Below are 72,089 nucleotides of genomic sequence, written 5' to 3'. Positions count from 1 at the left end.
AGTGGTGATAACGGAACAGGGAACCGGAAGGCAAGTAGGGATGACGTAAAAAGTTAGTTCTGAACTGCGGAAGTATTGAGAAAGAACTATAATAGATTTATACTTACTAGATGTTGTAATATGAGTTGAATCACGGCTGAGATATGATAAAATGGATGCAGAAATGTTCTCACTGCACTGGAGTGTGTATCGTAGAGATAGGGTAAGAATGGTAGGAGGGGGAGTATTCATTCTCGTGAAAGAAGAGTTTGTAAGCTACGACAAACTTGACAACTTGAAATTCTAGGCGTAATTCTCATCTCTGAAGATAATAGGCAACTTGTTGCCTTTGGAGTGTACAGCCCGGGAAAGGATAGCGCTGACGCTGATTTAGAATTATTTCATAAGATAATCAGCCATGTGGGAAACGGTAAGGGGAGGAACGTGATTGTAGCGGGAGATCTCAATTTACCAAATGTCAATTGGGAAGGTAATGCGAACGACAGGAAGCATGAGCAACAAATGGCAAATAAGTTAGTATGGGAAGGGCACCTGATTCAGAAATTGGTGGAACCAACTAGAGGGAAGAATATTCTGTTTGTGATGCCAGTAAAACCAGATGAGCTCTATAGAGAAACCGAAGTAAGATGGTATTAGTGATCACAAAGCTGTTTTTGTGATAATTAAAAATAAATGTGATAGAAATGAAAGTCTTAAAAGTAGGACTATTAGGCAGACCCATGTGGCTGATAAAACACACATGAGGGAGTTTAAAAAAGAAGTAACTATGATCGGTGGAAAACGGTAAATAAAAATGTAAACAGACTCTGAGATGGGTTTAAAGCAGTTGTTGAGGAATGTGAAAATATTATAACGGAGAATTAAAGAAACTGAGAAGGAGGTGCAGGTTGGAAAGCAATAGAGCCATAAATGGCTGTGGAAGTAAGCAGAAATTGAAGGACGTTACTAGGAAATTGAATCTAGGAAAGACATCAGGTAAGGATTACATGATGGCAAGCATAATTGGCACTCATGCAAATTTTAGTGAAAAATGGAAGAGTATGTATAGGTATTTTAAGGCGTATGTATGTATCAGTCGTGAGTTCCAAAGTGCTACCAACACAATGACTGTGCGTCGGGAGTTAAAAAGAATGGGATGCAATGGTCGAGCTGCTGCTTATAAGTCAAACATTACTACAGTCAATGCTAAGCGACGCTTGATGTGGTGTTAAGATCAACGCTACTGGGCAGTGCAAACGAGTTATTTGGAGAGATTAAAAACGCTGTACTTCATGGCGATCCGATGGAAGGGTTTGGTTTTGGCGAATGCCTGGAGAACGTTACCTGGAATCAAGTGTATTGTCAACAGTGAAGTACTCGGGAGGTGGTTATGGTATGGGAGTGTTTTTCGTGGTTATGGTCTGATCCCCTAATTGCGCTTAAGAAAACTCTTTCCGTGGTTTCCCAGGCAAATGCTGGGGCTGTATCTTAATTAACGCAACGGCACCTTCATTCCCACTCCTAAGCCTTTCCTATCCCAACGTCACAAAAGGAATTATCTTTGTCGCTGCGTCGTAAGACAAATTGTAAAAAGACTGTAAATGTACCAGGATATGAATAGATTTTAAGCCATTGTCTTCTTCTTCTATCTGCTAACCCTCCAGGGTAGGTTTTTCCCTTGGACTCAGCGAGGGATTCCACCTCTACCGCCTCAAGGGCAGTGTCCTGGAGCTTCAGACTCTTGGTCGGGGATACAACTGGAGAGGATGACCAGTACCTCGCCCAGGCGGCCTCACCTACTATGCTGAACAGGGGCCTTGCGGGGGGATGGGAACATTGGAAGGGATAGACAAGGAAGAGGGAAGGAAGGCCGTGGCCTTAAGTTGGGTACCATCCCGACATTTGCCTGGAGGAGGTGTGGGTAACCACGGAAAACAACTTCCAAGGTGGCTTAGGTGGGAATTGAACCCACCTCTACTCCGTTGACCTCCCGAGGCTGAGTGGACCCCGTTCCAGCCCTCGTACCAGTTTTAAAATTTCGTGGCAGAGCCGGGAATCAACTCGAGCCTCCGGGGGTGGCAGCTAATCACACTAACCACTACAACGCAGAGGCGGAGTCCATTGTATAGTAAAGGACCAGTTCTGAGGCGATGGTTGTTTTTATGAGCATGACAGTGGGGCAATGGTTCGTGGACAACTGGCCTGGCCTGAAGGCAATAGGACAGCTTTGGGATGAGTTCGAACGTCGACTTCACTCCAGACCCCAGATTCTCTATTTTCGGCTCTTGAGGAATAATGAACTGCCATTGCACTACATAGATTCGGAAACCTCACTAAAAGTGTCCTCAGTAGAGTTAAGGCGTGAAAAGGCGAAAGGTGGACCCGCCACATATCAACGTGACACGGGTTAATTCTAAGGCCCGGTTGCATAAAGACATCTCACCGGAGATCAATTTAGAACTTAGTTCCGAAAATGAACTGAGATTACGACTTCGTCGCGTTGTATAAAACTGAACTCGGTTCACACATGTGTAGTTCAAATGTAATGTGGACGTTGCAACACCGCAAAACTAATTTAATACGAAATAGCTTTGCCCGTTTGATAATACTAAATGGTGGGATTGACCTGGCCGTGACTATCGACAAATGCACGTCGTTTGCAGCATGAACTCCAATTTCTTGCAGCGAACACAGATGAATTTAATTAATTTCGTGTGGCTATTTCTAGCCGAGTGCAGCCCTTGTAAGGCAGAAGACCCTCCGATGAGGGTGGGCGACATCTGCCATGTGTAGATAACTGCGTGTTATTGTGATGGAGGATAGTGTTATGTGTGGTGTGTGAGTTGCAGGGATGTTGGGGACAGCACAAACACCCAACCCCCGGACCACTGGAATTAACCAATGAAGGTTAAAATCCCCGACCCAGCCGGGAATCGAACGCGTAACCCTCTGGACCGAAGGCCAGTACGCTGACCATTCAGCCAACGAGTCGGAGACACAGATGAATGGAAAACGGATATCAGACTTCCCTCAGTCAACCCTTGTTTTTCTTCTTTTTTATGATCCCACGGTATTAGGTTTGCGAAGCCTAGTGTGTCTTTCATTTTCTCGACCTTCGTGGCCATTCTTCCTGTTATTCATTCTTTTGAAGAATCTATTAGTGTTAACAAGGGGTAATATCCCAGTTACAGTAGGGCTCGTTCGGTCTTGTGTGGTTATATCACGTCAGGATTAAAATGTTGTCACCGGGGAAGTCGGCCGTGCGCATAGAGACGCGTGGCTGTGAGCTTCCATCCGGGAGATCGTGGGTTCGAATCCCACTGTCGGCAGCCCTGAAGATGAATTTTTGTGGTTTCCCATTTTTACACCAGGCAAGAGCTGGGGCTGTACCTTAATTAAGGCCACGGCCACTTCCTTCCAACTCGTAGGCCTTTCCTCTCCCATCGTCGCCATAAGACCCATCTGTGTCGGTGCGAAGCAACTAGCAAAAAAAAAAGTCACATAGAACTCATCGCATGTCCGTTTATCCTTTACGGTACCTGTTAGCTACGTCTATATTTACTTAAAGAGGTTTTAAATCATAAATTTGGTCATAGTGCTCTTATGAGCACAGCAGAGCGAATACGTAGCTGTCAGAAAAATATGAAGCAACTCTGTATGTCAATAGCTAGCTCATGTTTCATACGTAGCGCGAATCGATCAGAGCAGCCCCCAGCTGGCAAATGAAGCACGTTTGAATACATTACATTTTCTCAAGAATTACTTGGATTTATTTTCGGAATAATCACAGTGCTGAACTCGTAATGTTTGTAGATTTAAGGGTAGGTGTAGAAAACAGTGTAGTTCCGTTTTAAAAAACAAAGTTATAGTAATAGCATTATCGCCCGCCTCTGTGGTGTAGTGGTTAGTGTGATTAGTTGCCACCCTCGGAGGCCCGGGTTGATTCCTGGCACTGTCAAGAAATTTGAAAAGTGGTACGAGGGCTGGAACGGGGTCCAATCAGCCTCGGGAGGGTCAAATGAGTAAGGGTGGGTTCAAATCCCACCTAAGCCATCCTGGAAGTTGTTTTCCGTGGTTACGCCCTTCTCCTCCAGGCAAATGCCGGGATGGTACCTAACTTAAGCCCACGGCCGCTTCCTACCCTCTTCCTTGTCTATCCCTTCCAATGTTCCCATCCCCCCACAAGGCCCCTGTTCAGCCAATCAGTGCTGGGGGCTCAAAGGCTCACAACCTTGGCAGTACCTTGGTCGGTGTGAAAAATCACCAGCCCCCATCTACAGGTTTTCAGCTGTGAAAAACATGGAGGAAAATTCTACCCCAAGAGGTAACCAATCCACAGTTATCTCGCACAACGTATCTAGGCCTTCGGGTTCTGGGGAGCCTCCACCGGCATACTTAGAGGTATCGGAGACTCCTACAAATATCTTGGAACGTAACTCTTTGAAGAAGAAACTTGGAGAAGTACAGAGTTTTCAGCCATAACCCAAAATTAAAACCGGCAAGAAGTGGACCGCAGAACAGAGGGATGCTCACCGAAGAAGAATGCGGAAACACTGGGCAAATGTGAAAGACAGCAGGAGAAAGCAGTTGAAATAGCGTGGGGAGAAGAAGAAATCATCAAATGATAACTCCAATAATTGCAGGGGAAGGCTTAAACTAACCCGCAAAACATTCTGTATTTGCCGCGTTGCTGTGCGATTAACACTTTCATTAATATTAGGATGTCTCTGATTTTCATCCTTAGTTATAATGCATGCAGTCATATTTGATTGGTATACACTTCCTCTGATCACGTAAGAGTACTATTCCCTGCTAGATACTCTTTGGTTCTCTGACCTTCCCCAGCTTCCAAATATACTCAACGGATGGTAGAGCTTTCCTAATAAGTTACATACTGCTAAGAAAAGGACGTAGACGTACGTACAGATGGGAAGATAACAAGTCGACTAGCCTTATGTATGACCATTAATAACGTCCAGGGACAAACGCTTTTTTTTTTTTGCTAGTTGCTTGACGTCGCACCGACACAGATGGGTCTTATGGCGACGATGGGATAGGAAAGGCCTAGGAGTTGGAAGGAAGCGGCCGTGGCCTTAATTAAGGTACAGCCCCAGCATTTGCCTGGTGTGAAAATGGCAAACCACGGAAAACCATTTTCAGGGCTGCCGATTTCGAACCTACTATCTCCCGGATGCAAGCTCACAGCCGCGCGCCTCTACGCGCACGGCTAACTCGCCTGGTGGACAAACGCTTTGAAAAGGGGGGGGGGTGTCTACTTACCCGAACCAATATTCAACCACGGCCAATGGTATATTCCACTATCTCGGGCAAAATCGTTTCAAAATGTTAAGATCCAGATACGTCCAAGTGACTGGTGCACGGATTATACTGTACTGAACGAAGTGTTATAAACTGAATTACAAACGAATCAGTTATTATGTGACTATGTCCTGTATATTGGGGTTAAGTGTAAGAGAGGGCCGTTAGCCCTAACTTCATCGCATACAAAGGCAACAAATGAATAAATAAATAAAAATTAATAAATAAATTAAAATGAATAAATAAATAAAATTATGCTGGTACAAGCAATCGGCAAATACGTTAAAAATACAACAGGCATGGGTTCGAATCCTTAACTTGTCCGGAATCATTACTCTGTATACGTTAAAATACGACGAATCAATTTCTGAAGGATAATTATGAGGTGTCCGACTCGTTGACTGAACGGTCAGCGTACTGGCCTTCGGTTCAGAGTATCCCGGGTTTGAATCCCGATCGGGCCGGGAATTTTAACCTTAATAGGTTAATTCCTACGGCTCCGGGTCTGGGTGTATGTGTTGTCTTCATCATCATTTCATCCTCATCACGACGCGTAGGTTGCCTACGGGCGTCAAATAGAAAGACCTGCACTTGGCGAGCCGAACCCGTCCTGGGATATCCCTGCACTAAAAGCCTTACGACATTTCATTTCATTATGAGGTAATGAGCAATTGGATGGATATTTCTAGTACAATGAGTGGAATATTTAGAAAATATAATAATGAAGAGAAATGAGTGTTCCTTAGTGAAGATAGCGAGAAGAAAGAGCGTAACGATTCACAGAACTTGATTTCGAAGAAGAAAGGAAGTTACAAAGGCAGCAAGGAGCGGCTCATTACACACACACACAGACAGCTGCTTCTCTGATTGTATCGTGAACGTCTGGACTCACACAAAATGTGATCGAATGAAAAGTACTAAGGCTTCCTGTACAAGACCTCTCAAAGGAAGGAGGAAATTAAAGAGAGTTCCAGATTTATCTGAGCCAGAGTTGTATTTATTTTGACGAATAATGACAAAATTACAGATGTGCGGATGATAAAAATGCTCAAATGTAAAACGAGTCAGTGACATATACCATGTTTCCATAAAAGATTCAATCCGTAATCAGATCGATTTCAATACGATAGTCTTGACATTCGTACAGTGGGAGAATAACCCAACATGTAGCGCTTGACAGCAACGGCCAACGCTAACCAAAGTAGACTAAATGAAGTCCTCGTGCATTATTAACAGAGGAATTTAAAGTATGTGATACGAAATCCTATAGCCCGTACAATCACCCAAATCAATAGAAATTTCAAAAGCTGTGGTATTGTGCCTAATAGTGTATGAGATATTTGTCAATTTAATCCTTTCATTTCAGAGATGGTAGAAAACACTTTTTGAGCGACAGAGGAAAACAGTGTTCTTTTTGGAGCAGTTTCAAGCACAGAATGTTTTCTAAACTAAACAAAAGAAGCTTATGAAGAGAAGGTGGTACCCTATAGAAGAAAGGAGTAAGTACTGGTGGGAGCGTATAGTACAACATTACTCCACAAATGATGATTGGTTAGACAACTTCAGGATGAGTTCTTCGACATTTAAAAGTTCATATGTCTGCGTCTTGAACAGCACCACAAATCAAACAAGTTTTCTTAAGAAAAAGCAATGTCTGTTGAGAAAAAGTTGCAATCGCTTTTTACAAACGAGCTTCATATGCTGAATATAGAACTGTTGCAAATCAGTTTCCGTCGAAGACCTTCTGTATTTCCTTTTCTCGTATTATTTCAAATAACGTTATACCCTCCTCCGGCGAACACAGATTTCTGTTAATACTACACATGGTAAAATATATAAGGAGCAGTAAGCTGAAATCAAATGAACACGAATAAAATTACAGGAAGAACATTATAAACAAACTACAATCGAGCATCCATAACATTTTCAAATCGATTTTAATTCGTTCTGCGTTTCCATGATACTATATCAGTATTGAGTACAATTCGATCCCACGTTCCAGTAGGATCGACTCTGAGACTCAATACAAACTGAGTACCCGTTTTCATGAGGTATTCGATACGGAAAGCGTATTCAAATCGATTTGAATTCCCCATGGAAATGTGGTAATAGTTATTCACAACCTGTGCAGAGAAGAAACTTTGAACATGGAAAAATACAGTCGTCTTTGAGCCGCAGTGTCCCAGTATGTCGGCTTCATGGAAATTAGTGTCAAGTTCTGTTGATTGTGCGCTCTGTGCTCAGATATATCGTTTAAGATGTTTCAGTGCGCTAGAATCCATATACAAACTAGTGCTCCTAGGTGCGATAACACGGAAGTGATAACACGATAACGATAAAATTGTGGAGATAGCCAGCGGCTGATTGGTCCAAGTTTCTGATATTCTTATACTGGATTTTTCGTTGGGGCTGAATAGTTGTAGAAAATTTCTTGACTTCCTTTGCTACACTTTGCCGATAAACTGGTGCACATCTATTGGTTTAGAGCGAGTCTGAATTCGCTACAAGTTGCCAAACAAAATGTGTGTCATTTTGCTAAGTTGAGTAGAGTACGGAAAATTATTTGCGAATCGTGTGTTAGTCAAAGATACATTAAACTAAAATATTTTACAATGAAAGGTCATAGCACGGGACGAGTTGTACACTCAACCGCAAAACAAAAAATAACAAAAAATTAAGCCGGGAAAGAAATATTTAATTTTATACTTTATTGAAACGTAGGAATAGTCGTAAATTTTTGATAGCTAGTAGTCGGAGAGATGAAAATTCAAATCCTACCACCTGCATAATCATCCTCATGAAACAATGATAATTTTTGTGTGACGGAGTGTACAAAGTTTGCTGTCCATTCATTTGTAGAAGAATATGCTCAGTTTCCGTGCCAGGATGTGTACCTTAAGGAAGAATTTATGACCAGGGTTTAAAACTGCCATAGGCTATTTAAAATACTGGTGGACGCAGATCCATTTATGGTTACATGTAGTATTTACGAAGTGTCTTCTGGTACACTTGTTACTTTCATTGAAATACATCAGTATTATACTTGACAAGAAAAAGAAACATGCAACGTTGTTAACGACACCGGCGATCAGATGGCGCTCATGAGGCCTGACCGTGCGCACTCTGCAGGTGGTTAGAGGTGGACAGTGTTTGCAACATTCATGCTAGGGAACAAGTACGTGCTCCAGTTGAACAACTGCAACCATTTGAACAGGGTAGCATTGTAAGGCTGCGGGAAGCTGGATGGACGTATCGATGGACTGCTACACATGTTGATCACAATGTATCGGTGGTGTGTAGCTGCTTTCAGCAGTGCTCTGTGGAGCATTCCCACACCCATAGACCAGGCTCCAAACTTCCACGTAGTACACACGCACGTCAAGATCGACGCACTGTGCGAGCTAGGAAAACAACAGATAGGAATCTGCCATCTGGGCGACTGCCCTAAATGCAGATCAGTAGTGATTGATTGATTTTTTTTTGCTAGGGGCTTTACGTCGCACCGAGATTGATTGATTGATTGATTGATTGATTGATTGATTGATTGATTGATTGATTGATTGATTGATTGATTGATTGATTGATTGATTGATTGATTGATTGATTGATTGATTGATTGATTGATTGATTGATTGATTGATTGATTGATTGAAGCAGAACATCATCCAGGAACAAAATTCTGTCACATGTTGCACTTGCTGTGTCACCAGGGACCATTATGAACCGTCATCCTGCAGCAGGATTACGATCGCGTGTGCCTCTGGCCACGATGTCACGACACCGCCAAGCCCGGCTACTCTGGTGTCATGAACGTGTCGACTGTAGAGCGGAATGGCGCTCTGTTGTCATCACTGACGAGAGTAGTTTCAGTATGTACGCAAGTGATTGACTTACATGTGTACGGGTAGCCCTGCTGAGCAAATGCATTCGCCCACGATACTCAGGTTTCACCCTAGGCTTCATGGTGTGGGGGCCATCAGTTACAACTTGCGATCACAGTTAGTTTTTCTGCAGTGTAACGTAATCAGTGGCCGCTACATTGCACAGGTTGTTGTCCCCGTGCTACTACCATTTCTTCGACAGGAAGGTGATGTGCGCTCTGAGGAGCACAATGCGCTCCACATACAGCTGGTGCGACGCAACGTGCTCTACGTAGTGTACAACTGCCATGGCCAGCAAGATCACCAGATCTCTTGCCAATTGAACACGTATGGGATATGATGACGTGGAAACTTGCGCGTTCTCCAGAGACTGCAAGAACCGTTGCCGAATTGCATCCAAAGTGCAAGATTATTGGGATGAACTACCGCAGGATGCCATTCGACTCTTTCATGATGGTTTGCATGCGCGAATACTCGCCTAGAGGGGTTACACTGTGTATTGATGCGACTGTTTGGACACCCTTTATTGTGACTTGTGTGTTTCATTCAGTCTAAATTTGTAATCGCATACCTCCTGTCACATCCGTTCTGAATAAAATGACCTTGTCCTTGAGGATGTTGCATGTTATTTTTGGCAGTGAATGATAGTGACTGAGGAGTGGGTAATGCTGATAACGCCATTCTTTGGAATCAGTTTCTGTTATGCAAGGCGTGAGTGTGTTGTTCATTTGGCCAGTTCGTTTGTACATTTCACTGGGCTTGACAGAATTTTGGGTTAAATATCACTTTCTGGCTTAGTGAGGAAGGCAACGAGAGGAGGTACATCGCTCCTAGTTTTTGTAGTAAGGCTCTTCAGTGAATGCTATATAATTTGGTCTGAATTTGTAATCATATACCTCTTGCAATGATGAAATACCTCTCACATCCGTTGTGACTAGGCTATGCCATCAGCGCATTCTTGGGACGATCTACCGCAGGATGCCATTCGACTCCTTTGTGATGGTTTGCATGCGCTAATACACGCCTGCACTGCCGTCAGATGGTGGAGCTACTGCGGATACAACCAGCCTTCGAGCTAAACAACATATGTGTGCTAGAAATAATACCGAATATACTCAGTTATTGTCCAGTGTCGTATACCCATTGCAGTTCCTTCGACGACCCTTACAAATTCTAAAACTGATTTTAAAATTTCGTCAACATTTTTAACTTTTCATTGTAATATACAGTGGATTCTGCTCCCGTGAAGTAGAGATACCGTTCCTGCCCCTTAACCTTGCATCCCTGGGCTCGATTCCCTGCCAGGTCAGAGAATATTATGTGGATGTGATGGTTGTTTCGAGGTCCACTTAGCCAACGTGATTACAATTGAGGAGCTTTGAGATAGCGCCCCGGGCTGCAGAGCCATGAAAAACGGCGGACAGGATTCGTTGCACGAACCACGCCTCACCTAGTAATCTGCAGGCCTTTGAGCTAAGCAGCGGTCGCTTGGTTGTCCACAGACCTTTGTGGGCATTGCATTATGGCTTTAGTTTGTTTATTATTATTTACATTGGAATATACGATTATTAACATGTATTTAATTTAGGTGATCAACGCCAAACAGTGTCATAAGGCATAACATCTGTACAAATGAAACAAGTGTTTACTGTGACTAAATGAGCAAAAGGCAGTTGATAAAGTGCACAAGAATTTTAAATACAAGTCTGTGCTTCATTTCCTTCCATCATGGTGGGTGGGAATTAGAGGCGTTAGTTACACATCTCAGATTGCTGATACTCTTTTTAATTTCACGCTAGCTTGTAAATAGGACGTGGGATAATCCGACGTTGATTACTCTTCATGTTGGCGATGCGCTGCGTGATCCGCCCCGAGCAATTCATCACCGCACTCACTCGTGTTATGAAGCCACCACACATGCGTCGGCCTGAGGTGTAGGCGTCGAGTTCATATTTTCGCCGACGTTACATGAAATACAGAGATAGCCTGCATTCAATTCTTGAATAACAACTGAAATTCGCTGGTTAACCAGGAGATTTTCTCTTTAAAATATCCCGGTAAAATAAGTAGTCTACGTCAAGCAGTAAGGGTTAAACTTCCCACCCCACGACCAATCAGTGGAATCGTCAGTTTGATTGCCACACCATTCAGAGATGCTGGGTATTAGTGTGCCGTTGAGATACCATTGCAAGCTTCTTTTTTACAGTGACAGAGCACAATTATTTAAAAAGTACAGGAATGTCAGTTCATATATAAATACGAAATGTTGAAGTTTTTATAATTTTAGTTGTTAAACATAGAACAATTCTATTAAGACACCCTTTATAAGGTTAAGCATAACGTGAAGCTAAAGAGCTTCGATCATAGCTTTTGGATTATTTTAAGTAGATGTAGTGATTTTATAACTTAATGTCTAGAATGCTAAGAGAGTTTTCATATTTGTGGGCTGATGAAGAGAACGGTAATGTTCTCGAAACATGTACCCATGAGAGTATGTAGATAACAAATGTGCGATTTCACTTATAACCATTAACAAGGCGGATTCAGAAAAAGGAAAGAAATTAATAATGCCAATCCACTCCTTTTCTCCACTGAGAGCTCGGGACATACCGTACCTCTCAGTCAAGCAGCTCATCCCAAAGTTCGCAATATTTTCATTAACACTACTCTTGTAGGAAATGTCCCAGAAAAAATCGCGCTTTATTTCATTATATTTTTTGTCCACTTCTCGAAACAAGTAATCCTAGTGTGGGTCCCATACGCATGGACACTACTTTAATTGGCATATAATGAGCACTCTCCTTTACAACTCCTAAATATTCTCATAACTACATGAAGAGATCTCTAACATATATATACACAGGCTCCTTAATGCGATTACCCCAATGAATATCATTTCCTTTTTAAAAATTGTTTTGCATCGCACCGACACATATACATCTTATGGCGACGAGGGGTGAGGAGTGGGAAGGAAGCGGCCGTGGCGTTAATTAACGCACAGCACCAGTATTCACCTGGTTTGAAAATAGGAAACAACGGGAGTAGTATAATTGGATGGTTCTGCCGCCTCCTCCCGCGGGAAATTTGAATTCTGGCGGGAAATTTGAATTTTTGCCGGGAGATTTGAATTTTGGCGCGAGATTTGAATTTGTAAACAAAGCCACGTGCTTTTTGACAGCTGTCATCGACAGCAACGCATCGCTAACCTCACTGCTGCAATCTTGACGGGCCTAAACCTCAGTAGTGCCAACTTAACCTAACTAGCGCGAGGTAAACAAAGCCACGTGCTTTTAGACAGCCACGTGCTTTTTGACAGACAACAACGCATCGCTAACCTCAGTACTGCCATCTTGACGGACCTAAACCTCAGTAGTACCAACTTAATCTAACTAGCGCGTGGTAAACAAAGCCACGTGCTTTTTGACAGCCACGTGCTTTTTTGACGGATGTCATCCGCCATCTTTAAACCACAGGGCACTGTGCTGCCCTCTTTATCGTAGTAGATGTAAATTCGTCACCTGTCATCGGCAGTGCTGCCATCTTGGCGGGCCTAAACCTTAGTGCTACCAACTTAACCTAACTAGCGCGTGGTAAACAAAGCCACGTGCTTTTTGACAGCCACGTGCTTTTTTGACAGATGTCATCCGCCATCTTTAAACCACAGAGCACTGTGCTGCCCTCTTTATCGTAGTAGATGTAAATTCGTCACCTGTCATCGGCAGTGCTGCCATCTTGGCGGGCCTAAACCTTAGTGCTACCAACTTAACCTCACTAGCGTGAGATAAACAAATCCACGTGCTTTTTTGACAGCTGTCATCCGCCATCTTTAATCTATAGAGCACAGTGCTGCCCTATTTAGCTACTTACCTTTGAAATGTGGTGGCGGATAATTTGAAAAATGCTTTTGACAGCAGCCATCTTTAATCTAGCGAGCACCGTGCTGCCCTATTTAGCTAGATACCTTTGAAATGTGGTGGCAGGCAATTCCACATGACAGCAGCCATCTTTAATCAAGAGAGCACCGTGCTGCCCTCTATGTGGTGGCGGCAAATTCTACATGCTCTTGTTTGGAAACAAACTCACGCGCTTTTTTGACAGCCGTCATCCGCCATCTTTAATCAACAGAGCACAGTGCTGCACTCTTTAGCTAGATACCTTTGCAATGTGGTGGCGGCAATTTGAAAAATTCTATGTGCTCTTGTTTGGAAACAAAGCCACGTGCTTTTTTGACAGCTGTCATCCACCATCTTTAATCAATAGACCACTGTGCTGCTATCATGCGGGCAATTTCGTCAGCTGTCATCCGCCATCTTTAATCCACAGAACACCGTGCTGCCCTCTTTATGACATGTAGTAGCGGGCAATTTGAAAAGTTCTGTTAGCTCTCATCCGTCATCTTTAATCAAGAGCACACCGTGCTGCCATCTTTAGCTAGATACCTTTGAAATGTGGTGGCGGCAAATTGAAAAATTCCACGTGCTCCTGTTTAGTAAACAAACTCACGCGCTTTTTTGTCAGCTGTCATCCGCCATCTTACATCGCAAACCTCAGTGCTACACTCTTTAGGTACATACCTTTGAAATATGGTGGTGGATAATTTAAAAAGAAAAATTCTACAGCAGCCATCTCTCGACGCTAATTGCACAAGATGGTGGCTATACATGACTCCTTAAAGGTGCTTGTGCAAGATGGCCGCTATACATAGGTTCTTATGAGACGACCTTGGAATGCTTGGGCAAGATGGCGGTTGCTATTATGAGGCGGCTTAAGGGTCCTTGCACAAGATGGCTAGAGACCCCTTAAGGATGCTTGCGCAAGATGGCGGACACAAGATGGCGGCTATACACGTCTCCTTATGAGACGCCTTAAAGGTGCTTGCGCAAGATGGCTGCTGCTCTTATGAAGAAAGCTAGCTTAGAGGCTAACGCGTCGTGATAGTTTGGTTCATTAAATTTGGGGCTTAAATTCAAAATGTTAAATATCTCGAAAGCGGTGCATCGTAGAGCAAAACGGACAAAACTTTTTCTGTCCAGTACCTCGGTTCGCAGTACGAGGAACAAGTAAAACATAGTCTAATGATGAGATCAACGGTTCGGTTCCTACTCAGGCCCTTTGTCATTCGCTCTGTTTTAGCTTGTATTGAAGCAAGACTTCGTAACAAGATCAGGTTTAGCTATGGTAGAGAGTATAACGTGCCGTGCAGGTTCGATTCATTAAATTTGGAGCTTAAATGCAAAATGTTAAATATCTCGAAAACGCTGCATCGTAGAGCAAAACCTGATACCTAGGTTTGCAGTATCAGGAACATGATAGCATAAGAAAAACATAGTCTAATGATGAGATTGACGGTTCGATCCCTACTTAGGCCTTTTGGCATTGGCAGCTATCTAATTCTACAAGATGGGGGCTATACATAGCTTCTTATGAGGCAGCTTAAGAGCGCTTGCACAAGATGGCTGCTGCTCTCATGAGACGCCCTAGGGGTGCTTGCGCAAGGTAGCAGCGACAAGACGGTGACTATACACAGCTCCTTATGATACGGTCTAGAGGTGCTCACACAAGATGGTGGCTGTTCTGATGAAGAAAGCTAGCTTTGCATCGTGCAGGTATCTTTACAGCACTAAACCTCATACCTTTGAAATGTGGTGGCGGGTAATTTGAAAAATTCTACGTGCTTTTTCTTAACAGCAGCTATCTTTAAACAATAGCGGCTATACATAAGCTGTTAAGGCCTCCTCTTATGTCAAGGCATAGCTCTATCGAACAAGTTTAAACCTGCATCGGGATAGCTAGAGTAAGCACGTGCTGCAGTGATGACGTCATTATGCATGTTTAGACTTGCAAATCACTAAAGAAACATAACAAGACTAGAATCGAACACTGCACTCTATGCTGTTAACTTTATCATGTGATCGGAACACTGATTGAAGTGTTTAAAACACTAAATAAGGGATTAAGACTGAAATAGAACACTGTACTCGATACAACATGTCAGGGGATACCTTTGTTCTAAGAAGATTAGATTACCGCACATTCCTTGTAGGGCTAATAGGCTAAAAGGCTAATGGGCAAAATGGCAAAAGGGCTAATGGGTTAAAGGGCTAAAGGGCTAATGGGCTAAAGGGCTAAAGGTCTAGGGTGCCTCTCCTCTCTTTATCCTGGCTTGAGACCGGCTCTACAACTAGAGGCGGAGTTAACACCCTAAGGAAGGGAGAATGTTGGGAAATAATCTATACGAATATAGCTACTCGATCGACTATATACTACAGATGGATGACTTAGGTGAGGGTAAGCGCTTATTTAATAATACCAACACGACGTAATTCATGCTCTATTTCAAAAATATCTTCTTTGTACTGTGTGTAACCAGCATCATGATAGGCTCTTAGCAGTTGTAAACGTTTTACCAGTACGTTGGGGTCTTTACAGTAGCTTATATCTACATAGGGTAACAGAGGCTCGTTGTGAACTTTGAGTCTATATGCAGACAGTTGATGTGTAGGGACTTGTTTTGATGTAATACGTGCTTCAGCATAGCGTTTCTAGGTACAAACTTCACTTGTTTCGATAGCGATGAAGCGTTGAAATTTCCTTCTTCTTTACCTTGCATCTCTTCTTGAGATGTTTGCACTGCGACAGAACGTGTAGTATTCTTAGGAAATGAAGTAAAATCATTAAGCTGTAATGGCAATGAAACATTCAGATTTTCTTCTTCTACTTTCCCTTTACTACTGTTTTGATGAACATCATTATCCTTATTATCATAATCATGATCTTGCCTCTCTTTATCTTGAAGTTTGTGCTTAGTAACAGAACTCGCAGCAGGTCTAGACAACAAGGGAGAATTAAAAATCTCTCGCAGAGGTGTACTTTTTAAACATAAATCAGTGTTCGCTGGAATATGGTTGAGCTCTTTGTATTTTGTTCCCGATGAAGCTGCATTACACGCGGCTTCATGACGTTGAGCGTTGTATGCGTTCTTGAACACTCTTCTACAATGTTTGCATTGAAAAATTGTCCTGCATGATATCTCATGATGTCTCCTGTGATAGCTTCGGGAAAATGCTTTTCCACACTCTTCGCAAATATACCTAGAAATAGGTTTTTCCATGACGGACTTTTATCTTCTGTTAACAGATTCTTCTTTAAATCTACTCGACATTTGTTACTCTCTACTTCGATGATGCGAACAGCTTAGCGATTAACAGTAAACTAACACAAAAGCGTATAACCAAGGTAGCAACAGTAAGGTTTAAGCCCATCAAGATGGCAAGAGTGAGGTTAGCGACGTTCTGCTGTTGGATTTTAAATTCCGCGCTATAACATGCATAAGGTGGCAGCCTTGAGGTTTGCTGCCGTAAAGATGGCAGCAGTGAGGTTAGCGACGCTCTATTGTCCTTCAAAGTGAGGTTAGGGTTCGTCAAGAAGACAGCTGTCAAAAAAGCACGTGGCTATGTTTACCAAACAAGAGCAGTGGTCGTGACGTCACGGTCACGTAATCAATCCTTAGCTCTACGTCGTTAAGAGCAGCATTAGGATTAGCTATGTTTAAAAATCTTAGGAACAGAGCAGCAGTATGAATAGCCATGTTTAAAGCGTGTAGACATCACCTATCGATTTTACAAGCATCAAATATCGCACTAATCTTCTTCCGCTAGATCGTGCTGCTATCTTAGCATAACCTATACGTATGAACTTAAACTATAAAGAATAGCCATGTTTGAAAGCATGTACACATTACCTATCGATTTTGCATGCATCGACTCTCGTACTAAACTTCTTCTGCTAGATTGTGCTGCTGTCTTAGCATAATTTATACACATGGACTTAAGGTACAGAGAATAGCCATGTTTCAAAGCGTGTACACATTATCTATCGATTTTGCATGCATGAAATATCACACTAAACTTCTTCCGCTATCTTAGCATAACCTATACGCATGAAATTAAAGTACAAAGAATAGCCACGTTTCAAAGCGTGCACACATTACCTATTGATTTTACATGAATCGACTATCATACTAAACTTCTTCCGTTAGATTGTGCCGCTTTCTTAGCATAACCTATACCCATGAAATTAAAGTACAATGAATAGTCATGTTTCAAAGCGTGTACGCATCAACTATCGATTTTGCATGTATCGAATCTCGTACTGTACTTCTTCAGGTAGATTGTGCTGGTATCTTAGCATAACTTATACACATGAACTTAAAGTACAAAGAATAGCCATGTTTCAAAACGTGTACACATCACCTATCGATTTTGCATTCATCGACTCTCGTACTAAACTTCTGACGCTAGACTGTGCTGCTATCTTAGCCTAACCTATACGCATGAACTTAAAGTACGAAGAATAACCATGTTTTAAATCGTGTACACGTCACCTATCGATTTTGCATGCATCAAATATCGTACTAAACTTCTTGCGCTAGATTGTGCTGCTATCTTAGCATAACCTATACCCATGAACTTAAAGTACAAAGAATAGCCATGTTTCAAAGCGTGTACATATTACTTATCGATTTTGCAAGCATCGACTCTCGTACTAAACTTCTTCCTCTAGATTGTGCTGCTATCTTAGCATAACCTATGTGCATGAACTTAAAGTACAAAGAATAACCATGTTTCAAAGCGTGTACACATCACCCTGAACTTCTTCCGCTAGATTGTACTCCTATCTTGGCATAGCCTATACGCACGAACTTAAAGCACATAAAATAACGATGTTTAACAGCGTGTACACATCACCTATTGATTTTGCATGCATCGACTATTTTTTACCGCCAGAGTGTACAACTATCGCATATGTGTATTGCTAACGTATGTGTATAAAGTTAAAGCACAAAGAATAGCTATACTCCAAAGCGTCTACACATCACCTATCGATTTTGCATGCATCGACTATCGTACTAAACTTCTACCGCTAGAGTGTACAACGTTCGCAATTGTGTGCTGCTACCTATGTGCGTGAACGTAAAGCACAAAGGATAGCGTGTACACAACACCTGTCAATTTTGCACGCATTAACTCTTGTACTAAACTTCTTCCACAACAGAGTGCGATCATCGCTTGTGTGTGCCGCAATCTTAACATAACCTATGTGCATGAAGTTAAAGCACAAAGAATACCCAAGTTCAAAGCGTGTACATATCACCTATCGATTTTGCATGCATCGTCTTTCTTACTAAACATTTTCCACTAGAGCGTGCAACAACCTTATAAGTATGCTGCTAACTTAGTATAACTTATACGCATGAACTTAAAGCATAAAGAATACTGATGTATAAAAATCTTGTGAACATAGCAGCAGCAGCAGTAAGAATAGCAATGTTTTAAAAGCGTGTACGCATTGCCTATCGATTATACATGCATCAACTAGAGTACAAAAACTCTCCCGCAAGAGTGTGCTGCTATCTTAGCATAACCTATGTGCACGGATTTAAAGCACGAAGAATAGTTAAGTTTCAAAGTGTGTACACAACACCTATCGATTTTGCATGCATCAACTATCGTACTAAACACATCCCGCTAGAATGTACAACGTTCGCATGTGTTTGCTCTGCTACTTTAGCATGACCTATGCGAACGAACTTGAAGCAAAAAGAATAGCGATCTTTGAAAATCTTGCGAACTTGGCAGCGGTAAGAATAGCAAGGTTTAAAAGCGTGTACATATCACCTTTTGATAATGCATGCATCTTCTACTAGAACACGTGACCATCGCTTGTACGTGTGTTGCTATCTTAACATAACCTATGTGCACGAACTTAAAGCATAAAAAATAGTTATGAGTAAAAATTTTGTGAACATAGCAGAGTGTTTACTACGTAGGTGTAGACATTGAACATTGCATGCTGAAGCAGCATACTACGTGACTGTGACGTCACGACCAGGTGCTCCTGTTTGGTAAACATAGCCACGTGCTTTTTTGACAGCTGTCTTCTTGACGAACCCTAACCTCACTTTGAAGGACAATAGAGCGTCGCTAACCTCACTGCTGCCATCTTTACGGCAGTAAACCTCAAGGCTGCCACCTTATGCATGTTATAGCGCGGAATTTAAAATCCAACAGCAGAACGTCGCTAACCTCACTCTTGCCATCTTGATGGGCTTAAACCTTACTGTTGCTACCTTGGTTATACGCTTTTGTGTTAGTTTACTGTTAATCGCTAAGCTGTTCGCATCATCGAAGTAGAGAGTAACAAATGTCGAGTAGATTTAAAGAAGAATCTGTTAACAGAAGATAAAAGTCCGTCATGGAAAAACCTATTTCTAGGTATATTTGCGAAGAGTGTGGAAAAGCATTTTCCCGAAGCTATCACAGGAGACGTCATGGGATATCATGCAGGACAATTTTTCAATGCAAACATTGTAGAAGAGTGTTCAAGAACGCATACAACGCTCAACGTCATGAAGCCGCGTGTAATGCAGCTTCATCGGGAACAAAATACAAAGAGCTCAAACATATTCCAACGAACACTGATTTATGTTTAAAAAGTACACCTCTGCGAGCGATTTTTAATTCTCCCTCGTTGTCTAGACCTGCTGCGAGTTCTGTTACTAAGCACAAACTTCAAGATAAAGAGAGGCAAGATCATGATTATGATAATAAGGATAATGATGTTCATCAAAACAGTAGTAAAGGGAAAGTAGAAGAAGAAAATCTGAATGTTTCATTGCCATTACAGCTTGATGATTTTACTTCATTTCCTAAGAATACTACACGTTCTGTCGCAGTGCAAACATCTCAAGAAGAGATGCAAGGTAAAGAAGAAGGAAATTTCAACGCTTCATCGCTATCGAAACGAGTGAAGTTTGTACCTAGAAACGCTACTGCTGAAGCACGTATTACATCAAAACAAGTCCCTATACACCAACTGTCTGCATATAGACTCAAAGTTCACAACAAGCCTCTGTTACCCTATGTAGATATAAGCTACTGTAAAGACCCCAACGTACTGGTAAAACGTTTACAACTGCTAAGAGCCTATCATGATGCTGGTTACACACAGTACAAAGAAGATATTTTTGAAATAGAGCATGAATTACGTCGTGTTGGTATTATTAAGTAAGCGCTTACCCTCACCTAAGTCATCCATCTGTAGTATATAGTCGATCGAGTAGCTATATTCGTATAGATTATTTCCCAACATTCTCCCTTCCTTAGGGTGTTAACTCCGCCTCTAGTTGTAGAGCCGGTCTCAAGCCAGGATAAAGAGAGGAGAGGCACCCTAGCCCTTTAGCCCTTTAGCCCATTAGCCCTTTTGCCCTTTTGCCCATTAGCCCTTTAGCCTATTAGCCCTACAAGAAATGTGCGGGAATCTAATCTTCTTAGAACAAAGGTATCCCCTGACATGTTGTATCGAGTACAGTGATCTATTTCAGTCTTGATCACTTATTTAGTGTTCTAAACACTTCAATCAATGTTCCGATCACATGATAAAGTTAACAGCATAGAGTGCAGTGTTCGATTCTAGTCTTGTTATGTTTCTTTAGTGATTTGCAAGTCTAAACATGCATAATGACGTCATCACTGCAGCACGTGCTTACTCTAGCTATCCCGATGCAGTTTTAAACTTGTTCGATAGAGCTATGCCTTGACATAAGAGGAGGCCTTAACAGCTTATGTATAGTCGCTATTGTTTAAAGATAGCTGCTGTTAAGAGAAAAGCACGTAGAATTTTTCAAATTACCCGCCACCACATTTCAAAGGTATGAGGTTTAGTGCTGTAAAGATACCTGTACGATGCAAAGCTAGCTTTCTTCATCAGAGCAGCCACCATCTTGTGTGAGCACCTCTAGACCGTATCATAAGGAGCTGTGTATAGTCACCGTCTTGTCGCTGCTACCTTGCGCAAGCACCCCTAGGGCGTCTCATGAGAGCAGGAGCCATCTTGTGCAAGCGCTCTTAAGCTGCCTCATAAGAAGCTATGTATAGCCCCCATCTTGTAGAATTAGATAGCTACCAATGCCAAAAGGCCTAAGTAGGGATCGAACCGTCGATCTCATCATTAGACTATGTTTTTCTTATGCTATCATGTTCCTGATACTGCAGACCTAGGTATCAGGTTTTGCTCTACGATGCACCGTTTTCGAGATATTTAACATTTTGCATTTAAGCCCCAAATTTAATGAATCGAACTAGCACGACGCGTTAGCCTCTAAGCTAGCTTTCTTCATAAGAGCAGCAGCCATCTTGCGCAAGCACCCTTAAGGCGTCTCATAAGGAGACGTGTATAGCCGCCATCTTGTGTCCGCCATCTTGCGCAAGCATCCTTAAGACGTCTCTAGCCATCTTGTGCAAGGACCCTTAAGCCGCCTCATAAGAGCAACCGCCATCTTGCGCAAGCATCCCCAGGGCATCTCATAAGGAGCCATGTGTAACCGTCATCTTGCGCAAGCATATCAAGGGCGTCTCATAAGTACCTATGTATAGCGGCCATCTTGCACAAGCACCTTTAAGGAGTCATGTATAGCCACCATCTTGTGCAATTAGCGTCGAGAGATGGCTGCTGTAGAATTTTTCTTTTTAAATTATCCACCACCATATTTCAAAGGTATGTACCTAAAGCGTGTAGCACTGAGGTTTGCGTTGTAAGATGGCGGATGACAGCTGACAAAAAAGCGCGTGAGTTTGTTTACTAAACAGGAGCACGTGGAATTTTTCAATTTGCCGCCACCACATTTCAAAGGTATCTAGCTAAAGATGGCAGCACGGTGTGCTCTTGATTAAAGATGGCGGATGACAGCTAACAGAACTTTTCAAATTGCCCGCTACTACATGTCATAAAGAGGGCAGCACGGTGTTCTGTGGATTAAAGATGGCGGATGACAGCTGACGAAATTGCCCGCATGATAGCAGCACAGTGCTCTATTGATTAAAGATGGTGGGTGACAGCAGTCAAAAAAGCACGTGGCTTTGTTTCCAAACAAGAGCACATAGAATATTTCAAATTGCCGCCACCACATTTCAAAGGTATCTAGCTAAAGATTGCAGCACTGTGCTCTGTTGATTAAAGATGGCGGATGACGGCTGTCAAAAAAGCGCGTGAGTTTGTTTCCAAACAAGAGCATATAGAATTTGCCGCCACCACGTGGAGGGCAGAACTGTGCTCTCTTGATTAAAGATGGCTGCTGTCATGTGGAATTGCCTGCCACCACATTTCAAAGGTATCTAGCTAAAGAGGGCAGCACGGTGCTCTCTAGATTAAAGATGGCTGCTGTCAAAAGCATTTTTCAAATTATCCGCCACCACATTTCAAAGGTAAGTAGCTAAATAGGGCAGCACTGTGCTCTATAGATTAAAGATGGCGGATGACAGCTGTCAAAAAAGCACGTGGATTTGTTTATCTCACGCTAGTGAGGTTAAGTTGGTAGCACTAAGGTTTAGGCCCGCCAAGATGGCAGCACTGCCGATGACAGGTGACGAATTTACATCTACTACGATAAAGAGGGCAGCACAGTGCTCTGTGGTTTAAAGATGGCGGATGACATCTGTCAAAAAAGCACGTGGCTGTCAAAAAGCACGTGGCTTTGTTTACTACGCGCTAGTTAGGTTAAGTTGGTAGCACTAAGGTTTAGGCCCGCCAAGATGGCAGCACTGCCGATGAAAGGTGACGAATTTACATCTACTACGATAAAGAGGGCAGCACAGTGCTCTGTGGTTTAAAGATGGCGGATGACAGCTGTCAAAAAAGCACGTGGCTGTCAAGAAGCACGTGGCTTTGTTTACCACGCGCTAGTGAGGTTAAGTTGGTACTACTGAGGTTTAGGTCCGTCAAGATGGCAGTACTGAGGTTAGCGATGCGTTGTTGTCTGTCAAAAAGCTCGTGGCTGTCAAAAAACACGTTACTTTGTTTACCTCGCGCTAGTTAGGTTACGTTGGCACTACTGAGGTTTAGGCCCATCAAGATGGCAGCAGTGAGGTTAGCGATGCGTTGTTGTCGATGACAGCTGTCCAAACGTACGTGGCTTTGTTTACAAATTCAAATCTCGCGCCAAAATTCCACTCTCCCGCGAAAAATTCAAATTTCCCGCCAGAATTTAAATTTCCCGCGGGAGGAGGCGGCAGAACCATCCAATTATGCTACTAACGGGAAAACATTTTCAGGACTGTCGACAGTGGGGTTCGAACCCACTATCTCCCGAATTCATGCTCACAGCTGTGCGACCCTAACTGCAAGGCCAACTCACTCGTTGCTAGCGGTAAAAGAACCACTTAAATTAGTTTCTTGGTTCCCGGGACTGACCTCAACTTAAAACGTTCTTCCTTTCAATCTCTTCATAGCATTATGAAATATATTTTATGCACAACAATGCCGAAATTAAAATATCATATGCCAGAAACCTGAATCTTAATGAGGCTCGTTATAGTTAAAGTTTCATTATGATACAGGCCCTTCACCAATTAGAGTTCATATTTTCATTATGATACAACTGTTCGACCAATCAGGTAAGGATAGCATCGCGCCTGCGCTTAATGCATTACCTTCACTCTTGTTTCCAAAATGGCACATGTCGGACACACATATTAACATCAATGCACCTTCTACTTACAATATTCCACAACCACACGGCACATTACCGCAAATTCACTTCACCAACTGTACAATAACCTTCTATCAAAGCTTTGAAAACATATGACATTGTCAAGGTCTCTGATCCACTCACGGAAAATCAATAACCCAGCGCATGCGCTCTGTTCAGTAAACTCAACTGTCAAGCGACATCTTGACGGAAATTCATGAATAATTTAAAAATAGAGCTATAATTGTCGATGATCATAAACAGTCGTATGCAATTCATGTCTTAATTATTGATCTTATAGGGTTGTTGCATAATGTAATATTATCTTCGAAGAATGCTTAACCAATGTGATCATCTGCTCTAAAATCCTCATTTCATTGCGTATGTTCTACAGCATTAATTTCCAAGTTCCGCCTTCGTGTTCCTCTCAGGAATGAGATATAAGGTGATCGGCATGGGCAGAGATAAATTGGCACAATGCTATAGGGAATATTGTTGGGAGTAAATTGGTGCTAAGGACCAGATAGTTAAGACCAAAACACACTCAGATATTAGGAAAACTTGATGTGTGTCCATAACGATTACGTTATTGATCTCAAATAATAATGTTATTTGTTTTACGTCCCACTAACTACTTTTTTTTAAGGTCTTCGGAGACGCCGAGGTGCCGGAATTTAGTCCCGCAGGAGTTCTTTTACGTGCCAGTAAATCTACCGACACGGGGCTGTCGTATTTGAGCACCTTCAAATACCACCGGACTGAGATTGATCTCAAAATACGGTTCCTGATCTTAAGATTGATTTTACTGAAAAATAGTAATATCTTTTCTCTTATATTGGTATGCAGATGGGTATATATTATCCTAGACTATTTTGTAGAGATTTTTATAGTTAACAATTCTTCTTAAATTACTTGGGACATCGTTGTCCTTTTTTTTCTATTTGCTTTCCGTCGCACCGACGCAGATATATCTTACAGCGACGATGGGACAGGAAAGGCCTAGGGATGGGAAGGAAGCGGCCGTGGCCTTAATTAAGGTACAGCCCCAGCATTTGCCTGGTGTGAAAATGGCAAACAACGGAAAACCATCTTCAGGGCTGCCGACAGTGCGGCTCGAACCCACTATCTCCCGATTACTGGATACTGGCCGCACTTAAGCGACTGCAGCTATCGTTGTCCGTTTAGGCAGCGTAAGTAAATAAAAATGCGCTCAGACAACATTGACTAAAATCGCCGCTGCTCGGCTTCCTTTATGCGTAATCATGTCTTCTTCGAGAAATGTCCTGCACATCCGTGAAAACCGCATCAAAAGCCAATCGGTGGTTCCCAAAATTAGTGCAGATAGACACCTTGTGGTAGGGTATAGTATACGCTGGCGGCGCACCTTCATACTTTGCAGTGTGGGCCGTCGTCCATTATCCCTCTGATAAGTGTTAACAGAGGATGGTCGCCCAGTTGAACTTCCTTTTGAAACAATAATCATTTTCGTTTTATAATAAGATATATTATTATTTTAGTTTAGTTTTGATTTATAATCGGCGTGGCAGTCGACTTGGTTTTTAGAGCGTGAGAGCCGTCTGGGAAGTGGGGAATAGGGAAAACAGAGCCTGTCTGAGAAGTGGGGAATAGGGGAAACAGGGCCTGTCTGGGAAGTGGGGAATAGGGAAAACAGGGCCTGTCTGGGAAGTGGGGAATAGGGAAAGCAGGGCCTGCCTGCGAAGTGGGGAATAGGGGAAACATGGCCTGTCTGGGAAGTGGGGAATAGGGAAAACAGGGCCTGTCTGGGAAGTGGGGAATAGGGAAAACAGGGCCTGTCTGGAAAGTGGGGAATAGGGAAAACAGGGCCTGTCTGGGAAGTGGGGAATAGGGAAAGCAGGGCCTGCCTGCGAAGTGGGGAATAGGGGAAACATGGCCTGTCTGGGAAGTGGGGAATAGGGAAAACAGGGCCTGTCTGGGAAGTGGGGAATAGGGGAAAGAGGGCCTGTCTGGGAAGTGGGGAATAGGGAAACAGGGCCTGTCTGGGAAGTGGGGAACAGGGAAAACAGGGCCTGTCTGGCAAGTGGGAGGTAGGGAAAACAGGAACTGTCTGGGATGTGGGGAGTAGGGGAAGCAGGATTTTTCTGGGAAGTGGGGAGTAGGGAAAATGGCAACTGTCTGGGAAGTTGGGAGTACAGAAGAAAGTAACTGTCTGGTAATTGGGTAGTAGGGGAAGCAGGAACTGTCTGGGAGGCGGGAAGTAGGGAAAACTGGAACCGTCTGGGAAGTGGGAGTTAAAAAAAGGAAATATCTGGCAAGTGGGGAGTAGGGGAAGCAGAGACTCTCTGGGAAGTGGGAGGTAGGGAAAACAGGAGCTGTCCGGGATGTGGGGAGTAGGGGAAGCAGGATTTGTCTGGGAAGTGAGGAGTAAGGGAAGCAGGAACTGTCTGGTAAGTGGGGAGTAGAGAAAATGGCAACTGTCTGGGAAGTTGGGAGTACAGAAGAAAGGAACTGTCTGGGATGTGGGGAGTAGAGGAAGCGGATCTGTCTGGGAAGTGGGGAGTAGGAAAACAGGATCTGTCTGGGAAGTGGGGGAATAGGGAAAACCGGATATGTCTGGAAAGTGGGGAAGTAGGGAAATCATGATCTGTCTGGGACGTGGGGTAAAGGGGAAGCAATATCTCTCTGGGAAGTGAGGAGTTATGAAAACAGGAACTGTCTGGGAAGTGGGGAGTTGTGAGGGCAGGAACTGTCTGGGAAGTGGGGAGGGGGGAAGCAGTGACTATCTGGGAAGCGGGGAGTGGGGTTTTACAGGAACTGTCTGGGAATTGGGAGTAGGGTTTTACGGGAACTGTCTGGGAATTGGAGAGTAAGATTTTACTGGAACTATCTGGGAATTGGGAGTAGGGTTTTACGGGAACTGTCTGGGAAGTGGGAAGTACGGTTTTACGGGAACTCTTTGGGAATTGGGGAGTAAGGTTTTACGGGAACTGTCTGGGATTTGGGTAGTAGGGTAAACATGACTTGTCTGGAAGGTGCGGATTAGGGGAAACAGGAGCTGTCAAGGACGTGGGGAGTAGGGGAAAGAGAAACGGTCGGCGAAGTGGGGAGTAGGGAAAACAGAAGATGTCTGGTAAGTGGGGAGTATTGGAAACGAGTGCCGTCTGGGGAAGTGGGTGTATGGAGAATCGGTGGTGTCAGGGACGTGGTTAGTAGTGTTAGTGGGAGGTGTCAGGGAAGGTGGGAGTAGGAGGTAACGGGACTGCCTGGGTAGTGGGGAGTATGGAAAACGGACTTGTCTGGGAAGTGGGGGTAGGTATGTAAGGGGAAGGGCTTAACGGGAACTGTCTGTGGACTAATGCGTAGGGGAAACCGGAGCGATCTGGGAAGTAGGGAGTAGGGAAAACTGTAGCTGCCTGGAAATGGGGTGAAGGGGAACAAGGAGCTATCCGGGAAGTGGGGAGTAGGAAAACCGGGAACGATGTTGAAAGTGTTGAGTAGGGTAAGCGTGGGGTGTCCGAAAAGTGGGGAGTATGGAAAACAATGAGATGTCTGGTAAGAGTGGAGTTAGTGAAACGGGAACTGTTTGGGAGGTGTGGTGTTGAGAAACTGGGAGCAGTCTTTGTAGTGAGGAGTAGGGGAAACAGGAACTGTCTGGGAAGTGAGGAGGAGGGAAAACAATTCCCAGACAGTTCCCGTAAAACCTTACTCACCAAATTCTCAAACAGTTCACGTAATACCCTACTCCCCACGTCCCAGACAGTGCCTGCTTCCCCCACTGCCCACTTCCCAGGAAGCGGGAAGTAGGGGTAAAGAGAGCTGCCTTGGAAGTAAGAAGTAGGGTAAACCGGAGTTGTTGGGGAAGTGGGGAGTAGGGGAAATGGAAGGCGTCTGGGACGTGGAGAGTAGGGAACAGGGGAACAGCATGGATATTGGGAGTAGAGTGAGCCCGGGATATCTGGGAAGTGGGAAGTAGGGAAAGCGGGAGCTGTCTGCGAAGTGGGGAATGGGTAAAACGTGAGTTGTCTGAGTTGGGATCCGAGTAGGTAAACCAACAGTGGTCATACTGTTAGCGTACGAAGTAATAGTATATAGTATATAGTATATAGTATATAGTATATAGTATATAGTATATAGTATATAGTATATAGTATATAGTATATAGTATATAGCAGAAATAATAATAGTATGGTGCATATATTACAGTAGAACTTCGCTTAACCGAAATGCTCTGGCAAAATTGTATTTTAATATTTTCTTTTTACCCTCTCGTTCTTGGCCGTCAATATTAGTAATTCTCTTGATATAATATGTGCTGGGAGCTAGTAGGCAAACTCTATTTTTATATCAAGTCTTATAACGGAATGCACGTGTAGCATAAAACAAAGCAGTTTCTTACCATCTAGTTCCTTCCATGATGCATTTTTTCTTGAGCAAGGAGGATTGTTACTGTTACTGCATTATTATTATTATTATTATTATTATTATTATTATTATTATTATTATTATTATTATTATTATTATTATTATTTCGAAGTAGACCTAAATAATTTCATCTTAATAGATAATAACATTTTTAAGATCTTGAAAACTACAGTGCGCTTGTATCACGAGATGAAGAAGGACCTGGAATAAATGCGAATAAAGGGAACGGAAATCAGCAACAGGGATGCTTACAAGTCGAGGACGACGCCACGAAAAGTTTCAAGAAAAACGTTAGAACCAAAGCGCCGTGGACAGAAGAAAGGAGGAGATTGCAGAGTGAAGGAATGGAGGAGAACTGGAAGAGGATTAAAGCCTAGAAACAGTTGAAGTTGAATTCGAATTAACGTGGTCTATAGTCGAACAAAACGAAAGGAGAAGAATAAGGCTACAATATGTAAATGAAATGTCGTATGGCTTTTAGTGCCGGGATATCCCAGGACGGGTTCGGCTCGCCAGGTGCAGGTCTTTCTAGTTGACTCCCGTAGACGACCTGCGCGTCGTGATGATGATGAAATGATGATGAAGACAACACATACACCCAGCCCCCGTGCCATTGCAATTAAACAATTAAGGTTAAAATCCCCGACCCGGCCGGCAATCGAACCCGGCACTTTCTGAACCGAAGGCCAGCCAACGATTCGGAAAATATGTAAATTAATTTCGTATTATTGTAAGTACAAACTTAATGAACATAATACCTCAGGTGGTAGACGATCCACAAGTAGGTCATCGGATTCTGGGGGACCTACACCTTCATGTGACCCAGTCGGATCTAAACGAAACTTGAAACGAAATATTACGTATCTAGCCACAATCAATATAAACTCCTTGATCAAGACCGGAAAGCTTAAGCATACACTTGATGTACTGAACGACAAGAACATCAGTATAGCAGCTCTCCAAGAGACTAGGTTTCCGGACGAAGAAGCCATAGAGTCTCAAGGATATAGAATATATAAAGGGAAACCTGGTAATAGAGTAATGGAAAATGTACCATTCCTTGGGACTGGTTTCGCAGTACACCATCTACTGGTTAAAAGCATACTTGACTTTTCATCACCAAACGATAGAACATCGGTGCTTTCCTTCAGATGCAAGAATAGGGGATACTCAATGATTAACTTCCACGCTCCTACCAATGACTCTAACAGGAAAAACCCAGAAATGACAAACCAGTACTGGGATGCCCTTGAAGAAACCCTTGATAAAGTACCAAATCATCATACGACTATATTGTTAGGAGATTTCAATGCCCAGATCGGTAGAGAACAGAAATACCGGAAGATTGTCGGAAGATATCCTGCCCATAAGAGAACCAACAAAAATGGGGAACGCTTAATCAGTGTCTGCACCAAGTATGGATTACTTTTGATGTCTACAGCTTTCAAACACCTTCCCAGAAAGGCAATGACATGGCGATGCCCAAATAGCATGATGGGTGAATTCCAAATTGACCACGTAGCAATAGACAAGCTGCACCACAGGGATATTATGAATGTCAAAGTGATACGAGGAGCCAACATTGACTCTGATCACTACCTGTCTCTGGTTAAAACGAACCTGAAACCACTAATAAAGACCACGGGTATGTTAGCAAAAAACACGAAGATCCCTAGGTTTGATATCACCAAACTCAAAGAAGACAGCACTAGTTACCAAGAGAGGCTGATTCATAATACCAACAGGATTAACACATCTACAAAATGGGATCAACTTAGGGATGCCATAACAGTAGCGGCTCAGGAAACAATCCCCAATAGACCTAAAGGGAACAAGCATCCGTGGTGGTCCAGCGAATGTGATAAAGCTATAGAAGCTAGGCGGCTAGCGTGGATCAAATGGAATGTACATAAGAACGAAGCTAATTTACAAGCCTTCATTGCACAGAGGAAAACTACGTCGAGCATCATAAGAGGGGCCAAGAGGAAGCACAACCAGGAACTGATTAAGCAAGCAGAGGAGGATTTTGTAAGGAACAACTCTAGAGATCTATACAAGGGCCTCAAGCAACAAACAACCCAATTCGCTTCCCCTGCTTTACATCTCCAGAGACCAGATGGATCGCTGTGTCTTAATGACAGCGATTGTACCAAGACCCTAGCTAACTACTTCAAAGGACTCTTAAATGCAGAAGAACCTATTGAACGTCTCCAAGTTACAGAACCAACTAACCCCAATACTGAGTTTATCCCTCCTCCAACGTATGAAGAAGTCAGAGATGTAATTAAATTACTCAAGAACAATAAAGCTTCTGGAGAAGACGGGATAGTAGCAGAAATGCTAAAACATGCCGGAGAACACACCTTCAGGAGCATACATAAAGTAATTCTGGACATATGGACTAGTGAGAGGCTCCCAGATGATTGGACGTCAGCCATTATCCATCCAATCCACAAGAAGGGAAGCAAAACAGATCCCAGTAACTACAGAGGAATATCACTCCTTGCTGTTACCTATAAGATATTTTCCAAGATTCTGGAACGCCATGTCACAAGACAGTTGGATAAAGAGTTAGGAGAATATCAAGCAGGGTTCAGAGCATCGAGGTCCTGTACCGAGCAGATACAAAATCTGAAGACCATCCTTCAATACAGCAAATCAAGAGCTCGACAATGGGTAGCTATATTTGTCGACTTCCAGAAAGCATACGACTCAGTAGATAGAATTACTCTTTACAATACATTAAGAGAACTAGGACTTAACGACAAGATCAACAGGCTGGTGCAAGCAACCTTGCACAATACCACAGCCAGAGTAAAGTTTAGAGGACAACTCTCGGAGAGTTTCGCCATTAAAACAGGGGTGAGACAAGGAGATGGCATCTCATGTATATTATTTAACTGCGTTCTGGAAAAGATAATTAGAGAGTGGATGAGATTCCTTCCAGAGAACACTGGATTACGGATGGGGATTAAAGCAGACAACCTGAGGATACCATGCCTAGCCTTTGCAGACGATCTGACTTTATTGGCAAATGACATACAGGAGGCTACTACTCAGCTCCAAACACTGCACTCAATAGCGGCTAAAACGGGTCTTTTGATCAACATAGGAAAGACCGAGTTTGTTACTAACATCAAAGATGCCCCTGGAAAGATGAGAGTCAGTGATAATATCTACATCAAGAGAGTCAAAAGTGTAAAGTACCTTGGGGAATGGTTCTCAGAGGACCTCAGCGAAACAATGGCTCTTGAACACAGGAGACTCAAACTAGATAAGGCTTACCATGCCTGTAGAAAGCTGTATGCTTCAAAAAATCTGTCGATGAATGTCAAACTAAGACACTACAATGCAGTAATCAGACCGTCAGTCCTCTATGCAGCAGAGTGTCTATATTTAACTAGGAAGACCCCACTAAGAGCCCTCGAGGTACAAGAAAGAAAGTTCCTGAGACGGATAGTGGGACCAAGAATTTTACCAGATGGAAGCCGATGGTATCAACCAAATCGTGAGCTATATAAACACCAAGAAAATCTCATAGATGCCATCAGAAGAAGGCGACTGGCTTTTTACGGACACCTATCCAGAATGGACTCAAATAGATTATCTCATAGGATCTTCAAGGCTGCTAACAAGGGCAAAGCTACTGGGTTCGTGTGGATGAAGCAAGTGGAGAAGGACCTTTCGGAACTCCACATAAATCAAAACGACATAGCTGATCGGAGTAACTATCATACAACTCTTAAACCTAAATCATTTGTAACATCCCTCACAGAAGTTACCCACAGACCAAAAGACGAGACCAGGAAATGGTCTGAGGAACGTAAGATTGAATTTAGCCGGAAAATGAAGGACTACTGGGCCATCAGGAAAGCTCGAGGTACCAACAAGAAAACAGCTGCCAAACCAGCCGCTAAGAACACCAATTGTGGCAAACAACGACGATGACTTCAAGAAACAGCTAAAACACAAGCACCGTGGTCCATAGATGGCCCTAACGAATTAAAAAAAAATTACGAATTCACCGATCTTATACGTGTCAGAGAAAATTTATGTCATTTATGTCGTATTCCAGGTCCTCAATCAGAAGATAGGTGGTCAGCGATTCCTGTCTACTCCCTATGTTCTACACTGCTAGTCGTTCAACTCCAACAGATGATTTTACGTTCACATCATCAGTGATTTGGTTAATTGATTGTAATTTTGGTTTGCATCTATTTCTGTCCAATTTGTCTTCCAAAATATTTACCATTAAGAAGTTGTACTTGCACAAGCGGCCTATGAACCGATCTCGTCTCGTCCTTTCTTTTACCTTGCCGTCTCAGTAGTTTCGCCTCTTTTCTTATTTTCACTTCTCGAACTTTGGTAATCACATCCTCATCAGTCAGTTTTGCTGGCCAGTGCATTATTTCGATTCGCCTCCACCATTAGAGTTCTTTCCATTCATGCCTACTGTTTCCGTCTCCAAACCACTAAAAGCAACACTCAACATGTCAACAAACAAAGCTTGAATGAATACGATAAACATTGTTTTCATCTGCACTTTTCAATCCCATGTAAAGTAATATAATCACAACTGCCTTTCCTGTTTTCGTTTGTCGTGTTTAAACGAAGATGTGTACACGCATGCACGGAAATACTGTGCCAGCATAAACAAAGCAAGGCGTGTCCCCACTTCCTTTTCAGTATGAGAGTGGCAGTGTTGATTGTTAATGTCAGGACACCATTTCTGCACATGGGAGTACTAAGGCAGAAAGACCCCGAGATACATCAATGCACTAAACATGTTAAAATAGCCGGGCTGGTCGGGAATCCAAACCGGGACCTTCTGAAGCGAAGACCAATACGCGGACCATTTAGTCAAGAAGCCGGACTTGCCATATTATTCATTATCATACCTCTGAATAGGGACCTTAAGAGGAGGTTAGTAAAGTGCTTTGTGTGGAGTTTGGCGCTCTATGTGGCTGAGACTTGGACGTTGACAAAAGAGGAAGAAAGAATACTAGAAGCATTTGAAATGTTGATCTGGCAGAAGATGTAGAAAATCAGCTGGCAGGAAAGAGTAAGGAATGTGGAAGTATTAAAAAGAGTGAGTGAAGGAAGGAGAACGATATTGGAATGCATTCAAAGACGGAAGAAAAATTGGTTAGGCCACTGCTTGCGACGAAATTGTTTAATAACCGAAGCATTGGAAGTGAAGATACAAGGGAAACTGAAGAGAGGAAAGAAGAGGTATCAGTTAGTGGACAGTGTAAAGGTAAATAGAAAATATTGGAAGACGAAGAGAATGGCTGAAGACAGAACAGCCTGGAGAATTCATGCGAAGACCTGCCGATAGGCAGACCACCAGTGATAATGATGAACATACCATTGTCTATCAGGCACTCCTCTTACGAGACTAATTCGGATGATTGTGGGTTCCAGCCCCGAAATTGGTAGCCCAGAATATCGTTTTCCATGGTTTCCCATTTCCACACCAAGTAAATGCTGAGGCTGTGAATGGAATCAGAAGAAGATCGTTGTCTGCAAATTTATAGCATGTCTCCCATCCCAGCATCACCACAAATACAGTACATTTAATTCTGTGAGACGTTAAACTGAGAGAGAATACTTACATGAAAGAAACTTTAGAATATAAATTTTAATGAAATATTCAAGATGAAGTGTTCTGTTACAAAAGTTCAAAATCAAACATACTGAGTGGAACGCGGTTAATTTGTATGGGTTTTCCTCTCTCTATCAATGTATCATTCTTAAAGGAAATGTGTTATGGAGAATGTCATGAAAGGCATTAAGTGTAGGTTTGAACAGTGTCATTTAAAAACCAAACTCCATGGAACAACTGCCCCGAAGTGCCACGGCCCACCGACCGACCTCTGCTCTACCGACAGGCCTGGAGATTATGAGGTGTCAAGTAATAAGCACGACGAATCCTCTTGGCCGTTATTCTTAGCTTTCTAGACCGAGGCTACTATTTCACCGTTAGATAACTCCTCAATTGTAATCACGTAAGCTGAGTGGACTTCGAACTAGCCCTCAGATCCAGGTAAAATTCTCTGACCTGGCCGGGAATCGAATCCAAAGCCTCCGAGAATAATGAAATCATGCTATCCCTATAGTACAGGACCCCCTTGAACAGTGCCCTTCCCGTTATTTTTGTTCATTTATTTAATCGAATAGCACATTTACAGAGCACATTAAATACTTCGATTCTTGCTATGTTACTTTTCCTCTTCGTCCACAACTGTTTCGTCCGTTCCAATCTCTGTTTTCGGTGCTGTTCTCTGGCTGCTTTCTTTTTCTTTCTTGTTCATCCCTGAAGATCACTTTTGGAATTTTGCCCTAAATATTTTCCTATTATGTGTATCCTTAATGTCAATATTTGCTTCTTTGAGGTCATTTAATATTTGCATAAACTATGCTGGCTGTATTGTAAGCTTTATGGCTTTATCAAACATTTTGTCAGTCTGTCGTTATTCATTCGGCTCATATGTTCAAAATACTACACTCTTCTTGTGTACTATATTTTCCGCATGTACGTAGTTTTCCGTATTAGATCTTGGCCTGTCATATTCTGCTTCTGTTGTACATGAGCTAAGTTTTTTTTATCCAGTCTTCTTTCTATGTTCATAATGTTGTTTGTTTCACGTTACCGCATTAGTTTTAGTGTCTTGGCTCCACAATGAGCCTGAGGTCTCACCCTAAATAACTTTAATCAAACTTTAATTCAATCAAATACAGAAAACTCACTAATTTTCCAAAATTTGACGCTTCTCCAAATTGCAAAAATGTGCATCTTCACCGCGCTCATACAAAGAATGTGTTAATAATTGTTCGTGATATAATATTTGATCAGTTTATGATATGATGATGATGATGATGATAATAATCAGCAGAAGGAGGGCAATTTCCACATCATAAACTAATCATCAGGTGAATTAAAGTAAGTACTGGTCTCTTCAACCATTTTACAGTAATTGACACCTACTTATGAATAAATACCTTTAATTTTGTTGAATTTGTTTAAATTTTAGTGTCCCATGATAATGCTCTTTTTTGGTGTACGTTTCTAGTGTTCTGCAATGCTACATACATCTTCTTTCCTCTTACTTCCAAACTGCGTTTTTCTTTCCTGTTAATGTTTATCCATTCACATAAATATTCTTCTTCCTTTGTTATGGCCGCTGTAGAGCAATAAGCAGCTTTGTCATGATTTGGATTTTGTTCTTCCGCACCCAGAACCTCTTATCCTCGCTCTCTTTCTCTCCCCTTCTTCAGCTGCTATGTTCACTATCCTCTTTCCTTTTCTTATATATATTTGCAGGCGTATATCGAGCTAACTTTACTGTTCAATCAATCAATCAATCAATCAATCAATCAATCAATCAATCAATCAATCAATCAATCAATCAATCAATCAATCAATCAATCAATCAATCAATCAATCAATCAATCAATCAATCAATCAATCAATCAATCAATCAATCAATCATTCAATCAGTGTATACGTACATAAATAAATACATAAATCAATCAATCAATCAATCAATCAATCAATCAATCAATCAATCAATCAATCGATCAACAATGATCTGCATTTAGGGCAGTCTCCCATGTGGCAGATTCCCTAATTATTTTCCTAGCCTTTCCTTGAATAATTACAAAGAATTTGGAAACTGAACATCTTCCTTGGTAAGTAACGAATATTTGCTCGAAATTGTCGTACCGAGCTCGATCGCTGCAGTCGCTGAAGTGCGGCCAGTATCCAGTAATCGGGAGATAGCGGGTTCGAGCCCCACTGCCGGCAGCCCTGAAGATGGTTTTCCGTGGTTTCCCATTTTCACACCAGGCTAATTCCGGGGCTGTACCTTTTTTAAGGCCACGGCCGCTTCCTTCCAATTCCTAGGGCTTTCCTATCCCGTCGTCGCCTAAGACATACTTGTGTCGGTGCGACGTAAAGCAAATAGCAAAAAAAAAAAAGTATGTCGTATTGAATTCCAAATTTATCTTCATTGTTTGAAGACTCCACTCAATCTTATTCGTCTACTAATGTCATTCAACGCCATTTCTCTACTCACAGGTCGGAACATACCAGTTAGTCGAGCAGCTCGTCTCCTTTCTTCCAGTTCTTCCCAGCCCAAACTTTGCAACAATTTCATAACTCTACTCTTTTGTCGGGAATCACCCAGAATAAAACTGAGGTGATTTTCTTTGGATTCTTTCCAGTTCTCGAATCAAGCAATCTTGGTGAGGGTCCCATACACTGGAACCATACTCTAGTTGGGGTCTTATCAGACACTTACATGCCCTTTCCTTTACATCCTTACTACAACCCCTAAACACCCTCATAACCATGTGCAGGGCCTGTACCCTTTATTTCAACCCGATTTAATTGATTATCCCAATGAAGATCATTCCTTAAAGTAATGCCTGTGTACTCACAATGATCCTCATAAGGAACATTCAACACATCAACTCAGTAATTAAAACTGATAGGACTCTTCCTATTAGTGAAACTCGCAATCTGGCTTTTAACCCCATTTGTCACCATATCTTCTCACAGCATTATCGACGTACTTCTGCAGTTGCTCACAATCTTGTAACTTGTAAGAAAACGTGAAGGTCAAAAAATACTGCCGTAAGGAATTCCCCTCTTAATGATTGTGTACTGTTGTGAGCCATTTTACTAAAACATCAAATGGGTCAGATTTCGCATATATAAATATCTATATATATAAAATAGCTTGTTCTGACTGACTGACTGACTGACTGACTGATTCATCATCGCCGAGCCAAAACTACTGGACATAATGAAATGAAATTTTGGAGATACATTCATATTAAGATGTAGGTGCTCGCTAAGAGAGGATTTTTGGATATTCCGTTGCTAAGGGGGTGAAAATGGGGGGTGAAGTTTTAAAATGAGTGCACCTATATCTCAAATCTTTAAAAGTTTACAAATGTAAAAATTGGTATTTAGAATCTTCTTTGAAAAATAAGGAAACACGTATTTTTTTGTTTTCAGAAAATCCCAATAGGACGGGTGAAAGAGGGTGAAAATGGGGGAAAATGTGTTGAATGCCTTTAATCAGGATACCGGTACTTATATCTCAGAAACTGAAGATATTACAGACCTGAAAATTGGTACTTTTGATCTCTTTTAAAAATAAAGAAACACGTATTTTTTTGTTTTTGGAAAATCTAATTAATGGGAGGGTGAAAAGGGGGTGAATTTTTAAAATTAGTGAATCTATATCTCCAAACTTTTAAAGTTTGCAGATGTAAAAATTGGTATTTAGAATCTTCATTAAAAATAAAGGAACACGTATTTTTTGTTTTCGGAAAATCGCAATAGGAGGTGTGAAAAGGGGTGAAAAAGTGGTTGAATGCCTTTAATGAGGCTACTTATATCTCAGAAACTGAAGATATTATAGACCTGAAAATTGGTGTTTGGGATCTCCTTTAAAAATAAAGAAACACGTATTTTTTTGTTTCTGGAAAACCCAATTAAGGGGGTAAAAAAAGGGTAATATTTTAAAATGGGTCTATCTATAGGTGTAAAAATAGGTATTTAGAATCTCCATTAAAGATAAAGAAAAACGTATATTTTGTTTTCGGAAAATCCTAATAGGAAGGGTGGAAAAGGTTGAAAAAAGTGTCGAATGCATTTCATGAGTCTACTTATATTTCAGAACCTGAAGATATTACAGACCTGAAAATTGGTGTTTGGGATCTCCTTTAAAAATAAATAAACATGTATTTTTTTTGTGGAAAATACAATTAATGGGGTGGGGGTGAAAAGGGGGTGATTTTTTAAAATGAGTGTATCTATATCTCAAAACTTTTTAAGTTTATAGATGTAAAAAATGGTATTTAGAATCTCCTTTAAAAATAAAGAAGCACGTATTCTTTTGTTTTCGGAAAATCCCAATATGAAGGGTGTAAAAGGGTGAATAATGGGTTGAATGCCTTTCATGAGGATACTTATATTTCAGAACCTGAAGATATTACAGACCTGAAAATTGGTATTTTGGATCTACTTTAAAAGTAAAGTGTACCGGGTGGTACACCTCCACGCCGCTAATTTAAAATGTGCGCTTTTTGAAACTCCTCTGCTGGAGGAGGGCTGAACTTTATCTACGCTATTAATTCTCTACCTTCTCAGAAGATGTCACCACGTGGAAAATTTTGAGTTTTTGAACTGTGTCATTTTTGATGTGGTTTTGTTTCACTTGAAGTAAGAAGTGTGAACTTTCTCTTCTAGAGGACACTACTGAAGATCAACAATAGTGCAACCTAGTGAGGAGTCAAAGAACTATTTTTTTGGAGAAAATTTAATTTCAAGAGTTTGTTCTTTGTTAAATTTCTTTCTGTCATTGTTTAAGTTGGCAATATTTACCCCTTTCTTCCCCTTGTTATGAATGTAACCAATCCCGAATTTCTTTAATTAATTTCTGACCAATCAGGGGTATCTTCCCCCAACTTGAATCTGTTGCGGGGTCCTATCCAATAAAAACGTTGAGGGAGGGTGTTTTCATTCCCCTAACGCCTAGAACCTTCCGCGAGAGGATATAAACTGCTGATTTTAGGGTCTCCGGGCCACTTCTGTTCGATCTTTCAGTGTATTAAGTACATAGCAGGAGGCGGGAAGCGCCTCTTTCTTCGGCAGCGGTCAACAATAAGGTAATGGCCGATTAATAAATTCATTCTTTTCTTGCTCAGCAGTTTAACTTTCGGGGCGGGTGCGAAGCGTTCTACCATGTAACCTTTTCCTAAAATGTAACTACTCTTTTCCTCTATTCTCTTGTAAAGCTACATACTGGGATAGAGAGTGCTAACCCTCTCGAGCTCCCACTCATATTGTTTTGAGGTGAACTTATTTTTCTCAACCTATTCTTCGATAACGTAAAACAAATTGTTCTTTTCTAAGTCACCTCTGTAGTATGGGATTAGCCCTTGCATCAGTGGCCTAAGAGCCAAAGTAGGTCTTAAAATCAAAGTGTATTAGGAGTGCAAGTTCGCCTCCTCTCAAATTGTTTTAGAGGTCATTTAATTAAACCGCTTTTCATTTAATAGACCTCAGTAGATTGGGTATTTTACCCCTGTGTTTATGTCCGTTGAGGACAACTTGAAGGTGGAGTTTGGTGTGGCCTGGGAGAGGCTTAAATTAAAGAGCGAGTGGCTCTTTTGGAAACGGAGTGTTGTGTGCCTCGAGGAGGCTTTACTGTGTAATTTGGAGCAAGTGCTCCAGGGTTTGATTGGGGTCTTCTGCCCCTTTGTTAAAATTTGTATATCGGAAAGTTGGGCTAGTTGCTCAAGAATTGTCAACTCAGGGCTCGAAGCCCAAACTCTGTAACCCCTGTAATTGTACATTTCAAATTGTGTTTCGGCTACTAAGTACCTGTTCTTTGTTATTACTTAATCTTGAAAAGAAAATATAACCTTGTTAAATTTTACATTAACTTTGATTCCGTAGTTTGAGACCCATTCACGCCCGCACCTTCTTACACCTCTACCTACCACCAAAACACGGTAACATAAAGAAACAGGTATTTTTTCGTTTTTGGAAAATCCAAATATTGGGGGGTGAAAACGGGGGTGAATTTTTTAAAATGAGTGTGTCTACATCTAAAAACTTTAAAATTTACAGATGTAAAAATTGGTAGATAGAATCTCCTCTAAAAATAAAGGAACACGTATTTTTTTGTTTCCAGTAAGTCCTAATAGGAGGGGTGTAAAAGGGTGAAAAATGGGTTGAATGCCTTTAATGAGGATACACATATCTCAGAAACGAAAGATATTACAGAACTGATAATTCGCATATGGGATCTCCTTTAAAAATAAAGAAACACGTATTTTTTTAGTTTTTGGAAAAGCCAATTAATGGCGGTTAAACAGGAGTGACAAATTGGGGTGAATTTTTTGAAAGACTATATCTACAGAATATCTTGGAATCGTAAAATGTTACAGACGTAAAAAGTGGGTGTAAATCTCCTGTAAATGTAAAGAAATATAGGTTATTTGTTTTTGGAAACTCTACTTAAGGGGAACCCAAATGGGGTGAAATTTTAAAATGAGAATTTTTACGGATATCTAAAAAACTTAACATGTTACAGAAGTGAAAAATGGTACTTTTTATCTCTATTAAACATAAAGAAAAGTGTATTTTTAGTTTTCGTTGGGTGGTGGGCGGGGGGGGGTAAAAGTGACTGAAAATGGTGATGAATTATTTTAATTAGGCTACTGATATCTCAAAAATGAAGATGTTACAGAAGTGAAATTTGATATTTGCAATCTGCTTTAAAAGTAAAGAAACACGTATTCTCGGAAAATCCAATGAAGGGGGGGGGGGGTGAAAGAATTGAAACATTAGTTGACTTAATTGTATGAGAATACATACATCTAATACTAAAGTTGTTACAGACGTGAAAATTCGTATTTGGATCTCCTTTAAAAACAAAGAAAAAGGCGTTTTGGTGGGGAAACCATCTTGGAGGGCGGGAGTGCAAAGGAGTTGAATTCCTTTCATGAGGACACATAAATCAAAAACTGAAGAAGTTAGAGTCGTGATAATTGGTATTTAGAAGATCCTTTACTATTAAAGAAACAAGTATTTTTTGCGGGAAAATTCATTTAGGGGGAGGAGAGATTATTGTGAAATGAAGTGAAAAAAAGTAAATTATTTTTATGTGAATACTTAGATCTCAAAACTGAAGGTAATAGACGTGAACATTGGTGTTTGGAATCTCCCTTAAACATAAAGAAACAAGCATCTTTTTAATTCATTTTCGGGGGGGGGGGGCTGTAAATAAACTTAACGGCGGTGGGGTGTAGAAGGAGGTGAGACCAATTGATTTTACTGTTATTAATGTACTTATAAGGATCCTCCGTTGCTCAGGCGGCAGCGCACCGGCCTCTCACAGCTGGGTTCCGTGGTTCAAATCCCGGTCACTCCATGTGGCATTCGTGCTGGACAAAACGGAGGCGGGACAGGTTTTTCTCCGGATACTCCGGTTTTCCCTGTCATCAGCCATTCCAGCAACACATAATAATAATAATAATAATAATAGTAATAATAATAATAATATTCCGGACCGTCGTCAAATTGCGGACCGCGATGGAAACGGCTCCTGGACGGGTAATGACTAAGAATGCAGTCCGGTCGCGGGTTCAGTGCCGCCAAGGCACCCAGTATGACAGCACGCCGGATCTCCTGAAGGATTATATCCGTATTAAAAATATTATAGGAAAAGATGGCAAAGATTTACGGACCCAACTGACCTGGAGGAATACCTGAGCCTAACCCGGGAAGTACGAAATCGATTGCTGGAAAGGAAGATTTAAAAATGGGAGGAAACGTGCCGTAAAATAATAGATCGGGAATTTTGGTGGATTCTCGCAGAGAACGAGTCAGATCGCGAATTTCGGCGGATTATACATCTAAAACAATAAGCATTCAATTATAAATGTCAGTATAATGCCGTAGCGAAGCACGGGTATCTTGCTAGTTTTAATATAAAATTGTGAAATTCAGTCACTTCTGGAAAAAACCTAAGAAAATAAATACTGATGATTTCTTTCCCTCGCACTTCTAAATACGTACTGAACCACGGAAGCAAAATAGCCGAACACAAATGAACTGAAATTCAGTTATGTTCATTTATAACCTACCTAATAAAGTCAAATAAGAGACTAAATTCCTGGTTAACCTGTTTGATGAGGTAATCACATTTATGTCAGCAACAGTACTGTATATCCACAAACGTTGATGAACAGGAAAATCGCACTCTGAAAGGGAAGTGGTTAAATGCTTTACAAATCTCATTCAACGAGTTAATTTAGCTTTCATCCTAATGAAGGTACTCACGTGTGTATAATTTGAATTCCTAAAAGCGAACGGTGCGAACTTGATTGCTTCTACACTCTGTTTCCGAAAGTCTATTCTCTTAAACCAAAAAGCAGATACGCACATATTTCTTTTGGCACTGGCTTACTGATAATTTCTGTTTTGTACATTCACCCAACTCTTCCTTATTTGAGCTGCAAACCTTTACAATGTCAGCGTTAATTGCACCGATTATATTAGTAAATAAATAAAATTACAGACATGCATTCTGTCACGGACGTTAGTGTGCAGTCAAAAGTTTGAAACTAGCAGTAATTCAATATACTATAACAGAATCATCTACAAGTGAGGAACAAAATTGCTATCTACATTCTTAAATTGTGTTTTCGTTTACTGTTCATTTTATTAATGTTGCAAAAGTCTGAATGTTATAATTTAATGAAATATAATTATAGTATCTTCTTTGTAGTTCCTTGGTTAAGGTTTTACTCAGGATAATTTATATATTTATTTATTTAATTTATTAATTATTTGATACAACCGATTGAGGGACATTTTACACTAATAATATAACATATTTAATTACAATCGGTATAAAGAAAAATATTACACTTAAGAGACACATGGGTGCCTGGGACCCCGCTTTCGAAAATGTGTCACTGACAGCAGAATGATTCAGGTAAAGTAAGAGACAAATCACATTATTAAATTTGCAAAATTTATTAGTAATTTAGCACATTATTTTATAATGTGAACATGTTGGATTTCGAGTAAACATTAAAAATGGCTACACCAATAAATTACTCTTTTGAAAAGAAATGTTACTCGTAAACCTGTTTATGTTTCCTTTTGACATTTCGGTTCTTTAAAGTAATAATATAAAACATTTAATGCACTTAATTGACACACAGAACGAAAAACGAGAAAAATAGTGTTCTATCAGCAGATACATATGAGCTGACGTGAATGGAAGGGTATCGCGCAATAATTAGCAGTAAGATAGTTTGTTAATTTCTCCCGCTTACTTTGATCTTCATGGTGGCACAGAATCTCAATTGTCTACTAATATTCAAACTAGGCTACTCTTTGTATCATTTTGAACATATTAAATGGCTACATTTATCACACAGCAATGTCTTGCACTTGGCACAGTCTCTACAAGAGTTTCGGTCTTTCTTTGAAAGGCAAACTTAATTCATACTCTCTTTCCGATGCACTTACATCTCCAGTATCACTGGATGATCGATGTTAAAGTTCTAGAATTTGTTCATCATCGAGATTGACCGCCATTACAAAACCAATTGAGCACATTTAACAATAAATGTTGCACTTAGACACACATGGGTTCAGAGGACCCAATGACTGTTATTTATACGAAAAGAAATTGAACACAATAGCACCTCAAAGGTAACCGAAGAATGAGAGCATACATAGTACCCCAGGTTCAGGATACCAACTGCTGAGACAGGAATGAAACAAGTTTATCTCCGGTCTCTTAGGCCCATCTGCGGTAGTTACGGATATCAACAACACCAACAATAAATTAACAACAAAAAAATGTAATAAGAAAGGCAACGATACGGAGCTGGCAAGAAGAAAGGTAATGGGTTGGAATGGTCGGAAGAAAATGTAAACCTGGAGAGAAATTCAAATGAAACGTTCAATTTTGTGTTTGAAGGATGTGAATATGTCAATATCGTGGAGTGAGTTACCAAAAGTTGGGATACGCTGGAAGCCAGTAATACGTAACATAGATCGGAGGACTCTTAACTAAAATAAATTAAGAACTTCCTTTACAATATTTTATAGCAGGGCCTCTCAGGGTGCATGCGCGTGGTGCATGCACTGTGCACGGTGCAAAAGACGACTTGGCTTGGTTGACCAGAGTGCAGACCCCCCACTCCACGATTTGGAGCAATAGCGCTAACTCTCTCTTTCCTTACGCCTCTCTCGCTCGCTCCACCTGTCTCCCTCTCCCCCACTTGCGCCGTAGCGCTCCAAATCCGGGCTGAGTCGAGCCGAGTAGAGCCGAGTAGAGCCGAGCATAGCCGAGTAGCCCAGAGACGAAGCGTTGATCCGAGCCATACCGAGCGGCACCGAGCGGCAGCGATGCACAGTGCACGGAGCTCTTGCGCCTCGCTCTGCACGCGTGAGATTTTGGGCGTTTGAGAGGCCCTGTTTTATACCATTCCTGTAATTAGATTTTTCAGCAGCTGTTTACATTACTGAAGTACACTTATTCCTGACAATGGCAGATGGATGGCGAGCATTTGGGTCCTCGGCTTAACTGTCAGTGTTCTTGTCTTAGGTCCAGGAGGACGCGTGTTTTTTTCCTAACCGGGCAAATGATATTAACTGCGTATAGTTAACCCCTCTAGTTCCGAGTTGTGCCCGTTTTAATAAACTCCTACTACAACTACCATAGAAATGCGTTGTAGTGAATACATCGCTCCACGTAAAGGAGCACTTTCAAACCATTCCAGCCTTTTGCAGTGTCCGAATTCGAACGTTTGAACGTTTGACATAAAGTAGTATCTACGTGACATTCACGACCATTATTAGGTGTAAGCGGAGAGAAATATAATATATTATGTGCAGTTGCCCACCTTATCTATCTTACTGCAATGGGATTATGTCGCACAAAGCATATCTAGAAAAATTATGTAAATAATTTTGTTTTGGTTTGTTTCCTAGTTTGGGCAAATACGGACTATATAGAATGTATGGCCCCTTCTCCTTTTGCCCGAAACCTCTTCATTCTTTCGCTTCTCCTCTTTCTTCGGAATAGTTCGATTCGAGCTCCGTTCTAGTGGTTTCTCTTCAAATGATTTTAGACTGTCGACTCTTCCTCTCAGCAATCTTCTATTATGGATCATCTTCAGTGTAATTCCAACTTTCTCCGCGTACCTCATTACCTCTTGTAAGCACACAGAGGTGGTCTCTATCCCCATAAAGTATTTGAAGGTCTGTTTGGTCAGTCGTTTGTAACCTGTTCTTACCAAGTGTCCGTACGATTTCAGCCTTCGTTTCTGCATAGTGCTTGTGATCTATATTTCAGTAGAATTAAAGTACGATAATAAACTGTAAGAGTCTATAAACTTGCAGTTATTTCATCAAAAATAAATTTTCTCGAATCTCACATGGATTTCGTTGCCCTAACTCTTAATAGCTGAACATGTACACACACAGCATATTTGTCTAAAAATAAATAGCAGCTGAATGAAGTAAATATTATTGGGCTGATGTTGGTGCTTGTGGCGTTGTTCATTGCACATGGAATCTTGGAACAAGATTGAGCTGCCTGTAAACAGCATTGAAAGAATATCACCACCTTACGCGGATCTGTACACATAATTACATCTCATTAGTTCGAACCTACATAATTAATAAATTTATTGCAACCAAATGGTCATAATACATACACTTAAATTCACTCAGATGTACATCAATAATAATAATATACAATCAATGCGTGAAAAACATCATCAGTTATTGACACAATTATGTCAAGCTTTATTTTCTACGGACACACTCGAAGCCATAGTATATATCACATCGTTGGTCGCAGAAGACACATACACAGCAATGGTCCTGGCTTGTGATATCCCAAGGTTCTGCATACCTTATGGTGGAACCCGTGTATGGAAAACATGGTCACTGTATGCCTCAGTTCATATCCACTACGCGTCCAATCCCTGTTTATCATCGCATCAGTTGATTAAACTCAGCCCTCTTTGATTGCAGTTCATGTAGCAACTACCTATAACTCCTTGTCGCTGAAAGTAGCAGTATTAATCTTATGTCTTCAATGAAGTTCGTCTCCTTAGCAAGAATGTATACTAGTTTTGATGATGAATATTTAGAAACATATAGAACTCTCTTCAATAATCTGGCCTGCAGACTTTCCCGCTCTTGTAGTTGTCTTTTCGAGAGATATTTCTATATTAGGTCTAGTCCATATATGACTGTTGGAACAACTTTCGTATTTAACAGAGCCATGGTTGTCCCCAAAGATAGCTGTGGAAGGTGATTAATATCACTCTTCCTGTTGGCTTTACGTTGCACCGACACAGATAGGTCTTATGGCGACGATGGGACAGGAAAGGGCCTGGTGTGAAAATGGGAAAACACGGAAAACCATCTTCAGGGCTGCCGACAGTGGGGTTCGATCCACCCATCTCCCGAATACTGGATACTGGCCGCACTTAAGCGACTGCAGCTATCGAGCTCGGTTTTAATATCAGTAATGCTTCGTATAGCTGCGATGACCCTTTGGGTGTATTGTGAATGTAGTTCCTGTTACCTGTATTGTAATCCCTAGGTATTTGTAATGATTATTAATACGTAACTTTTGTCCTTTACGTAGGATATAATCATCCTTAGATAATTTCCATCCCCTCCTGAAAACAAGAAATTCGGTTTTGTTCGCATTAAGGTCCATTTTATTTTATTTTGCCCACTCCACGATAAAGTTTATGGCAACTTGTAGCTTCTCTTTACTCTCAGACGCAACAGCCATGTCGCCCACATGTACGTATGCGATAACCTTCCGTGTTTTCTTCTACATTTATTTGATTGCATGCTGTGTGAAGATATTAAATAACAGAGGAATTAGTGGGTCCCCCTGTAATACTCCATTTGTCTGCTGGATCCACCTTGATATGCAGAGATTGTCACTTATTTGAATACAGTTCTCCGATAGTATGTTGGTAACTACCCTTGTGAGCCAGATACTGTAACGGTTCAAATCCCGTTACAAGATGATACCTGTATTTTTATTATTGTATGATTTTATCTGTATTTTATTATTATTATTATTATTATTATTATTATTATTATTATTATTATTATTATGTCAGTATTATTATTATTATTTTATCTGTGATATTGTTACTATTATTGTAATTATCCGTTTTATTCAATTCGATTTTGCAATTGCCTGTTGCTTGCAAGATTGTACTTAGATGTATGCATATATACGTATGTGTAGAATAACACTCAATACCTGTACAGTGAGAATTGTTGTATATATCAGAGATTGGGTGTGACGTTGGGACATTGTGCAAGATTAGTGGCGATTCTGCCAAGTTATCGCCGCGCCATGGCTACGTCATCGTATTTATTTAGATATGCGCTCAGAGAGTCAGCCGCCCCGAGCTATTTCACCACTGTCTGTAATATTTGCCGCGTTGTGGGAGTATGTCATTGTTATTTCTGGAGATTACGTAGCTGTGTCAACTAACGTCTATAAAAGGTGGGTGCATATTGTAGCGTCAGTCATTACTTATACGGATGCAGTACAGTGAAGAAGTCTACTAGATCAAGAGGCCTTAGTTGGTCAGTGAACGAGTGTGAACGAGAGATGGTGAAGACTCAGTGAGCCATTAATTATTGGTCATTGAGAGAGTGAGACCAAAAGGTTGGTCCGTCACTTAGTGGAAGACACGGACGCAAGGGCTTACCATGAAGTCAGAGAGGGCAACCCTGGACCTGCCAAGAGGTAATACCATATTGACTTACAAAGAAGTCAGATGATATGGAGAAGAAGCAGTCACAAGGATGTATCACCAAGTTAGGCTTGACACATCTACAGTAAACACCAGATCAATGGATTACGTCGTAATTACACTCAAAGTGTTGAAGGTACAGTCAAGTGAATCAGTGAGGGAAATATTTCGTTTAAATTGTTAAATGTCCAGTCAAGAAGAATTCAAATTCATGCCTAGTTTCTTTCAGTTGCAATGTCATAATTTCATATTCGCATCTGTTTTATCGCAACAAGACTCACTATTTTTGGATATATTATTTAAAGAATATATATTGTTCTATCAAACGAATTCATAGTTTTATTTCTATGAAAGTAAAATATCTTAACCTCAAAATTAATGCGGAAACCGAACGCCAATCTCCTTTTCCCAGAACTTATATGGTATGTTGTCAAAAGTAAGCTTATTACCCCACACCCTAGAGATAGTCAAGAGTCTCATTCTATTATTGCTGCACTGAGTGGCAGCTGGCGCCCTTCAAATAACGTATGTGTAAGTAAGCAGGTAACAAGTAAGTGTGAGTACAAGGTCCGACGTGTGTGTATTTTATTTAATGAATGTTAATTTTTATAATTTCCATTTTAAATGCAGATATTCAGATTTTCAAGTTAAATGCAGTTTTATATAAATATATATATGTTTGTAAAATTAGTCAGACAATTTAGGAAAGTCTCAATACGACCAACGATTTCCTCTAGTTTTCTAACAAGTTTCCGCCTATCTACTGTGTCAAGAGCCTTGGAGTAGTCAATAAATATTACGAACATTTCGTCTTGTTTTTTTCTGGTTGCTTCATGAATATCTTTCAGGAGGCAACCTCCGTAATTAAAAAGTTATATTACAGCTAAATTCTTGCAAGATAAATATGTATGTGTCCTGATTCATTATCCATTGTGGTGGCCCGTAATTGCGGGAAGTCGTTGATTCGTTCAATAAATATGTATGTACTGACAGAGACTTACCGCAAGGATAGCGATGGTCGAAGCATTCGACTTTAAAAGAGAGTTCAACCGACATTCATCCATTGGCAGCAGACAAAGAAGGCACATATCACATTGTAACCTGGAAAGAAAAGTTTGCTTATCAATACTCCAATCTCATTTCTCCGGCTAAATTCTCAATGACGGAAATGCGAAAGGAAACATTACGAAAGAAAATGTTTTTAAAATACTAACTTATTTTTAAGTCTCCGAGCAAGAAAGAATCAACATGACGCGGCTAAAATCCGCAGCCCGGCTGGGAATCGAGCCCAAGAACCCCTAGGCATTAGATTGTATATTCAACCAAGGAACTGGACTTATAAATCTTCATATACAGCAAGTATGCTTATAACCAAAGCTCGGGAGTTGATGACCCACAAATTGCCTAAAGAAAGACGTGTAACGCCAAAATAAAATAAAATTACGTAAAAACTGGCAAGAAGGTCTTGAAATGTGATGTAAATTCATTGATAATTTTCATTACGTATATAAGAAAGGAATATCATGTTTAAAATTGCGAAATTGTGGTGGAATGATACATAAAGTGCAAAAATATGAGCGAAATACTTTTCTTTCAGACATTACATATTTCAAGATTAACATATTAAAAAAACAGGTATTCCGTGTTTGTTAAAAACGTACTTGCAGAATTTATAATGAAGTACTTTTCCACCTGGAATGAATTCAGCGAACGCGCAAAGGATATCCTGGAGAAAGAAATTGAAATTATTATCACTGGAATTGGATTTCGGAAATCTTTCTTTAGTTGGTTTTGCAGTATATCACAATAGTCATCTCCAGCTTGTTAAGTGTACCGGGCTACTTGGCCGTGCGGTTAGGGCCACGCAGCTTTGAGCCTGCATCTGGGAGATACTGGGTTCGAGCCCAACTGTCGGCAGCCGTGAAGATGGTTTTCGGTGGTTTCCCTTTTACACACCAGGCAAATACTGGAGCTGTATCTTAATTCGGGCCAGGGCCGCTTCCCATTCCTAGGCCTTTCCTATCCCGTCGTCGCCATAAGACCTATCTGTGTCGGCGAGACGTAAAGTAAATTGTAACGAAAAGAAAGTTAAAAGGCTCGTCGGTATTCACAAGGAGTGTTGAAAAATATCGAGAAACTTCTCTGCTCATCAACGGAAGTGAGATCTTCCTCTTCAAAAACACTCACATTCAAAATGTTATCCTTTCAGCATTTCACTTTTCTTGCAAATAATTTGCTACTCCCGGTTTTCTTCAAGCATTATTTTCATTTCCTTTTCATTTCATCCAAAAAGAAGTCATGAGAAGATTTTGGTAATAACCTGGAAAGGCTAGGTCAAGCAGCAGAGAAACCTTTCTGGACAGTAATAAAGAATCTTAGAAAGGGAGGGAAAAAGGAAATGAACAGTGTTTTGAGTAATTCAGGTGAACTCATAATAGATCCCAGGGAGTCACTGGAGAGGTGGAGGGAATATTTTGAACATCTCAATGTAAAAGGAAATCATCCTGGTGGTGTTGCGAACATCCAAGCTCATGGGGAGGAAGAAAATGATGTTGGTGAAATTAGGCTTGAGGAAGTGGAAAGGTTGGTCAATAAACTCCATTGTCATAAAACAGCAGAAACAGACGAAATTAGACCTGAAATGGTGAAGTATAGTGGGAACGCAGAGATAAAATGGCTTCATAGAGTAGTAAGATTAGCATGGAGTGTTGGTAAAGTACCTTCAGATTGGACAAAAAGCAAGGGAATAGGAAGGATTGCAACAACTATCAGGTATCTCATTGATTAGTATACCAGGCAAAGTATTCACTGGCATCTTGGAAGGGAGGGTGCGATCAGTCGTTGAGAGGAAGTTGGATGAAAACCAGTGTGGTTTCCGACCACAGAGAGGCTTTCAGGATTAGATTTTCAGTATGCGCCAGGTAGTTGAAAAATGCTACGAGAGGAATAGGCAGTTGTGATTATGTTTCGTATATCTAGAGAAAGCATATGACAGGGTATCAAGGGAAAAGATGTTCGCTACACTCGACTATGGAATGAAAGATAGATTATTAAAATCATAGGTATTTATGTTGACAATTGGGCTTCAGTGAGAACTGATGATAGAATGAGTTCTTGGTTCAGGGTACTTACAGGGGTTAGACAAGGCTGTAATCTTTCACCTATGCTGTTCATAGTTTACATGGATCATCTGCTGAAAGGTATAAAATGGCAGGGAGGAATTTAGTTAGGTAGAAATGTAGTAAGCAGTCTGGCTTATGCTGACGACTTGGTCTTAATGGCAGACTGTGCCGAAAGCCTGCAGTCTAATATCTTGGAATTAGAAAGTAGGTGCAATGAGTATGGTATGAAAATTAGCCTCTCGAAGACTAAATTGATGTTAGTAGGTAAGAAATTCAACAGAATTGAATGTCAGATTGGTGATACAAAGCTAGAACAGGTCGATAATTTCAAGTATTAGGTTGTGTGTTCTCCCAGTATGGTAATATAGTAAGTGGGATTAAATCAAGGTGTAGTATAGCTAATGCAGTGAGCTCGCAGTTGCGATCAGCAGTATTCTGTAAGAAGGAAGTCAGCTCCCAGACGAAACTATCTTTACATCGGTCTGTTTTCTGACCGACTTTGCTTTACGGGAGCGAAAGCTGAGTGGACTCAGGATATCTTATTCATAGGTTAGAAGTAACAGACGTGAAGGTAGCAAGAAGGATTCCTGGTACAAACAGGTGGGAACAATGGGACGAGGGTACTCGGAACGAGGATACAAAGGCTAATTTAGGAATGAACTTGATGGATGAAGCTGTACGCATAAACCAGCTTCGGTGTTGGGGACATGTGAGGCGAATGGAGGATGATAGGTTACCTAGGAAAATAATGGACTCTATTATGGAGGGTAAGAGAAGTAGAGGTTGAACAAAACGACGATGGTTAGACTTAGTTTCTAACGATTAAAAAAAAAAGAGGTATAGAACTAAATGAGGCCACAGCACTAGTTGTAAATCGAGGATTGTGGCGACGTTTAGTAAATAGACAGAGGCTTGCAGACTGAACGCTGAAAGGCATAACGGTCTATAATGATAATGTATGTATGTACGTTCATTTTATATTCTCTCCTACTACACCAAAGATGTTTAAGATGTGGTGGAATAAATCATGATGATCCGAATTGCGAATGGACAGTGCAAATTTACTCTAAAGGAGCATGGAAAGCCGTTGAAACCTAAGAAAGGCTAGAAACGACCAATAAGACGAAAAATGCTGAGAAAAGCAAAATAAAGCCCACCATTTTCTTGCCTACAATGACCCAGAATGAATAAATACTATCTTGGGTCTCGTCTTTGGACACGCGAGAAAAATGACTTTTCCTTAACTTCCGAGGGCCAAATATGATCCAAATATGGGATTTTGTTGATATTGGGGCTGCACGATGCTGTAGCCCGGCTGGGAGTGTTTGAGCTCATGAGGCAGAAGGCCACAACTCATGAATGCATGGTGCGTCAGTCTACCGGCGGAAGTAATTCGTACAGCTCGTGTTACAGTGCGTAGAGTAACCCAGGCTCTGCTAAAAGTCTTACGGGTAAGAGTTGAAACACTCCTTTGCTTGCCATTCATCTTAATAACAGATATAGAGGTATGTGGTACGTGTCTTATGTATCAGAGTTTTCAGATGGGGAAATACGTGAGTTTATTTTTAATAACTGTAGACCATCACAACCGCCAAACAACATTGTCATATTGCTCTAAATATGGGCCATTAGCCCCTATTCGGACCGTACTTCACACCAGTGAAGGAGGTGGCTTAAGGAGGCTACTTTGTTACAGAATGCCTACATCAAGCAGATATATGTGCCAAAGGGTGTTAGAAAGGAAGTCTCAACTGTCCCGAGTCAGGTAGGACCTGATAGCCAAACCTCAGGAACAACAGCAGCAGGACTCTGGTTTCATCTAGGAACAGAAGGTGCAGGAATAAAATTGAGGGTCCAAATGACATGGAGTAAAGCAAGGAAAAGTATACCTCTAAGAGGTGCAGATACATTCCAAGGGAAATAAAACTTAGAGAACGGAGTTCCGATTAGGATTCCATAAAGTCTGTAGGCATATAGACGAAATTGTATAATGGTGGAGTTAGTGATATGGATTATTCTCTGGGAGGTACAAGGCTGCGAGTTGATGGTGCACTATACATGTTTTGTGAAGGAAACTTTTCCGAAAACTCTTCCGGTGAGTTGTGCATGTGTGCTGCATTGGCCACACACTGACTGTGCGGCTGAAGAAAAGGAACAATTCATTTGTGACTTTTGTAAATAGTGTACCCAGTATTACTCCTATGTTTTAACTGTACTTATTATTTGGCTTCAGTATCATTACTGTCATTTTATATTTTTTTGTGCTTAATGCCTTGATTTCATGTTGTTTTTAAATAATTTTAAAAGTAGCCCATATTTAGACCACTGAATGAAAAACAAAGTGACACATTTGATTGCATCTTGATTTTTGCTTAGCTCATTGCTGCATTTCAAATGTTCATGTTTGAATTCTGTGGCTAATAGATCCAGTTAAAATTTGCAGTTATTTCTTCATTTCTGTCTACAATGGTTTTCCAGTAATAACACAGAAAGGAAATGGTAGCCCATATTCGGACCTAATACATCTTATTAAGTATTCATTATTCTTTTTCTCATACTCTCTGTTAAGAAAATTAGTATGGGTAACTTGTACTGTATTGAAATTTGTTCTTTACGGATGATCTAAAATATACACTTTTCCGTAATAATTCATCCATGGGACAGTAAGGATAATTAGTAATCAAATAATTAATGTTATACTGTACTTTGGCAATAATTGGAAAGGAATGTTAAAAGTTTTCAATTAAACGGAAAATAAATTACTGCAAACCATCCAATACTAATCTGTGGACAGTTCTAAGTTCACGAATCCACAGGTCTCTTTCCCACCACGCCAGGAAAAGTGTACCAGCCTTAAACACATGTATGACCGACTGGAAACACCTATACTTCACATATTTAGACAGTTTAGCTGTGAAATTTCTCGTCTAATCAGCATTTCCGCCATTCAGTTGTGTTACGCACACTACCCTTATTCCCACCTTGGATCGTCACCATTACCCTACGCACTCGCAACTTGTAAGAAGTGCGTGACATTCACGTTGCCCGAAGTGAGTCTGGAATTATTTATGCCACATCAGTATCGTTCATATTTCCAGTTCAACCTCATTTGACAACGTAATCAAGATTGTAGTTTTACGTAACTCTGTTACATACAATCCGAAATATGAGAACGTCAATTTTTATTTAAAATGTTCCCTATTCATCTGCCGGAATTGAAACAACAGCCTCCTTGGTGAGAAGCCAGTGAAAACACCTGTTCTTCAGTAATCTCCATGGAATTATATATGTTGGGCCCTAGAAAATGTTCATTTTCGTGCCCTTCATGGCCCTTCCCGTTCTGTAGGTGATCTCCTCATATTTAGGGAAATTTCAGTTAATTTTTTAAGGAGCAGGCAATCTCGTCATTTCGTCCATAAAACAACTATGTTCAGGAGAGAAATACAGACCCGCATCACAGATACAGTTCACGCGATACTGAACCTTAGACGACAGAACAGCACAGCTTCAGTAAATAAAAACAAAGAGTTCGCCATGAATAACAACTAACGTTAAATAACTGGAACGACTTTGGAGGCAACACCGAAAGCCGTTAATATCGCGGCCTTATTTATCGCTTTTCTATGTAACAGGACATTACGTCAGTCCTGTATGGTACAATTCACACAATGCCAAAACATTCATGTAAAATTCTTTTTTCTGTATTGTTCCCAGAATGTTTGTTATATATTCCGTACGTACTGCAGACCTCTTTCGTAAATAAATACGGAAGGATTTTAATATATGAGCGGCATTATTAGTCAAAGTGCAAATTGTGAGACAAATCTTTAACTTCTCATTTTATGCTTACAAGGGTTTCTTCATTCTCATTGACGAAACAGTCAAGATGGCGGCGGGTCGACATGTAGTGTTCCAAGTGCTCCGTATTTTCTTGTTGTTTATAGTGGTTAAACGCGTCACGTGTGGAAATAACAAAGTGATCTTTAATGGTGTGGTGTTCAGTGAGTGTCCTAGCGGTTCAATCCTCCAAGAGAACTTGCTAATTGTGAAAAATTGTAAAATATCGTGCTTAACATGGTGCGCCAGTGAAAATGTGTACGTGACCGCTGGTACTGGCAGTGCGCTTCAAGCAAGGCGCAGGGTTGCCAGACCACCCTCTTCAACATTTCACCTCATTCTCCTTACCATAGCTGCGTGTGGAGATGTAGAAACAAATCCAGGACCTCCGAACAGAAATGTGACTAACATAGAATGTCATATTTGCTGTTCTAAGGGCCGCATCAATCAGCTGTACGTGAAGTGTGTGTCGTGTGAAATGTCGACGCTAAGACCTGCGCGAAAATCTCTCCATCTGATTACCATAAAATTAAACGTGGCCTTTCGTCTTGGCAGTGCTGGAAGTGTTGTCTCCCGGTACCATCGGACTCGTTCTTCGAAGTTCCAGACAAAGTAAATTGTGTAAATAACTCTGTAAATAGTAATGACTCAGTTACCAGTGTACAGGGCTCCCGAAACATCACCATTCTCTCATTTAATGCCCGTAGTATAATGGGTTATAGGAGACAGCAGGAGATAAGAACATCACTGGCAAGTATTGAACCATCAATCGTAAGTGTCTGTGAAACGTGGTTGAGCAGTGCTACTTATGACGGTGAAGTATTTCCACAACCATACTTGTTATTCAGGAAGGATAGAACCTGGACATCGGGAGGGGGTGTTCTCCTGGCTATACGACCAGAATTACAACCAATCCGACTTGGATACTTGGAAACTGACAGTGAAGCTCTATGGGTGGAGGTGTCATGTAGGGGCAACAAATTCTTGATAGGTAGCATATATCGGGCTCCGAAATCCAAGCCCTGTATAAATGAAGGATTACTGGAATCTCTAAGACGAATGCAACTCATTCAGCACAAGTACAATGCCGTCTACCTCACAGGCGACTTTAATCTGGACATAATATGGACCCGTGATTCCGCTCCCATCCCTGGAAATCCATTGGCAGACACATTTCTAACCGCGTTCTACGATCTCTTTCTAGAACAGCTTGTTTTAGAAGCAACACGTATCACCAAAACATCCCGCTCTATATTAGATCTATTTCTCACCAATCATCCCTCCTCAGTATCTCGAGTTGAAGTCATACCCGGCTTCAGTGATCACCACGCCATTCAAGCGACTCTAGCTACCCTAGATTGCAGAAAACCTGTCAAAAACAAATCCAGGCCTCAATATAACTTCAGGAAAGCTGACTGGAAATCCCTCTCCACCTTACTACTGAATCACCTACCCACTCCAACCTCCTTATCAACCTGTGACGTAAACTCTTTGTGGCTCGACTGGAAAAATACATTTTTCTGGTGCGTTGACCAAACTGTACCGAAATGCACTTTAAAAAGAGAGAAGAAAGCCCCGTGGATTAAGAAAGAACTTTTGAAGTTAATAAGGAAACGGAACAATCTATACAAAAAGTGGAAACAGTGCCAAACGGAACAAGCGTGGGAAAAGTACAAATCCGCACGCAAAGACACTAAGAATAGGATCAAGGAGGCTTACGATCAGTACATTCACAAGGCTTGCTCAGATACCAAAGAGCTGTGGAAGCTACTAAAAAGGAACTGTTGCAGCGCTGCACCATGCTCCTTTCAAGCTAACGGGAAATCCATCTCCACGCCCGCAGACATTGCCTCAGCCTTCAGTGACAAATTTAAAGAGAATTTCTCCCAGGCACAATCAGCTGGGGACATGTATATAACCAACACACCCGTACCACCCCTCCCTCTCACCAGCCTCTACTTCTCGGAACTTGAGGTGCTAGCAAGTTTGAAGAGGATTCGACCCCATGCTGCGAGCGGCCCTGATGAAATACCCAGCCGTATACTCCGTGACTGCGCTGAGTCACTGGCACCATCTCTCTGCGAACTATTCAACCTGTCGCTTCACTGTGGATCACTACCCCAAGATTGGAAGTGTGCTGATGTAGTTCCAATTTTCAAGAAAGGGGACAAAGCACTCATTGACAACTATCGGCCAGTGTCTCTCACATCCCACGTATGTAAATGTATGGAACGACTGGTAGCCTCTAATATACGGGAATACTTCCGGGAAGGTAATCTGCTAAGTGAAAGCCAGCACGGTTTTCTTCCAGGAAGATCCTGTAATACTTTATTAACAAAGGTTATTGATGAGTGGCAGTTCTCTCTGGAGAAATCTAAAGTTGTTCAGGTTGACTGCGTGGCTTTGGACTGGGCTAAAGCTTTTGATCAAATCCCTCATGAACGACTTTTGTTAAAATTAAGACAGATGAATGTCAGGGGAAGTGTACTGGCATGGTTGCGGTCATTTCTCGAGGGACGAACACAACGTGTTGTGTTTGATGGAGTTCGATCGTCGACCGTTAAAGTAACCTCAGGAGTATGTCAAGGCACCGTCCTCGGACCTTTATTATTTAATGCATTTGTCTCTGATTTACCTAAATGTGTGACCTCAACCATAGCTCAGTACGCTGATGACACAGTAATGTACAGGGATATACAATGTGCAGAGGATTGTCTGAGGTTACAGTCGGACTTGGACACTATAGCGGTGTGGTGTTACGTCAACGGTCTCAACATTAATGCTGGCAAATGTAAATATATTAGGTTAAGTAGGTCTCGACACCCAGTAGAAAGTATATATAACATTAATAATGTACATATTGTGCGAGTTAAAACCATGCATTTGTTAGGAATAACCATTTCTGAACAACTTAAATGGAACGCACAAACAGAGGAAGTGAGATGCAAAGCTGCCAGGGTGCTCGGTTTTATGCACAGAAGCCTCCGTGGGTGCAAGTCGAATGCTATACGGACGGCTTACCTGACACTAGTGAGATCTATACTAACGTATGGTCTACCTGCTTGGCACCCTACTACTGCAGCTAACCTTCACAAACTGTAGAAGGAATCCAACGTCGCGCTGAACGACTAATTAACAAGAACAGCTGCCTGTCTTCCCTGCCGTCAATCGCCTCCTTGTGTAAACAAAGCGACATCAACTTCTTACACAAGTCCCTCACAGGGGCAATTCACCTTTCACCATTCCCTCGGCTCTCCTTATCTTACAGCTCCGTCCGTAGAGGCAAAGGGGTGTGTCTTATACCCCCCTTTGCGCGAACTGAGTCCTACAGACTAGGTTTCTTTGCTCGTTCAGCGCGGCTTTGGAACGATCTACCCGCCGACATTAAATGCAGAAATGTAAATATAGTTAAATGTTATGTTAAGAAGCACATACGGTGAGAAAATGCATGTGAACATGTGGAAGAATGAATGAGGGAGTGAAAGGTTGTATAAATGAGAAATATGTATATATTAGGCTATACTTTGTTACTTTACCTGTAAATAGTGTATATGACTGTTTAGGATTTAGGTAATTATTTCAAAGGTCAGGGGGCACAACGTGTAGGGGGGCTTGTCCTTTTCCCCTGACCTTCCATAGATGCTGTAAAGGTTTATGGTAAATAAATAATGAATGAATGAATGAATGATAATATTTATCCAGAGCAGCAGCAGCAGAACGTTTAATTTATATATAGAAGAAAGGGGAACATAATTATTACCTCCGTGAAAGGCCAAGTTTCTCGTCAGTCATTTCATGTTTTCTCTTTTCTCTATAGAAGAGTTCGCAGTCTCGTAAACTGGGAACTTGGTGCGAGTTATTTTTAAATGAAAACTTGAAGGGGAGCGTTTGACATGCTACTGACTATCGGAGAAATGAGGCACAATGGTGTCTTGAGAAATTCTGATCTGAATGTTGCTTAGTTTACAGGGGCAAACACTCCCTTTAAATCAGAGCTAGAAAGAGAAAAAAATGTCCCTAGAAGAATGTGGAAACAGTTAGGTGACGAGTGAGAGACTCAATGTACGTATAATAATAATAACGTCGTGTGGCTATTTCTAGCCGAGTGCAGCCCTTGTAAGGCAGACCCTCCGATGAGGGTGGCGGCATCTGCCATGTGTAGGTAACTGCGTGTATTGTGGTGGAGGATAGTGGTATCTGTGGTCTGTGAGTTGCAGGGATGTTGGGACAGCACACAGCCCCAGGCTACTGGAATTAACCAATGAAGGTTAAAATCCCCGACCCGGCGGTGGGAATCGAATCCGGGACCCTCTGAACCGAAGGCCAGTACGCTGACCGTTCAGCCAACGAGTCGGACAATGTACGTATTAAAGAATGCATTGCACTTCAAAATCCGGAAAGAAGAGTGTGGCCGATATAGTTCAAAGTGTAACACAGTTTCTTTTTTTTTTCTTTCTTTCTTTCTTTCTTTCTTTCTTTCTTTCTTTCTTTCTAAATCTATTTACCCTTCAGAGTCGGTTCTTCCCTCGGACTCAGTGAGAGATCCTACCTCTTCCGCCTCAAGGGCAGTGTCCTGGAGCTTCAGACTCTAGGTCGGGGATACAACTGGGGAGGCTGACCAGTACCTCTCCCAGGCGGCCTCACGTGTTATGCTGAACAGGGGCCTTGCAGGGAATGGGAAGATTGGAACGGATAGATAAGCAAGAGCAAAGGAAGCGGCCGTGGCGTTAAGTTAGGTACCATCCCGGCATTTGCCTGGAGGAGAAGTGGGAAACCACGGAAAGCCACTTCCAGGACGGCTGAGATGGGAATCGAACCCACCTCTACTCAGTTGTCCTCCCGAGGCTGAGTTTCCAGACCTCATACCACTTTTCAAATTTCGTGGCAGAGCCGGGAATCGAACCCGGGCCTCTGGGAGTGGCAGGTAATCACACTAACCACTACCCCACAGAGGCGGACCAGAACCATTGTTATAATTTAAATTTGTTCTGAGGACAAAGAGGAGCACCTTTCTATGGAGAAACTGTAGATAAATTGTCGTGTGTTAATTTGCGAAGAAATGTCTAACGCACTCCTTATCTTTCGTCCCGATTGTACACTTCTGATCACTTTACGTGTCCAACAGTGTACATTTATGTCAGATTTAAAAATAAATATATTTTACAATTCATTGTCTATAGGTGTGCTGAATTTTTGCAAGAGCGGTGTTACCCGATATGCTGATAAAGGCCTATTTTCATTTTTCATGTCTTGTAAACGACTACGTTAAAAATTAAATAATTGAAAAAGAGGTTCAACCTATTCAATACATAAAAGAAAGGAATGTAGTGATTACATTCTTATTTAATAGTGATTAGAAATGGGACTGGTTTCGACCCTAGTCCAGGTCATCGTCAGCCGTTCAAAACATAAAAAACAAGAAAAACAATGCATATGAAAGAGAATAAGTGAACTCTGGATCGGTATAAGATGAAATATAAATTGATGATGGGGGTAGAAATTGTGAGTCACTTGAAATAAGACAGTACGTAATATTATGAAAGGTAGTACGGCACACGCAATGATAAGTAAAGTCTCTCAATGTTTATGAATAGTGGAGAACGGTCAAATGGGTCAGTTTTTACACTGTGTCAGGTACAAAGTCACAACACTGGACACTGGCAAAAACTGGACCTTCAGGATATTCTCCATTCTACTTTGGCGTTCGAGACCACAGCGCATGACCTTGGATGTGCCGCGCTGATCACCGAGAGCTGGCAGTTTGCTTCTATAAATCTATTCGTCTGCGACTTCAAAATATTTATGGATCTTCATATGTTGTTCGATATTGTACAATTTAAATGAAATAATTACTTGGACAGAGAGAACGAATAAATTATCCAGAGCCCAAAAGTAACTATAATTACGTACAGCAATGAATGTTATTCTTGATTCCATCAGAGGCAACATTAGAGCGGATGGAAGGACTGCACATTCTGATTTGTAATTATGGCTCCTTGTTGTATCATTATTAATCTTTCATGAGCGAGAATAGTAGAAATGATAATCTTAAGGGCTTATGTCGTGGAGATCGAGATAAATTCTAGGAAATCTTCGAAGTAACCCGTGCCTCATCTAATAATGACGAAATGTTTGAATACATTTTCACAGCAGTTTTATTGAAAATGATTCGTACTCTGTATTGTAACCCTATCACTTTCACCGTTACACTGAATACAGTCAAGTAATTCATGCTGTCCTACTTGCACGAATGTTTAAGTGAGTTACGAATACAAAAAAACAACAGTTTTATAGGACTGATAAAATGAGAGAATATTTCACGAAAAATTAAGAGCAAGGGAAAGGAGAAAGGAATGTAACTGATATGGGAATAACGAGAGTAACTGGTGTATGCCATATGTCTACGTTTTCTTCAAAACGCTACAAACTGACAAATGTACAAATGTAGGCCTAATAAATTTATAATTACGAGAAGCTAAACCATGATGTATGTTTGTTGTTGTTGTGCTGCCACCTGACCTGTTTGAAATCAGTGCGCTACACTGCGAGACTTCGGGAACACGGGGACGAGACTGTGACGTCAGCCCACCTGCGGTATATATATGCGGGTAGGCTGAAGAGACAGATTCCTGGCCATAAAGAGGGCCAGCCCCTCGCCCTCGGGGAGGCGAATGTAAACTTCTGTGGATAGATAGATAGATGAAGCTGTTAGCAGCAATCCAACGACTAAGCCTACACCGTAAGTCGGACACACAGGTCATTTACATTGTGTTCTGGGAACGAGAATTTTTTTTGTACATATTACGTTAAATTTGTACATATGTATTATTTTTCCAAGAGATCCTCAAGCATATTCAGAATGCTGATTTAGTGTACATTCAGCAAAAGAAATAAATTACGAAAACGTTTATTTTGTACAGAATAAAAAGTGTTCATTAATAAGCATTTTATCTGTGTTTTACAAATCTGCTTCTTTGCACACTACTGTCAAGTCTTATTAATGGGAAACGAGCTGACCTCAGTTCCTAAGTAGATCACTCTTTAACTTTCTGTTCCCAATTAAACAGCTTGAATCCAATATTTCCCCCTGCAGTGCTTCGGAAAATGTTCGAAGCAAGCTTGTCGTTTTATGTGAATTATGTGATATCGTATTCATAGTCACCAGAAGCCTTTCGCGGAATCCAAACCACAGGCCATGCTCGGAAGTGTAACGGTGGCCATTTTGTTGACAAGCAAGTGGCTATGACACTCGCCGTCGAGCATATCAGGGAGAATTTGTACTGAAATAAAGAAGTCGATAAATTCAAATTCACACGCAAAATGTAACACGTATTCGTTATTATTTGCGTACTTTGGGTATTGCATTAGATAGTTGGTTCACATGCTCATAGTATCATTGATTTCTCTTATGACAAACACCACGTTTTCAGTTTTACAACGATACTTCTATAACGAATCAGATCATGAAATGCATACAAAAACATTAATCGTTGTGGTCACACCAGGGAAAGGCACGAAGTAAACACGATTTGAGCTTATGAGTAGTATAATGGGAGAGTTCGGCGGCCTCCTCCGCCGCCCGCCTCCTCCTCCGCCTCCTCCGCCGCCGCCGCCGCCCGCGGGAAATTTGAATTTTGGCGGGAAATTTGAATTTTGGCGCGAGATTTGAATTTGTAAACAAAGCCACGTGCTTTTTGACAGCTGTCATCGACAACAACGCATCGCTAACCTCACTGCTGCCATCTTGACGGGCCTAAACCTCACTAGTGCCAACTTAACCTAACTAGCATGAGGTAAACAAAGCCACGTGTTTTTTGACAGCCACGTGCTTTTTGACAGACAACAACGCATCGCTAACCTCAGTACTGCCATCTTGACGGGTCTAAACCTCAGTAGTGCCAACTTAACCTCACTAGCGCGAGGTAAACAAAGCCACGTGTTTTTTGACAGCCACGTGCTTTTTGACAGATTTGTAAACAAAGCCACGTGCTTTTTGACAGACAACAACGCATCGCTAACCTCAGTACTGCCATCTTGACGGGCCTAAACCTTAGTGGTACCAACTTAACCTCACTAGCGCGAGGTAAACAAAGCCACGTGCTTTTTGACAGCCACGTGCTTTTGAGAGATTTGTAAACAAAGCCACGTGCTTTTTGACAGACAACAAGGCATCGCTAACCTCAGTACTGCCATCTTGACGGGCCTAAACCTTAGTGGTACCAACTTAACCTAACTAGCATGAGGTAAACAAAGCCACGTGCTTTTTGACAGCTGTCATTCGCCATCTTTGAGCACAGTGCTGCCCTCTTTAGCTACTTACCTTTGACAGCTGTCAACCACCATCTTTAATCCAGAGAGCACAGTGCTGCCCTCTTTAGCTACTTACCTTTGACAGCTGTCATCCGCCATCTTTAATCCAGAGACAACAGTGCTGCAATCTATGTGGTGGCGGTAAATTCCACATGCTTTACAAACCTATATGCTTTTCTGACAGCTGTCATCCGCCATCTTTAATCCAGAGAGAACAGTGCTACCCGGTGGCGGCAAATTCCACGTGCTCTTGTTTGGAAACAAACTCACGCGCTTTTTTGACAGCCGTCATCCGCCATCTTTAATCACAGTGCTGCACTCTATGTGGTGGTGGCAAATTCCACGTGCTCTTGTTGGGAAACAAAGCCACGTGCTTTTTTGACAGCTGTCATCCGCCATCTTTAACCAACAGAGCACTATGCTGCGGGCAATTTCGTCAGCTGTCATCCGCCATCTTTAATCCAGAGAGAACAGTGCTGCACTCTATGTGGTGGCGGTAAATTCTATGCGCTTTACAAACCTATATGCTTTTCTGACAGCTGTCATCCGCCATCTTTAATCCAGAGAGAACAGTGCCGCCCTCTATGTGGTGACGGCAAATTCCACGTGCTCTACAAAGCTATGTGCAGCTGTCATCCGCCATCTTTAATCACCGTGCTGCCCTCTATGTGGTGACGGCAAATTCCACGTGCTCTTGTTTGGAAACAAAACCTTGTGCTTTTTTGACAGCTGTCATCCGCCATCTTGCATCACAAACCTCGGTGCTACACTCTATGTGGTGGCGGCAAATTCTAAATGCTTTACAAACCCATGTGCTTTTCTGACAGCTGTCATCCGCCATCTTTAAGCTGTAAATCTATGATTCACGTGTTAGAAGTTGTAAAACAGATTCTTAATCCGAGTTCTTTGACGTCAGGAAGGGCAACCGGTCGAAAACCATAGTGTATGAGGCTAGATACTGCCAGTTTTGCATCAGGAAGGGCGACTAGTCTTAAAACAAATTCTTGCGATTTAAAATCTTAGTTTTGCGTCAGGAAGGGCATCCGGCCGTAAAACAATAGTTCGTGATTTAAAATCTAAGAAGTGCATCTAGCTGTAAATCCCCGATTCCCCGTGTTAGACGTTGTAAAACAGATTCTTAATCCGAGTTGTTCGGAAGGGCAACCGGTTGAAAACTATAGTGTATGAGGTTAGATACTGCTAGTTTTGCATCAGGAAGGACAACTCAACAAATTCATGCGATTTAAACACATTTTTATTCCCAAGAGAATCGAACCAGAGACTACCGGGTGAGAGGCATGCACGCTAAACTAAACTGTAGGCTATAGATTTGTTCTACAGTCCTTGAAGTATCGGCACAGTCATTCTGAGCGAGTTGTGTGGAATGCATGTGTTAGCTGAAATTGTACACGTATCTTCCGGCTCGACCTTGAACGAGGACACTGCGTGCTGATAAGCGGCTTGTAACTCGCGAACGTCTTCTTAGCTGAGTAGCATGTAAGCTCTTAAAACACAGTACTAATTAAGGTTGTAAAATATTCTGAAATAGTCCTCCTCTGTAGTGCAGTAGTTAGTGTGATTAGCTGCTACCCTCGGAGGTCCGAGTTCGATTCCCGGCTCTGCCACGGAATGTGTAGCATTTAGCCTATGTAAGTTCCTAACGTAAAATATCATGATTGTACGGAGAGGTTAAAACACACACAGTGCCTACTCCTATCGAAAGAACCTGCACGGTACCGGCATGTAGGCTTCTCCTCGTGAAGGAGCCTGCACATGGCTTAACGCCTCCTATCAACAGCCCTTACTTAATGCTGGCTTTTTTGCACACCCCGCCTCACACCATAGTTTTACGACCGGCTGCCCTTCCTGACTAGGATTTTAAATCGCAGTATACGTGATAAATTTGTTGTAGCGGGTTTTATAACTAGATATCCCGGTACCGACACATAGCCTACTCCCACTGAAGAAGCCTGCACAAGGCTTATTGCCTCCATCCGACAAATGAATCACCGTCAAGTCTTGTACTCAAAAAATCATTTTCGAAGGAGTCTGCACAAGGTTTAACGTCCCCATCAACAGCCCTTACTTATTGCTAGCTTTTTTTTGCACACCCCGCCTCACACCATAGTTTTATACGACCGGTTGCCCCTCCTGACTAGGATTTTAAATCGATATCCCGACATAGCCTACTCCTACCGAAGAAGCCAGCTTAACACCTCCATCCAACAAATGAATCACCCTCAAACACTCTTCAATCATTCTCGCTACTTCGGAAGATAGCGGGTTCGAACTGGAAGCCGTAAATGTTAGGCGAGGGACCTGCGCGATCGTCATAACATGATCTAGCTAGATGCCCTTCCCGACGGCATAAGTTACCAGGATTTGAATCGCGTACCCCGAATAGAAGAAGCCTGCACATAGCTTAACGCCTCCATCCGACGAATGAATCACCCTCAACACTCTTCAATCATTCTCGCTACTTCAGAAGATAGCGGGTTCGAACTAGAAGCTGTAAATGCTAGGCGAGGGGCCTGCGCGATCGTCATTTCATGATCTAGTTTTAGCTCAATACCTACAGGTAAGGAATACCGCGGATGTACCCTCGAGAAGTCGAGGATCGCGCGCTAACTTTCCAAGGCTCGAACTCTTAAATTCTGACACCTCGGCATCAACAGGAGGTTCGAATACGTCAGCCTGCAGGTGGGAAAGAAGAGATTGAATAATGTCGAGAAAAAAAAGGACGCCAAATCATAACAAACATGTTGCGCCCGAAACTCACCAACGGACAATACCAACATTGAAGTAGACAGGAAATCAAACAATACACAAATATTGACAGTGGCATTGGAGAACGCAGGGAAAGATTCTATGGACATATTAACAGAATGCACTCAGACATACTTGCCAAACAAACAGTCGAATTCTACAAAAACAGGAGTGAAGACAAAACAGGCAAGAATTACACCCGCAGATGTCCAAAACAGGGCAAAATTCACAAATGGCAAGTTGACTAAGAGGAAAGACCAAAGAAGAAGACGGGAATAACCTATTCTGTAAACAGAAAGGAAGCCCACAGCAAAAGGATGCGAGAAATATGGGCACGAATGAAGGCAAATGCACGCCTGCAAGTACTTTGCGTTGTGTTAATAGGCTTATTCTCATGTACATAATAATAATAGTAATAATAATATTAATAATAATACTGATAATAATACCAAAGTGGATACATTTCAGTAGTCATCCGCCAGGAGGCCTTGTATGCTATGGAGTATCTGTCGTTTAACAGAAAAGCTTGGATTAAATGCCAGAAGTATCACGGATGTATTTCCCAGGACTTATTTTCTCAAAAATTTTATAACAAGACGTAACCTCCGATTTATTATCTGCAACTCAAAATACGCTTAGCGGACACTTGAAGTGCACCTGTGCAATTATTTTATAATGTATTGTGTAACTGGTTTATAATTTTTCTGTGTCCACATTGGTTGTTCTCCCTCCTCTTCCTTCCAGTTCCCTTCAACTACTTTTATAGGCTTTATGTCCGAGTAACTACTTTTTCAGTTTTATGACACCCCGAGGTGCCAGAATTTAGTCTCACAGGAGTTCTTTTACCGACACGAGGCTGACGTATTTGAGCACCTTCAAAAACACCGGACTGAGTCAGGATGGAACCTACCAAGTTGTGGGTCATCGTCTCAACCGTCTGAGCCTCTTAGCGCGACCTTCCCTTCTCAAACGTCGCTTTAGTGGCTAGCTGCGTTCAGTGGCTCAATCTCATTTTCATTTTACAGAAACTTAACTTGTCTCGTTACCGGTTCTTTTAGAATGCAGGGCTGGGAGCATAAGTCTTGAGTGTATGTTGAGTGAAAACTTGATGATTGTGGTAGCGAATGGGCAAGAGAGTGTGATATCTGTGTGTGTGCGCGTCTTGTTTACATTTTTAGCTTCACTGCGATAGTCGACTTCAGACCACTTCCGAGAAAAAATCGCAGTTTGCTGTGTTTCTATCCTTTACTCCTTGAAGCAGAAAAGACCAGTACTTTGGCGGCAAATCGCTTGCTAGAAGAGTTCGCTTGGCCATTAAGTCCGTGCATTTCCTCTACTGCATTCTTCTTCTTCTTCTTCTTGTCGTTTGGGCCTACTGAGGACCACGGAGCTCGTTTCGACTCCTTGTATGGAAATTCTGTTTTTTCTTTGCCCAGAAAGCTTTCATCTTCTGGCTGTGTACTTGTTTCCTTTCCTCGGTCCACTTCGGTCGGGTGGTGCCCCTACTCTGTCTGCTGGCGAGAGACTCTGGAAAGACACCTTGAAAGGTTAACTGCCGGAATAATACACGATCCTGTATGGTTTGTTCTGAAATCCCCAGCTGTTCTAAGTCGGACTTAACTGTGGTGATCCATTTATTTTTGGGTAAAGATCTTGCTGGTAAGTCTGTAAGTACTCATACGAGTCAAATGCCCATAGAAAGTCAATCGCCTCTTCCTCATGGATGTAACTATGTCTTCATGATGGTCATAGATCTCTTTGTTGTGCCTTATCCTGTAATTACCATCCCCTTCTCTTATTGGTCCTAAAATTCTCCTTAGTATTTTTCGTTCCTTGAGCTGTAGCTTCCTCAGTGGACATTTTCTGTTCATCAGAAGACACTCAGAGGCGTACAGTACGGACGGTCTTACTACTGAATTGTAATGTTGGAGTTTAAGGTTCTTAGAGAGGCACTTGGATTTATAGATGCTCTTACAGGTATGGTAGATCCTTTCCAACATGGTGCATCTGGTATCTATTGCTGATGTCTCATTCTCGGTTGCTGAAATCCACTCCTCTAGGTACTTCACTGCAGGAACCTTACGAATGGTGGTGTTTTCCAGTGCATTGTTTTTAAGCGTTGAGCTAATTTTTATTTGCATGTGAGTTGTCGAGCATGTCAAACGTAATAAGTCAACAATAAGCATTGTTGATGTCCAATAATGGCCATTGTTCACTCTAGCGATTTCCTGTTTCCCGCTGGAACATGCATAGCACATAAAAGACCCGATATGAAAATTTTAATTGTTTGCGTCATAATTGAATTCTTTCGTGAATGGGTCAATAATTAATTGCGCAGCGTAACGGTGAATTCAAGTAGCTGAAAAGTGTTCCTATCCCAAACAGAGAAATGTTATTGCATAGTGGGAGAACCAAAGGCGATTGCCGAAATAAATTATGTATATTGGCAACGTACTTGAACTTACATGTTTTAAGAAGAACGATATTTAATTTTTTAAATCTAATTAAAAATTCTGGAATATATCTGGTCATATACTTCCCCAATTATAGAAAATCTACAAGAAAAAATCGCACTGTTTACAAACTTATGTAAGTCAACTTGAGGGGGCCGTGTTAATGATAGCTTTAATTAAAATAATATTACTTACAAAGATAATGTTAAATATTTCTTATGACTATTGCTAGCGTGGTGTGGTCATTGGACGAAAGTGGGCGGTAAGGAGACGTATTATGGTGGAGACCAGTATTATGTATGTGTGCTATATCGGTTGGAAAAATATTGGGAACAAGGCTCTGAACATTCAGACGTGGAGCCTGAAATACCATTATCATCGCTATCTTCATGCAGACTCGCACCGCCATGCAGCTCAGAAACGAGGCATTCTCACGACACTCGCCAAGGGGGCGAGGCGAATTTGTGAGCCATCTGATATTCAGGTGGCGATTGACACGCTCAAAATAACGTTCAAGTGTAACGGCTACAGCGATTTGCAGATTCATAGAGCCCTGCATCCCAGAGAAACGACCAAGCAAAGCTCACAGAAGGAAGAAGTGAAGGGAACTGCCTACTTGCCACACATTCACAACACCACAGATCGAATTGCCAACGTCCTCCGCAAACACAATATAAACTGTGTTTGGCACCGCAACTCAAATTGCTCACAGTCTGGGTAAAACTAAAGGCAAATTGTCCCCACTTTTACATCCTCGGGTGTAAAAAATTCCCTGTACTTGCGGTAAGGTATACATTGGCCAAACATGCCGGTCCATTGGTACCCGTATCAAGGAACATGAACGTAATATTCGTCTCAGTCAGCCAGACAAATCAGCAATAGCTGAGCAAGCTCTATCGTCGGGTCATGATGTCATGTTCCAAGATGCTTGAGCTCTTATCCACACTAGACACTACAGGTCCAGGATTATACGGGAAGCTGTGAAAATACACTGACTGACAGAGCAAATGCAACACCAAGAAGAAGTGGTCAGAACTTTATGCCAATTGCAGGGTAGACTGACGTCACTGAGGTATGCTCATGATGTGAAATGCGCCGCTGTGCTGCGCACGTAGCGAACGATAAATGGGACACGGCGTTGGCGAATGGCCCACTTCGTACCGTGATTTCTCAGCCGACAGTCATTGTAGAACGTGTTGTCGTGTGCCACAGGACACGTGAATAGCTAAGAATGCCAGGCCGCCGTCAACGGAGGCATTTCCAGCAGACAGACGACTTTACGAGGTGTATGGTGATCGGGCTGAGAAGGGCAGGTTGGTCGCTTCGTCAAATCGCAGCCGATACCCATAGGGATGTGTCCACGGTGCAGCGCCTGTGGCGAAGATGGTTGGCGCAGGGACATATGGCACGTGCGAGGGGTCCAGGCGCAGCCCGAGTGACGTCAGCACGCGAGGATCGGCGCATCCGCCGCCAAGCGGTGGCAGCCCAGCACGCCACTTCAACCGCCATTCTTCAGCATGTGCAAGACACCCTGGCTGTTCCAATATCGACCAGAGCAATTTCCCGTCGATTGGTTGAAGGAGGCCTGCACTCCCGGCGTCCGCTCAGAAGACTACCATTGACTCCACAGCATAGACGTGCACGCCTGGCATGGTGCCGGGCTAGAGCGACTTGGATGAGGGAATGGCGGAACGTCGTGTTCTCCGATGAGTCACGCTTCTGTTCTGTCAGTGATAGTCACCGCAGACGAGTGTGGCGTCGGCGTGGAGAAATGTCAAATCCGGCAGTAACTGTGGAGCGCCCTACCGCTAGACAACGCGGCATCATGGTTTGGGTCGCTATTGCGTATGATTCCACGTCACCTCTAGTGCGTATTCAAGGCACGTTAAATGCCCACCGCTACGTGCAGCATGTGCTGCGGCCGGTGGCACTCCCGTACTTTCAGGGGCTGCCCAATGCTCTGTTTCAGCAGGATAATGCCCGCCCTCACACTGCTCGCATCTCCCAACAGGCTCTACGAGGTGTACAGATGCTTCCGTGGTCAGCGTACTCTCCGGATCTCTCACCAATCGAACACGTGTGGGATCTCATTGGACGCCGTTTGCAAACTCTGCCCCAGCCTTGTACGGACGACCAACTGTGGCAAATGGTTGACAGAGTATGGAGAACCATCCCTCAGGACACCATCCGCACTCTTATTGACTCTGTACCTCGACGTGTTTCTGCGTGCATCGCCGCTCGCGGTGGTCCTACATCCTACTGAGTCGATGCCGTGCGCATTGTGTAACCTGCATATCGGTTTGAAATAAACATCAATTATTCTTCCGTGCCGTCTCTGTTTTTTCCCCAACTTTCATCCCTTTCGAACCACTCCTCCTTGGTGTTGCATTTGCTCTGTCAGTCAGTGTACATAGAAATCCTAACAATTCCAACAGGGACACTGGCTATCAATTAATTAATACCTGGTTGCCAGCCATTAAGGCTTTACGTAGGTAGTTAGTTCCCTTCCCTGTTATTTCACTATTGTTATTTCGTTTCGGTGCTTTCCAAATTCGCACGTGCCTTAGCCAGATGATTCTTTCCGGGCTTGTGCCAATGTCATATATTGCGTACATCTGTTATGTTATGTGACCCTCAGACTATTTCTGATGGTTCCGTCAGCTTCCGCTTCGAACGTTAGCGCTGTACCCCGTCCGGGGAGCCATCTGGTGATGAATGAAAGTACCATTTCCATTTCTATTATAACGTCTAAATTCAAAGTTCATTGTTTAAGAAGCCGTTCTCGTGGGCATCCGAGATTTTCTTCTGGTGACGCAGAGCACACTTCTCTGCGAAACGTAAAGAATTTCCCCTTATTTTGTTGACACGGCATAAGCCCAAAAGCCTATATCATGTCTGTAAGTACGGGCCATGAAAGCATCAATGGCAACATTCCCTTTTCTTGTTTCCCCAGAGTTCATGTCTCTGAGATCACAACCTTTATTTCGACAAAACTACCTTGCAGTACGTGTTGTAGGGGCACCCTACACAGCCCCATTCGATTCTTGCTCACAGCAAAGAAAATCACATTAGAGAGCATGTAGAGTGGTGTGAGGTTGTGAGAAGCTGCCTATCAAACATAAAAGAATGCTGAGTGTGAAAGCGAGCCACTCTTTTAGGGAACGAAAATATGTAGACTAATATGCACCGGGCGAGTTGGCCGTATTGTTTGGGGCGCCCAGCTGAAAGCATGCATCCGGGAGATAGTTGGTTCGAACCCCACTCTCGGCAGCCCTGATGATGGTTTTCCGTGGTTTCCCATTTTAGCACCAGGCAAATTCTGGGGCTGTACCTTAAGTAAGGTTACGGCCGCTTCATTCCCATTCCTGGGCCTTTCCTCGCCCATCGTTGCCATTAAACCTATCTCTGTCGGTGGGACGTAAAGCAATAGCAAAGAAAAGGTTAATGTGCAATGTTTTTAAAAAGTATTTTTTTCCTTCATAAATGACAACCGTCTACTTGTAAAAGTAGAAATACACGATGACCAGTACTGATGACGATATTACAGGAAGAGAGGGGAATAAAGGAACGAACTCGGAAAATCTGATAATCGCCGATAGCTGCACTCATTTGTCAGTGTCTCCGCTCTGCACGTTGGGGACGGGAAGAACGTGTGATGGCGGAGTATGCCATATCCTGCAATATCAGGTATCCTCCGAGAGAATAATTAATAATCTCAGGGAATATAAAATTAAAATATCTATCGGTTGTTTCATAATAGTGTGGAACTCTTCACACCGAGATAAAAATAACTATGAAAGGTATACGAAGTACCTAGATGACAAAAAATGAACTTTAAGAAGTTGAATTTAAATATTTTAGCGGAACAGTGATGGATTTACCGGATCTTGTTTATCTATGATGATAATGATGATGATAATGATGATGATGATGATGATGCTTGTTATTTAAAGGGGCCTAACACCTAGGTCATCGGCCCCTAATCGTACGGAATGAGTCGAAATGTAATGACAAGTTGAAAATCCAAAATCATCCACTGACCAGAACTCAAAACATGATGACGAAGAATGAATGGATGGATATCAATTTACAACAATGAGTGGATCCGACCCGCAATGCTCCACATTCCCAGAAACAAGCTTTG

Source organism: Anabrus simplex, chromosome 1, assembly GCF_040414725.1.
Source record: "Anabrus simplex isolate iqAnaSimp1 chromosome 1, ASM4041472v1, whole genome shotgun sequence".
Lineage (NCBI taxonomy): Eukaryota > Metazoa > Arthropoda > Insecta > Orthoptera > Tettigoniidae > Anabrus > Anabrus simplex.
This window is presented reverse-complemented; position numbering follows the sequence as displayed.